This window comes from Chenopodium album, chromosome 1 (genome assembly GCF_948465745.1).
Source record: "Chenopodium album chromosome 1, dcCheAlbu1.1, whole genome shotgun sequence".
In the NCBI taxonomy this organism is placed as follows: domain Eukaryota; kingdom Viridiplantae; phylum Streptophyta; class Magnoliopsida; order Caryophyllales; family Amaranthaceae; genus Chenopodium; species Chenopodium album.
Genome location: NC_137834.1, coordinates 87,469,504 through 87,520,664, shown reverse-complemented (window position 1 = coordinate 87,520,664; position 51,161 = coordinate 87,469,504). Strand labels below are relative to the sequence as shown.

Below are 51,161 nucleotides of genomic sequence, written 5' to 3'. Positions count from 1 at the left end.
CCACTCAATAGAAATCATGGTAAAAATTTTGGCAATTTTTAATTTCGGGCAAAACATGTCAAAAATTACAAATTTGAAGGTTAATCCTTGCTTTTTGAGAAATTTTGGAGGATTCGAGGCCAAGTGTCGAAAAGTCTTGAAATTCTAGGGGATAAATCTCGGGGCCATATAATGTCGTTTGGAACCATTTATGATCATTATATGTTGTCATAAATGTTCGTGGTAGGCATGATTTTATGAAATCGGTGCAAGTTGTAACCGGTAAATTGGTCATTTATAGATAAATTGGACCGTTCAACCCACCCAATTAGACCCCTTGAGGATATTAGGGAATATTGTAAAAATTTTGGCAATTTTTATTTTCGGACGAAAAAAAAGTCAAAAAATTAAAAAATTGAAGTCTAATATCCACGTTTTTGAGAAATTTTGAAGGTTTCGAGGCCCGGTGTCGAAAAGTCTTGTGTTTTTGGGGAATACATATGAGTGTCATACAATGTCATTTGGAACCATACATGATCATTATATGTTGTCATAGATGTTCGTCGTAGGTTTGAGCTAATGAAATCAGTACAAGTTATAAACCGGTAAGTAGGCCGTTTAAAGGCAAATTGGATGGTTCCACCCACCCAATTGGACTCCCGAAGGGTATTAGGGATCATGATAAACATTTCGGCAATTATTATTTCCGGGCGAAAAAAGTCTAAAAATTCCAAAAATAAATGCTAATATTCACGCTTTTTGAGAAATTTTAGAGGTTTCGAGGCCCGGAATCGAAAAGGCTTGAGATTCTAGGAAATACATCTCAGGGTAATACAATGTCGTTTGAAACCATATATGATCATTATTTGTTGTCATTAATTTTGTGGTAGGCTTATTGAGTTAATTAAAATGAAATCGGTGCAAGTTGTAAACTAGTAAATTGGTCGTTTAAAGGCAAATTGGATGGTTCCACCCACCCAATTGGACTACCGGACGGAGGTTAATAAGGACCATGGTAAACATTTCAACAATTTTAATTTTTGGGCAAAAAAAAGTCAAAATTTTCCAAAATTGAAGGCTAATGTCTACGCTTTTTAAGAAATTTTAGAGGTTTCGAGGCCTAGTGTCGAAAAAACTTGAGATTTTGGGAGGGGAATACATATGGGGGTCATACAATGTCGTTTGGAACCATATATAATCATTATATGTTATCATAGATGTTCGTGGTAGACTTAAATTAATGAAATCGGTGCAAGTTGTAAACCGGTAAATTGGTCGATTAATAACAAATATGATGGTTCCACACACCCAATTGGACTCCCAGAATGTATTAGTGACCATGTTAAACATTTCGACAATTTTTATTTTCAGGCGAAAAAAATAAAAAAATTCTTAAATTGAAGTCTAATATCCACGCTTTTTGAGAAACTTTGCATTTAACGTGGCCCGGTGTCGAGAAACCTTTAAATTTCAGGGGATACATCTCAGTGGTAGGCTCGATTTAATGAAATCGGTGGAAGTTGTAAACCGGCAAATTGGTCTTTGAAAGGAAAATTAGTAGGTTCAACCCTCTCAATTGGACTTTCGATGGGTATTAAGAACCATTATAAAAATTTCGGCAATTTTTATTTACGGGTGAAAAAATGTAAAAAAATTCAAAAATTGAAGGCTTATATCCACGCTTTTAGAGAAATTTTTAAGATTTTTGGTCACGGTGTCAAAAAGTCTTGAGATTTTAGGGAATACATCTCGGGGTCACATAATGACGTTTATAATTATATATGATCATTATATGTTGTCAGCAATGTTCGTGGTAGACTTGAGTTAATGAAATAGGTACTAGTTTTAAATCGGTAAATTGGTCGTCTAAAGGCAAATTGGATGGTTCTACCTACCCAATTGGACTCCCGAAGGATATTAGTGATCATGGTAAACATTTCAGCAATTTTTATTTCTAGGCAAAAAAAAGTCGAAAAATTCCAAAATTGAAGGCTAATATCCACGTTTTTTTAGAAATTTTGAAGATTTTGAGGCTCGGTGTCATAAAGCCTCGAAAATTTAAGGGATACTTCTCGAGGTCATATAATGCCATTTGGAATCATATATAATCATTATATGTTATCATAAATGTTCGTGGTAGGCTTGAGTTAATTAAATCGTTGTAGGTTGTATACCATTAAATTGGCCGTTTCAAGAAAAATTGGATGGTTCCATCCACCCAATTGGCCTCTCGGAGGGTATTAGGGACCATGATAAACATTTTGGCAATTTTTATTTTCGGGCGAGAAAAAGTAAAAAAAATTCCAAAATTGAAGGCTAATATTCACACTTTTTGAGGTTTTAGAGCCTGATGTCAAAAAGTTTTGAAATACTAGGGGATATATCTCGTGGTCATATAATGTCGTTTAGAACCATATATGATCATTATTTTTTTGTCATAAATGTTTGTGGTAGGCTTGAATTAATGAAATCGGTGCAAGTTGTAAACAGGTAAATTGGTCGTTTAAAAGCAAATTGGATGGTTCCACCCACCCAATTGGACTTTGGAGGGTATTAGAGACCATGGTAAATATTTCGGAAATTTTTTTTTTGGGCGAAAGAAAGTAAAAAAAATCCAAAATTAAAGGCTAATATCTACGCTTTATGAGAAATTTTGGAGGTTTCGGGGTCCGGTGTCGAAAAATCTTTAGATTATAGGGGATATATATATCTCGGGGTCATATAATGCCGTTTGTAACCATATATGATCATTATATGTTGTCATAAATTTTTGTGGTATGCTTGAGTTTATGAAATCGGGCAAGTTGTAAATTGGTAAATTGGCCGTTTAAAGGCAAATTTGATGGTTCCACCCACCCAATTGGACTCCTGGAGGGTATTAGAGACCATGGTAAATATTTCGACAATTTTTATTTTCAGGCCAAAAAAAGTCAAAAAATTCATAAATTGAAGGCTATATCCACGCTTTTTGAGAATTTTAGGTGTCTTCGAGGTCCGGTGTCGAAAAGTATTGAAATTCTTGGGAATACATCTCGGAATCATATAATGTTGTTTGAAACTGTATATGATCGTTATTTGTTGTTATAAATGTTTGTGGTAGTCTTGAATTAATGAAATCGGTGCAAGTTGTAAATTTGTAAATTGGTCGTTTAAAGGCAAATTGGATGGTTCCACCCACCCAATTGGACTCCCGGAGGAAATTAGGGACCATGGTAAACATTTTGGCAATTTTTTTATCTAGGCGAAAAAAAAGTCAAAAAATTCCAAAATTGAAGGCTAATATCCACGCCTTTTGTTTCGGGGCCCGGTGTCGAAAAACATTGAGTTAAGGGGACACATCTCGGGGTCATATAATGATAAGACCGCCGTTTGGAACCATATATGATCATTATATGTTGTCGTAAATGTTCATGGTAGGCTTAAGTTAATGAAAATGGTGCAAGTTGTAAACTAGTAAATTGGTCGTTTAAAGGCAAATTGGATGGTTCCACCCAGCCAACTGGATTCCCAGAGGATATTAGGAATCATGGTAAACATTTCGGCAAATTTTTTATTTTCGTGTGAAAAAAAGTCATAAAATTCCAACATTGAAGACTAATGTCCACGCTATATGAGAACTTTTGGAGGTTTCGGGTAGAGCTGTTAATTCGGATAAACGTTCGGGTCTGGGTCGGTAAGATTGGGTTGGGTCAACTCAGGTCGGGTCAATTCGAATTAATTCCATAACCTATGCGATCGGGTTTGGGTTAGGTCATGCTTTAGTCGGGTCACTTCAGGTCATCATTCTTATCGGGTTTGGGTCGAGTGAATAATAGGTCGGGTTTAATTCGAATATTCACGGGTTAAAACGGGTTACGGTAATTCTTAGGTTCGAGTTGGGTTCGATTTAAGTCAATAATTTGTAGATTATAATCAGGTCGGGTCATTCTCGGGTTTGAGTCGGGTTCGGTTCAAGTCAATAATTTGCGGGTTATAATCAGGTTGGGTCATTTTCAAGTCGGGTCATTATCGGGTTAAAGTCGTTTTCGGTTCAAGTTAATAATTTGCGGGTTATAATCAGGTTGGGTCATTTTCAAGTCAGGTCATTCTTGGATTCAAGTCGGGTTATGTTCAAGTCAATAATTTGCAGGTTACAATCAGGTCGGGTCATTTCCAAGTGATTTCATATTCGAGTTCAACTAACTATAAATAGATAATTATCATTTTTATCAAGCTAATTATTTCCTTTAACTATAATATATCTGGCAATATACTAGGGAACTATAGTCTATAATTTAGGAAGATAATTATCCCCTTTGACCATACAACCAATATATACTATATTTAACTCTTAAATTTGAGGATGATGCTCCTTTCTTTTGCTGGCCGAGACCGACTTGGTCTCCCTAGACAAAATGCTTTGATCAATAATAATAAGGTGTTCTAAATTGCATTAAAGGTGATTTGAAGTCAGGTCAGGATCAATTTGGGTTGAATTTAGGTCGGGTCAATAACAAGTCCTGTTGATTTCGAGTTGGATTAGTAACAAATCAGGTTGAATTTTTGGGTTTGGTTAGTAATAGGTCTGGTAAAATTTGAGTCAGGTTAATAACAAGTCGGGTTGAATTTGGGTCAGGTCAATAACAAGTTAATTTCGAGTCGAGTTTGTAACAGGTTGGGTTAAATTCAGGTCGGGTTAGGAACGAGTCGGGTGAATTCAAGTCAGGTTAATAACAACTCGGGTTTTGACGGGTTAATACGGGTTTAGGTCAATTTCGGTTCAAGTCGGGTTCTGTTCAGGTCAATAATTTATGGGTTACATTCGGGTCGAGTCATCTCCAGGTCAATTCATGTTCGGGTTCGAGTCTCATATACTCGGGTCAACTCGGATCTAGGGTTGGTTTCAGGTCGGGTTAGGTCGGGTTTTGGTCACCATTTTTTTCAAGTTCAGATGGGTCGGTTAATAATCGGGTTTGAGTTGGTATTTTGGGTCGGGTCAACTTTTGACAGCTCTAGTCACATCGTGTAGCCAGTGTTATTTACTCACAGGTTACTCGTTCAGGGGTTATTTAGTCAAATATTACTCGATTGGTTAGCAGTTACTTGGTCCGTAAAAGGATATTCGCTCAGTTACGGGTTACTTTGTTATTCGAGGCTTACTCGGTCAAGGATTACCTGATAAGTGTTTTGGTGTGTATCGACCTGTCACGCGGTGTAGAAATTTAAGTCGAGTAACAAAAAAATAAATCAATAATCGGCCAATGAAAGTTATATATAGTGGCTTGGTAGTCATTTTTAAGATGACTACTGTAGGAGTTTGCATTCATATTGTTATTACTCGTAGAAAATTAAACACGTACAAGACCTCTCGTGTAGCATGCTCCAAAAACATTTTCCTCGTTGCATTGTTTACTCGTCAAATCTCAATTTCATTATTCCATCCTAGCCGTACGTGCTTGGTCATTAGTTGCTTCCGTTGAAAAATCATTTAGTGATTGTTAAAAACTATTTATAGGGTCCACAACTTTGGGCTGAATTTGGCCATACGTCTTAGATATCTAAAGCTAACAATGATGGAAGATGTCCGACCTTTATCTCCCTTCTTAAGGCTATGGTTTACATTTTTTGCCATGCTTTTTGTCACTAGTTTCGCAACCACCAGTCCCATTGCCAAACCCGGGTGCCCAACTAGGTGCGGAAAGGTAACTATTCCGTACCCATTTGGCCTGGACTCAGAGAAAAGTTGCTCCCTTAGTACGCCCTACAACATACACTGTGACACCTCCTTCGATCCCCCACAACCGTACTTGCTTGACGGTAATAATACTCGCCTGGAGATCATAGACATATCACAAGCCGGTCAAATGCGAATCAGGAATAAACTGTCCACACAATGCTACCAACCAGGGCAGGTAGTACAAGAATCAGTGTTGTATAGCCAAGTACAATTGGTAAATCTAACGAACTTACCGCTAGTGGTATTGGATGATGCAAACAAGTTCATCGGCATTGGTTGTACGTACGTGGCTTTGATGGTTGCAAAAGGTACACAAATACAGGGCCAAGTTAGTGGCTGTGTAGCTACGTGTGATACGCCACCGGAGACTATGCTTAAGCAAAATGATACGTCGTGTATGGGTAACGGCTGCTGCCAATCGGTTATTCCAAACAAAGGATTGAAACTAGTTGAGATAGCGGGTTTCGTTCCAAACACCACAAATAATAATGTATCCTATTGTACCGCTGCTTTCATAGCCGAGGTAGACAAATTTAACTTTAGAGTGGCTGACCTTTTTGGTAGCAACAACGCCGCTTTTGTAAATAGAACAACTGACAATGTTCCGATGGTGCTCGATTGGTATGTTGGTGTTAATGAGACGTGCCAACAAGCTCAGCAGAATACCCTGTGCAAAGATGTTGTTGGTGGCGATGAATCCGGGTACCGTTGCAGGTGTAAGCCTGGTTACGAGGGTAACCCCTATCTCAGTCCTGGATGCACAATAGGTCAGTCTTCCCACATATATTTTTCATTACTAAACTGCTAATGGTCTAATTTAAACAATCAAATTGAAATCGCTCAGTTTAACTTCAACTAGTTTAATTTTCAATGATAAAAGATTAGTAATCATCAATATTTCTTCAAATTAAGGATTTGTTTACTCCGTCTTTCTTATGACCTCTTACTGTTTATTAACTTGGCGTCTATAATATTTAACCAATTTGTTTCGATTTATATCATATGATTTGTCAAAAAATATCAGCAAAACTTATTATATTTAATTTAATAAAAAACAATTTTGTTGAAAATATTAGTGTACGAAATTGTCACAAGAAATAAATATACAATATAATTAAGTTGAAATAACAGAGTTTTTCTTCATGTGAAATTTATACTTGATGTGTAACAACATTTTACAAATATATAGTTAAAGAAATGAACATACATTTGGGGTCATCAGGGATTGACAACATAATTTCTTTTACTTGTATTACTTTGGGATAAAAAATGAATATACAATTCAAAATTGTGAACCTAATAGATAGATATATGTTCACAATTTGTATACTTGATATGGTATAAAATATATTCGTGGATTTCAACTATCAGTATAAACTTTTAATTGAGATGATCCCTTAACATGGTATCAGAGCTAACGTGACATAGAGGTTACGACTTCAAATCCCATCCACCCCTCCTTCAAAGTGGAATTAATTCGCACCGGGTATAAGAGAGTCTGTGTTTCATCCACATTTCTAGCTCAAAGGGCTTTTAAATCTTGAGTGTAAAGACATACTCCCTCCGTTTTTTTTAATTGCATCACTTTGATTTTTTCACTATTCACATACCATGGTTGACTTAATTTTTTAACCTCTATAAAATAAATAAATGTTAGTGTATAATATATCATTAAATTCGTAATAATGTCTAGTTTCATAATATAATTTTGTTATAATTGTTATAAATTAACAATTAAAAATATTAACAGTCCTAGTTACGCCTCGGCAAATGTGTCGGTCAAACTGATGCAAATAAATAAAAAAAACAGAGGGAGTAACAAATATATGTTCTTAATACTAAGTTTGTTTACCAAAATACCCTTTAAATCCTCTCTAACTATTATATTAGAGGATCATCTCATATTACTGACTTTTAGTTATTTATTTCCTTCTGGCAGATATTAATGAGTGTGAGGGTCCAAGCAAACCTTGTACTCATATTTGTGAGAACACCAATGGCAGTTACACATGCTCTTGTCCTAAAGGATATAGTGGAAATGGGCGGAAGGATGGTGGTGGCTCCCCCTGTATTAAGGCTGAATCAAATTTTACATCTAAGCTCCGTTTAGGTAATTCGTTTATTATATATTTTTTTTTAAATATTTATTGTATAAAAACTCTTACTTGTATTCTTAGGATCATTTGGCTCATTAGGGAAGTAAATTATTTATCAACATTAGTGAGAGACTAGTTTTTGTTTTTGTTTTTTTGTTTTTTTTTTTTTAGGTCAGAAATAGTGCACTAAGTTCTTCACCTCTTTACTTTTTCTATGTGGGACTTGAGATGAACAACCCCAACAAATAGTTTGCAGTTACATAGAATAATTTCTAATTTCATAATCAAAATTAGTTTTATGTTATTAGTTTAAATTGATATTTTGACTTCAAAATGCTTCAGTTTAATTTGGATGAAAGTTTATATTCTTTTATCCTTACTAATTGATTGAAAATTATACTTAGTATATATTTTACTCTATGATCGATGATATAGCTAACAAGATTATATTATTATACCAAAAATTGTTTGCGCAGGAATAGGCCTTGGACTTGGGTCGTTGTTGGTTTTATTTGTTTTTTTCATGAATTTAATCGCCAAAAAAAGGAAACTCATGAAAAAAAGGGAGAAATTTTTTGAGCAGAATGGAGGAGTATTGTTGAGCCAACAACTTCGTCCTAATGGAGGAACCATGGACTCATCTAAAATATTTTCTATTGAAGAACTACAAGAAGCAACAAATAATTATCACGAAGATCGTATTTTAGGTAAAGGTGGTTATGGTACAGTATACAAGGGAATTCTTAAGGATGGTCATGAAGTTGCAATAAAGAAATCTCGAGTGACTGATCGAAAGCAAGTTGAGCAATTCATAAACGAAGTTGTTATTCTAACTCAAATCAACCATCGAAATGTGGTTAAACTTTTAGGATGTTGTCTTGAAACCGAGGTTCCTTTGCTCGTGTATGAATATGTCTCGAATGGTACTCTCTTTGAACATATCCATAAAAATAAGGGTGTCACGTCTTGGCTTACTTGGGCTAATTGCATTAAGCTTGCTGCGGAGGCTGCTGATGCACTTTCATATCTTCATTCAGCGGCTTCAATACCAATCATTCACCGAGATGTTAAATCCAGCAACATTTTATTAGACGAAAGTTACACTGCTAAGATATCTGATTTTGGTGCTTCAAGGTTGATTCCAATTGATCAAACGCAGGTGACAACATTAGTTCAAGGGACGTTAGGATATTTGGATCCAGAGTACTTTCAAACAAGTCAACTGACCGAGAAAAGTGATGTTTATAGTTTCGGGGTTCTACTTGTTGAACTCTTAACAAGAGAAAAGCCTCTTTCCTTAGAAAGGAAAATAGAAGACAGAAACTTGGCTATATATTTTATCTTGTCATTTAAAGAAGGTCGGTTGATGGAAATCGTTGATCCTCAGTTGGTTAGGGAAGCTAACGAAGAGCAACTAGTTACAATGGCGAATCTAGCTATGAAATGTCTTTACGTCGTAGGTGACGATAGGCCAACCATGAAGGAAGTGGCCCTTGAGCTTCAGGGTATGAGGAATCAAAATAGGCATCCTTGGGTCGATCAGAGCCATCAGGATGAGACAAGCAATTTAACAAACCAAAATGATCTTTACCCGATGCCCTCGAATGCTAATTATAATGGCAATCCAAGCACTGGAGAATTCATGTCTGGACAATACACAATGCAAATCGATTTGATTAACGAAATGAACCAGCCTCGCTAATGTCCGAGTAATGCACGAATCCGGATTATGATGGCTTATGCCTTGTAAATTCATTAATCATGCTGCATGATTAATGAATTGCATGATTAATGAATTTACAAGGCAAAAGCCATCATCATAATCCGGATATATATATATATATATATATATATATATATATATATATATATATATACACTAGGTTATTAGTTCTCGTGCTATGCACGGTAATTTTAAGACTTTTATTGGTGTAACAATATAATTATAATAATCGTTAGTACTTGTAACATAATAATTCGTATTTAATTTCAAAAATTAAATTGCCAAAAAGTCTTCTAAACCACATGAAACATTTAACTACGATATATTTATTTTCTTATTATTTCTAATATTTACTAAAATAAAATACGAAAAATCAAACAAAGTACAAAGAGCTTATTAACAAAATGAGTTTTGTAAAAATACTCTTTTGACTATTAGTGTTTTAAAATTCACAACAAACTCTGTACTATTTTTCTTTTTGACAAACAAATAATAATTATATATATATGTATATAGCTAGCCTTCCATCTACAATATCTCTATATACATTTTTTTTTTCTTCTTCCATATAAAATTGACCACTTTTAAAATGTGAAAATATAATTAAAAAAAAAAAGTCATATTATCGCATAGATAATATCACAATAAGATTTCCCGTGGTAATAATTTGGGCATGTGGTGTAACATAAAACCCGTGGTGTATTGATGCAAAAATATTATATAAAAAGAATACTTTTTAACCCATATAATTCCTATTTTAAATACTTAAAAAGTTATGATATATGTTTAAAATTACCTAAGTACTTAGTATTTTTTATTTTATCCAAAAAAAAAAGTATATATAAATCTGACAGGTTTGTTAATTTAATCTTTAAATAAAAAATTGTATTGTATGCTTAATAAAATAAAACATCGGTTGCATCATAAATTCATAATGTTACAATATGTAGTTATTAGATAAAGATAGGAAACCAAAATTATACATATAATTAAAGATACTTAACATATCAAATAATGAAATAATTAATATTTGAGTATAATATATAAGGAAGAAACATAATGATTATTTTGGAAGGAAAAAATATTATTTTTGTTAGAAAGGAATGAAAATATTATACTTTGTATTACGTATATTAAATCTTTTCTAAGAAGATTTTTTGACAAAAAAACCAAAAAGCAAAAAAATAAAAAATAAATAAAAAATAATTTTGGCGGAAAATTTTTTAACCAAAAGTTGACACGTGTCATGTTTGGTTTCGCCTTTAGTATTTAGTTATTATATATATACATATATATATATATATATAGGGGAGAGATCCGGTAAGAACCCCTCCTTATATAAGAACCTTAGTTATATAAGAACCAATCTCATTCGTAGGATTATATTAGGATGAGCGGTCAGGATTAAAAACAAAAACCCTCCCCCAACCGTCCAAAATCTTCTCTCTCCTCAAATTTTCAATCCTCTCTACTTTCTCTCTCCTCAAATCCTGTAAATTGAAGTATTTTCTTCAAATTTCGCATGAATTTTGCATAACCAACCTAAATTGTTCAAATCAAGTACGTTTTTTTTAAGATTTTATTCAAATTTCGCATGATGTTCAATTTTTTCTTAATTTCGACTTCAATTTTTAGATTTCTGTGTGATTTTTGTTCCATTTTTTTTTATTGTTTTGTTGCTTTCGATTTTTTGATTTCATCTTGCGATTTCTATTCGATTTTTTTGGGTACGATTATTAAGTCCTATTATTCAGTTCGAATTCTATTCTGATTTGATTTTCGTTAATTTTCGGCGATTTTAGGGTACAAACTCAGTGATTTTAGGGCTGGAATTTCAGCGATTTTAGTTTCGAATTTCAGCAATATGGGGTAATTTCACCGCTGCTCTTGATTATTAGATAATTTCAGCCCATTTTTTCGTTTTTTTTCTTTTTGGCGTCATTTTTAGTGAGTGAAGGTGGAGATCGAGGGTGAGTAATGGTGGTGCGGTGGTTAGGAGCAGCGTGGGGTGCTACTGAATGGTGATTTGGTGGTCCGCGGCTGCTTGTGGTGTTGGGTGACTGTGAGTTGTGGCATAGAATAGTCGTCTCTTGTTTATACTCGTACTCATATCTGCTCATATTGTTTGCGTTTTCTAAAGAGAATGCTAGTATTTGTATTAGCTTGGTAATTTGGCTTACTAATTTTTGAGATTATATGAATTTGATTGTTGGGTATATATATATGTGGAGCCATGATGAGTTGATGACAGACTAATTGGATGCTGTTATTTATATATGTAGTTGGGTATCTTTATTCTTGATTCCATGTCATTTTAACTAATTATCATATCTTGGAATTAAACTAGATAGCTTGGTTGATTAAGCCACAAGTTTTGCTTAGTTATTGCAAGAGTAGTAGTGCACGAAAAGTGAAGAAAACTAATCTTATTATAAATTTAGAATAATATAGATTTAGAACAAAAAAAGATTAGAACATAAGTAAAAAATTTAGAACATATGAAAAATTTAGAACATAGAAAAAAATGTTTAGAACATAGGCAGAAAAATTTAAAACATAGGGGAAAAAATTTAGAACATAGTCAAAATTTTAGAACATATATTTTGATTATTAGAGAAAAATTTAGAACATAGGTATAAAAGTTTTCAATATGGGTATAAGATCGAGTTTAGAACATAGGATAAAAGTTTAGAACATAGAAAAAAAAAAAGTTTAGAACACAACAAAAAAATTTAGAACATAAGAATTTTAGAACATAGGGAAAAAAGATTAGAACATAAGTGAAAAAAATTAAAAAAAATTTATAATATAGGGAAAAAAAAATTAGAACTTAAGAAAAGGTGTAGAAAATAGGAAAAATAATTTAGAACATAAAAGAAAATTTAGAACATAAGTTTAGAACATATGGTGAAAAAATTTAGAACATATGAAAATAATTCAGAACATATATTTAGAGCTTAAACAGAAAATTTAGAACATAGATGAAAACTTTTAGAACATAGGTAAAAATATAGAACATAGATAAAAAATGTCGAATATGAAAAAAAAGTTTAGAACATAGTCAAAAAGTTTAGAACATAGGGTGAAAATATTTAGAACATAGGGTGAAAAAAATTTAGAACATAGGAAAAAAAGTTTAGAGTATAGGCGAAAAAATTTAGTACATCAGAAAAAGTTTAGAATAGGAAAAAGTTTTGAACATAGGGTGAAAAAATTTAGTATATAGGATAAAAGTTTAGAAAATAGGGTGAGAAGTTCTAAGATTATAGATAGAAAAAGTTTAGAACATATGGTGAAAATTTTCAGAAATATATGGAAAATTCAAAGCATAGACAGAAAAATTTTAAGTAATGGATAAAAAAAGTTTAGATGATAGGAAAATAATTTAGAACATATAAAAAGGCATTGGCAGAAAAAAAAAAAATTAAAGTATTAGCAAAAAAACTTTTGAAAAACTAAAGTATTAGCAAAAAACTTATGAACATTTACGGTAAATGAAAAAAAGAAGAACATATTCTAAAAGGCCTAAAACCTATTAGCTCAATTGGTAGAACACTATGCAAATGCATAGAGGATGTAGGTTCGATTCCTACATAGGTTATCTCTATAAAAAAAAATTCGAAAGTAAACAATAATAACTTAATAGTAAAACATGAAAATAAATCAAATTATTTTTTCAACTTATGTTCTAAATTATTTTTTTTATGTTTTAAATTTTTTTTGCTTATGTTCTAAATTTTGCTTATGTTCTAATATTTTTTTTGTATGTAGTTCTAAATTTTTTCTGCTTATGTTCTAAAAATTTAAGGGCTGAGATTGGTTCTTATATAAGATTGAGTTCTTATATAGAGGAGGGTTCTCTCTCTCTCTCTCTCTCTCTCTCTCTCTCTCTCTCTATATATATATATATATATATATATATATATATATATATATATATATATATATATATATATATATATATATATATGCTGTATTTTATTTTTCTTTTGGGAAGTAACAATTAGTATTACTCCAAATACATTATACAAACTCATGGGGTGTACAAAGACAAGTCATCAAATTTTACACGATTGCTAATCCATTAGTTTGATCTGACCACTAATACGCATAATTATACATTTGTAAAAATTAGGGCGCCTATAGCTAGTCGTATCCGAAAGCTCTTTTGTTTTGGCCTTAAGTTACAAATTTAGTTGTTAGCATTATTATTATATTTAGCTTGCTATTTTTGTTTAAACCCCTTATTCAATTGCTTGGTATGTACGAAAATTAATTATTCAACAAATTAGGGTTTTTGTGATAATTGCGTTTGCGTTTGCATTTTATGTGCAGGTACAACGACAAGTACAAATGTGAAGCACCATAGCAAGAGTCATCTCATGGACTCATGACAGCCCGAGGAGAAAATTTGAAGTTGTAAATTTTTATAATTAAAACAAATCAAATTAAAGGGCTGAATATTTTTTTGTTGCTAGATGAGGGAATAATTGATTATTGGAAAGAGATGTAACAAATTAATTGGTTGTTGAAAAGTATTTGCTTAAGTGTGAGGTAGCAGTACACGTTGATGAAGTAGAAAACTTGAAACTAAAGTTGAAGAAGAAGACCAGTGGGAAAATTGGGTGGGAAAAGGTTCATTGAAGGTCACATGACATAGTCAATGCCGGGAAAAAGTCAATGGGAGAATCCGATTTATGGTAGTCTTTTACAACATTTTGCATTTTAATACGGAGTAGGAAGTTTTTAACAACATATTTTATTATAGGGATTTTCTTACACACAGTGGTTTTTAATAGGTAATTTTTGACAAAAAAATCCTTTCAGTAATTATCATACTTTTAAATTGGATATCATCTTTTTTATTTGTGTTTTTGAAAATAATCAGATAAGCCAACTTTTGAAAAGTACATACTAATAGATGTGTATCTAATGACATGTAAATTGAAAATTTTTATTTTATTAATTTTTTTTATCTTACATATTAGTATACAAAATCAATCATGTATCTCTTTTATCAATTTATTTATTTATTGAGTTGTTCATTTGAGGTTTCTCTCTATCCCTCGTATCCAAAGTAAAGTACATTAATATCCTCAGGGACACGGTAGATAATTCACAATTATATACTCTCGATTGAAGTAAGATATATAACGTGTTGTTTGTGCTCCTTATGAACAAATCAACAAATTTAGTACAAAATGAAGCGGAGAAAATTCCTTGAAATTGTTATTACTCGTAGAATATTAAACAGTACAAGGCCTTCTCGTGTAGCATGCTCCAAAGACCATGTCCAAGTCGTTGCTTGGTTGACTCAAGTCAATCTCAATTATTGCATCCCGGCCTTGTTATGCTTATTGAGTTATTGGCTATTAGTTGCTTGGTTTACAAATACCTCTTTGTGTATGTTTCACAACTCACATTTCTCATCATAAACCATAAATCGATACCCAAAAGCTAAAAATGTTTGAGTTTATTAGTACCTTGTTATGTTTCCTCTTCTCACTGCTTTGGTTGAGTTTAACTCTTTTTAATATCACCACCTTCGCCGCTACCCCCATTGCCAAACCCGGTTGTGAAACTAGTTGTGGGAACCTAACGGTTCATTACCCGTTTGGTATCGGCCTGGATGGGACGTGTTCTCTTAGTAGGTTTTACGTCATAAATTGCAATAGAACTTATGACCCTCCAAAGCCCTTCTTGGCCAAGGGTAACCTTGAGGTCGTGGACATATCCGTCACCGGCCAAATACGTGTTAAGAGCGATGTGGCACGTACATATTATGAAGATGGAAAAGTAGTAGAATCAAAATCTGTGTATACATCAGAGACAAACCTCTACAAATTTCCACTTGTGTTTAACGACACGGAAAACAAAGTCGTTGTTATTGGTTGTGATGATTATGGTTTGATTAATGGCACCCTGGGACGTTACTTCTCAAGTGGGTGCATTGTGGGGTGTTCCAAGCAAGTAGATGTAATAAATGGGTCGTGTTCAGGGATAGGTTGCTGCCAAACATCCATCCCAAAGGGGTTGAAAGGTTTAAGCCTAGAACTATATAGTTTAAATAAGCATGAACACGTGTCCAACTTTAATCCATATGGATTTGCTTTTTTAGGGAATCCAAAGAATTTTAGCTTCAGTGTGTCCGACCTTAATGACCCTAACTTCGTGAACAGAACACAAGACATTGTTCCGGTCGTACTTGATTGGTTTATTGGGGTAAATGAGACCTGTGAGGTAGCTAAGAAAAACTCGTCCGCCTTTGCTTGCCAGAGGAATAGCAAATGCATCAACTTTGATGGTGACGAAGGAGGATACAGATGCAATTGTCTTCCTGGTTATCAGGGTAATCCTTACCTTAGCCCCGGATGTACAGGTTAGTTACTACTTACTTTTTCCTTTCTTTTTTTTTTTTTTTTTTTTTCTTTTTTTTTTTTGGGAAAGAAGGTTAGTCATTACTTATTAAAATCAATACAATAAATTTAAGAACGGCCAACATAGGAAAATGGGGGGCAATCTTTAAGGTTAATGGAGTATCCTTTCAATTGTTTTGCTAGTTAAATTTATGGTAATACTATGTGTAGTACTCCGTATATCGATGATTGAGATATCATATTATCATGCATGCTAAATCATATCAACTAACCTTTCACTTTTATCCATTGATTTATTTGACACAAAAAAAAAAATATGAAAAAAAACTACATATAAATCACTATGTTACATATGAAGTACGGAGTATGAAGTATAATGTAATAAAACAGTAAAATACTAAAACGTAAATTTTTTGTTTCCGTATTCTCAAGATCATTTCTTATGCCTTCAATGAAAAAATTTTCTAAACATTGATTTTTCTCGATAATTCTTATAGCTAGGTAGTTCTTGATTTATTTAAATTTATCAGTTTTTCTAATGTGTATCCATATCCTAATCTACCTACAAAAAATTAAGCATGTAAATTAACTATATTTTATGATTTTAATCAATACATAAGGTGTTATGCTGGCAAACGTGTCCAGCCGCTCTATGTCATGTGTCGAATCGGCTTCAACAACAATACCCACACATTAAAAAAAGTAAGAACCTCACACTTGTAACTAGAGTTTAGAGGTGATCATGGGATTGGCCAGGCTAATGGTCAAAAATAAGTCGGGCCGAGTTGATCCAAAAATGCTTGTCAAAACCTGTTATTTTTAACTAAGCCGCCTAACGAGTTTTTCAGACTAGATTAAAAAAAACAACAAAAAAAACGTAATTCAAAAAAAAAAAATGCTTGTACGTGGACAGTCCAAAAAAATTCGGTCTAATCCAACTTCAAGCCGGATTTTATTGTCCAAGCCTGCCCAAATAATCCAATTGGTTGGGCAGACCCACCTTGTTTACCTTTACTTGTAACTTAAAGATTGATCACAACCACATTACAATATAGTCCATTAGTCCCTCCTTTGTGTAAATTTGTCCTTTTGATTAATTTGTATAATATTGGTTCTTTACACCTATAAAAGTTAAATTCTTGGCGTAAATTTCTCTATTCCGCTATTGCAGATATTGATGAGTGTGTAGGTCCAAAGAACCTTTGTTCTCATTTATGTACAAACACTCCAGGCAGCTACATATGCTCTTGTCCTAAAGGATTCCATGGAAAAACCGTGAAGAAAGAAAATGATCATTGTGTTAAAGATTCTTCACTAAATGTAGCTGTAGTTCTGATTGCAACCTTGGGTTCAATACTTTTGCCTCTGATTGGATGGTGGTTATATGTGGTGATCATAAAAAGAAAGGCTATCAAGAAAAAAGCTAAAAATTTTCAGAAAAATGGTGGGTTGTTGCTGCAACATCGTATGTCGAATGATGAACATATTGTAGAGAGAACAAAGATCTTCACCATTGACGAGTTGGAGAAAGCTACAGACCACTTTAATGAGAGCAGAATAATTGGACAAGGAGGCCAAGGTACGGTTTATAAAGGTATGTTGGATGAAGGGAGACTTGTTGCCGTAAAAAAATCTACGACAATAAGTGAAAGCCAACTAGGAGATTTCATCAACGAAGTGGTTGTCATGTCTCAAATAATTCATAGGAGTATAGTCAAGTTATTAGGATGTTGTTTGGAATGGGAAGTCCCATTACTAGTATATGAGTTTATCCCAAACGGAACTCTTTCTAATCATCTTCATCATCTAAATGAAGAGTTTCCAATCACATGGAGAATGCGCCTACGTATTGCTTCTGATTCTGCTGGAGCACTTGTTTATTTGCATACATCTTCTTCTATTCCTATCTTTCATAGGGACGTCAAATCTTCCAACATTCTTTTGGATGATAAGTATAGGGCAAAGTTATCAGATTTTGGGACATCAAGACATGTGGCTCCAGATCAAACTCATGTAACCACTCGTGTTATGGGAACATTTGGCTACTTGGATCCTGAATATCTTCAATCTAACCACTATACTGAGAAGAGTGATGTTTACAGTTTTGGTGTAGTCCTTCTTGAACTTTTAACGAGGCAAAAGGCAATACGTGCTATATGTGAGCAGCATAGAAGCTTGGTGTCGTGGTTTCTTTCTCATATGGAAAACTCTCATTTCCTTGACATTGTTGACCCTCAAGTCCTAAATGAGGGTTCAAAGGAAGAGGTTATAACTATAGCCGATCTTGCAAAGCGATGCCTGAATTTGGATAGCAAGAGAAGACCAACTATGAAAGAAGTTCTACTAGTACTAGAGACGATAGAGTCGAGTCATTTCAAATTGCCCCAAACCGATGAAGTACAAACCACCCAAAGTTTTAAGCAAGTGTTGGATGCTGGAGTAACCAACAGTTTCTATCATGACAACGCTGCAACTTCTACAACATTTGATACGGAAAGTAGTTATCCTCGCTCAGCTGAAGTATCTCTACTATTCAACCCTAGATGATTCAAATATTTTCAGAAGTTTGGTGACTTTGGTCATACAACCATGACTATAGCTGATGATCAAGATCGACTCTATTTAATTTAATATTTTCGTACTTTTTTAATGAGATAAACTTTGTTGCGTTGTTATGTTCAAGCCTTCAAGGCATTTTTCTGCAATGTAACTAATTAATTAGTAAAGACTTTATGTTTAGCTCATCAGTTCAGGTATCTCTATAACATGGGGCGGGCCTAAAAATACAGATAATTATATCATTGACATGATTCATAACTTCTTTTCTCTTAATATCTTTACACTTTTTTTTTCAATTTTTCCTACACATGTAACTTGACTTAATGACTGTCAATATGTTTGATAGTGTATGATTTAAAATAACAAAACATTGATGCGATGAAAATGCACATCTTTATAAATATAAAAGGAACGCACAAAAGATACTATTAAAGAAAAACAGGATTACAACCTAAAAAAAAAAAATAATAAAATAAAATAAAATAAAAGGAACGTACATAATAAAGTTTAGATATATGATATCAACACATATATCTCTAACATACTCTCTTTAATTTGAACGTATCCACAGAAATAAGTGTATCGCATTTGGCTTATTTGGGCTAATTGGATTAATCTTTTGCTTCGTAGGAATGCTAATGCACTTTCATATTCAACCGCAAGCCTCTATACCAATAAAGAGATATTGTTGATGGGAATTATGTATTACAACTTTGGTCGTTTTTATAATTGGGCCTAAATTTGCTTTAAAATGCTACCAATTATAAAATGATTAATAATATATATTTTTACCAATTATTCATTGAGATGTATGTTAAAAATCCAACATCTTAAACTATTAGTCGAATAAAGTTATACAACTACTAAATCTGATTCCACTAGATAAACGTCAGACGACAAACATTAGTACAAGGGACATTAGGAGATATTTAGATCATGAGTATTTCCAAATTAAACAAGCCAGCAATAGAGAAGAGTGATAGGCCAACCCTACCATGAAGGAAGTGGCTCTCGTAGAGAAGAGTGATAGGACAAACCTACAAAGTGGCCCTGGCCTTGAGCTTGAGCTTGATGGTTTGAGGAAACAAAATAGCCGTTAAATACGAGTCTGGGCCGCACCTGTCATAGGAGAGTGCAAGTCCACCACTTTCAAGACCAAGGAGGTCCTGCCTCAAAACCATATGACAATGAGAGGAGTAGCCCCTTAATCTTATATTGTGGTGCAGTGGTAACTCTTGAATTCTTTCAATGTGGGAATCCATTACCACTACACTCCCCATTTTAAATGAACTAGTCTTTTGTCCCGTACAATGTACGGGCTTGTTATTGGTTTTTGTTTTTTTTTTTTTTTTTTTTTTTTTTTTTTTTTGGTGCATGTAGTTTTATTTAATCATGAAATAGACAAATAGTAGTATGGAGACATCGGGGGTTTTGGTCGTGACTTATTTTGTGAGGAACAATAACTTTTTTTTTTTTTTTTTTTTGTTTTTGTTTTTGTTTTTTTTTTTTTTGTTGTTGTTGTTGTTGTTTTGCATTATAATATGTTGAAGTTGGCATTCAATGGATTGGTAAGCAATCAATAATTAGGAAGTTAGATTAGCAAAATATTATTGAATATATGTTTAAGTAACTATGTTTACATAAGATAGTTGGGGAATGGCCGAATGAGATAGCATTCTTCATATTGTAGCATCCACATTTTCCCGTCATGTCTTCATATTTAGTCTCCTCCATTTTGTATGTTGTGGATTTTATTTGTCTTCAAGTGGTTGTATTTCCGGGATTGACTCATCATTCCTGTAAACTGATTAAAATTTGAGTATTAGCTAGACTTAGGCTTATTAACAATTTTCCAATTTTGACAATTGGGGGTTTAAATTAACAAAAATTCATGCATGTTTAAATTTTATTTCAATTTCAGCGAAAATTTAAATATAAATTCTACAAAAAAAAAAATAAATAAATAATAATAATAATAATAATAATAATAATAATAATAATAATAATAATAATAATAATAATAATAATAATAATAATAATAATAATAATAATAATAATAAAGGGTTGGGTATGGCGATTAGGGTTGGGTAGTTTTAGGCTTGATCACCGGCTTCCACGTCAATTTTCCGGCTTCTTCTCCGGCGAAGTGTTAGGTCTCAGGCAAAGGGCGTTTTCTGGGTTCTTAGCAGGCAACAACTACGCAATTCTCCGTCGACATTCAGGCAGTTTCGGGGCTATTTTCTGAGAGGTTGCGCGAGCAGTTCAGCGGTTTTCTGGCAGCATCTACAAGCTTGGTCTGCTCTGTTTTTAGTCGTGATTTTGGGTGCGTTTTTTGATCGATTTTGGTGCAATGATCAGGCGGCTTTTGGGTCTGTTTTGAGGGCTGTTTTCGGGCTAGTTTCAGGCTGTTTTTCAGGTGACATTCTGATCGATTTCAAGTTGTTTCTACTTTGTTTTCAATCGTGTTTTTGGGTCTGTTTTAGTCGTGTTTTTGGGTGTGTTTTTGGAGCGTTTTTGGGTGCGGCTTTGGGTCAGTTTTGAGGGCTGTTTGCGGGCTGTTTGAGGGCTGTTTTCAGGCTGGTTTCCTAGCAAATTTCTGTTCGTTTTTGGGGCATACTTCAGGTTCGTACTGCTCGAGTTTAAGGCTGTGGTTTGTGGCAGTTTCGGGTGCAGTTTCGACTGCTTTTGGGTGCAGTTTATGGTCTGAATCTGGTGCACTTTCCGGCGTATTTCAGGTCAGTTTTCAGGCGTGTTTGGCTCTGGTTTAAGTCTAGTTGTGGACTGGTTTTTCTGGTCAATTTTTGGCCAGTTGTTTTGGTGCGTTTTGGTGGTGTTTTTGGTGTGTTTTGGGTGCAGTTTTTAGGCATCTTTATAGGGGTTTAATTAGCAGTTTCCAAGTGTCACTTGGGAGGTTATTTGCAGCCTATGTCGGGAGTCGTTGTGAAGTTTCATTGTCCGTTTGTGGGTCTTAGTGGTTGTCAAGATGGGAGTGGAAATGGCCTTACTCGACGTTCTCTAATCAGGCATCTTAGTGATCGTCATTGTTGTATCGGTGCGCGAGATATCACCTGACATTCTCTTACTTCAAATTTGGCTGTTTATAATGAGGCAGAAGTTACTTTTAGGCGTATGGGGATTTGGTTATGTGGAGTTTGCTATAAAACGCACACGTTTCGTTCTAAGTGTCGTCATGATAGGGATGAGGATGTGTCACCCCCTGATGAAGGAGATGGTATTGTTCGTTTTGTGCTTCATAATTTCAGCAAGCCGCAAGCTCCTTCTTCTTCTTCTCCTGCTCGAGTTGGTCATGTGGATGGTGAGGTGCGAGATAATAACGGCGGTTTTGATGTGGCTCTCCTTGATTGTTTATTCTCTAAGGGGTTTCGCACTGTTAAGTCTATCCCTCCCAAGTGTCGTTTGGGGTTTTCTCGGGTTCTGAAAGGCACTCTTGATAAAGTGATCTCTAAGCCTGATGACATTTCTAATTGGGTCTCTTTGTTGGTGTTACCTCTTTGCATCCTTAAAATCTTTCGCCTGAGGAGTAGTCGTGAGTCTCGGTCTTCGGTCAGACGTCGGCATCAGGAAGAGAGTATTTCCCGTGCTATTTGTTCTTGGGGTGTAGCGGGTGGTAATTTGCAGCTTGTGAGGGAAATTTTGGCAGAGGATTCTCCTACTTTGTCGGCGATTGATGATGAGGACATTGATTTGGAAGAGCGTAATATAAAGCAGTGTCGTAGGAAGATTTGCGATGGCCATTACACTGCTGCAGTTCGGATTCTTTCTTCTTCAGGCGTTGCACCTTATAATGACGCCACTCTTGCGGATTTACAGGCCAAGCACCCTTCATCTCCAGCTCCATCCTTGCCTGATATACCTATTGATCATCTTCATCTTGTTACGACTTCTGCTGTTGTTTTGGATCGGATTAAGAGCTTCCCTCGTGGCACATCATGTGGTAGGGATGGTTTGCGTGCTCAACATCTTATGGATTGCTTAAGTGGTGCAGCTGTGGCAGTCTCAGATGAGTTGGTTGACTCTATTACCGGGGTGGTTAATCTCTTTCTAGCTGGAAGATGTCCTATGGAATTAGGAGAGTACATTGCTAGTGCTCCTCTTACGCCACTTGTCAAGCCCGGTGGTGGTATCCGTCCTATTGCTGTGGGTACGGTTTGGCGGCGTCTCGTTTCGAAGGTGGGTGCTGTTATGGTTGGTCAGTCTTTAGGGAGTTACTTTGATGGCCTTCAATTTGGTGTTGGGGTTTCTTCAGGTGGTGAGGCAATTCTTCATGCGGTGAATCGGTTGATTGAGGACCGTGGTTCTGATGTGGGTCTATCTATGTTGTTGGTGGATTTTCAAAATGCCTTCAATCTGGTTGATCGTTCGGTCATGTTAAGTGAGGTACGTCGCCGTTGTCCGGGCATTTCGCGATGGGTTGAATTCTGCTATTCTAATCCAGCCAGGTTGTACTATGGGGACCAAACCTTATGGTCATCTCAAGGGGTGCAGCAGGGTGATCCCCTTGGTCCTTTGCTTTTTTCTTTGGTTTTACAACCCCTGGTTTGTAAAATTAGGGAGACTTTTGATGTATGTCTTCAGGCTTGGTATTTAGATGACGGCACGATTATTGGTGACACTTTGGTGGTGGGGCAAGTTCTGCAGTTGATTATGGAGGAAGGACCTCGTTCTGGGTTATGTCTTAACGTGGAAAAAACTGAAGTTTTCTGGCCTACGGAAGACCCTCGAAGCAGGCTGGTGGGTGTCTTTCCGCCTAATATTGCTCGACCTTTGCGTGGTGTTAGGTTGCTTGGAGGTCCCGCTAGTTCCGATTCTGGTTTCAGTGGTGACCTTGTGATGCAGAGGGTGACCAAGACAATTGTCCTTATGGATAAGGTCGCTATGCTTGATGATCCTCAGTGTGAACTGTTGTTACTTAGGGCATGTACTGGAGTTTCAAAACTCTACTTTGCATTACGTACTTGTCCTCCTAGTACTTTTGAGGTAGCTCAGCGCACTTTTGATGGAGCTCTTCGATCTTCCTTGGAGCGTATTGTTACCGCTTCGGGGCCTGGGTTTGGTGATTGGCAGTGGCGGCTTGCCACCTTACCATTTGCATTTGGAGGGCTTGGTGTTTATTCTGCAGGTGATGTTCGTCACTATGCTTTTCTTGCTTCTCGGTTGCAGTCTGCTGGGTTGCAGACACAACTTCTTCGGCATGCTGGCATTGTTGGTCTTGGACGAGCCTTTAAGGATGCGTTGTGTTTGTTTAATGGAACAGTGGAGTCTGACATTTTGAGTAATCCTAGTGAGGTCGCTGCCCCTAAACACATGAAGAAATTGGCAGATATGTATTTCACAAAGATTACTGCTTCTGCAGAATCTGCTTATTCTTTAACTCCTCGCCAATCAGCATTATGGAAATCACAGCAGGGTGATCATACCTCAGCTTGGCTTCGGGCGGTTCCTATTTCGGGGTTGGGTCAGACGATGAACGCTAAGACTTATCGATGTGTGTTGTCCTATCGGTTGGGTGTTCCTTTATTCTCTGTCTCGACGTCGTGCTCTGCTTGTTCGAGGGTTTTTGCTGGAGATATTTTCGGTGATCACGCGGTGTCTTGTGCTGGTATTGTGGGTATTAAACATCGGCATAATGTCGTTCGGGATACCCTTGTTGATGTTTGCTATCGTTCTGGGATTTCGGCGAGAAAGGAGGTTGACATTGGGTTGGCTGGAGGGAACGACGAGGCCCTCAGACCTGCGGATGTGTTACTTTATTCATGGGATCGTGGTCGCGATGTCTGTGTTGATTTGACAGGGTCTTCTCCTTTGACACAGTCGGGGCTATCTGACTTTATTCCTAGGCGCGTTGTGGCTGATGCTGCTCATCGGAAGCGGGTTAAGTATGAAGCTCGATGTCAGGTGATTGGATATGGTTTCATTCCCTTCTCCTTTTCTTCGCTTGGGGAATTAGAGAAGGAGGCTGTTGCGTTACTGAAGCGGATTCAGAGGTTCTCGTCGACGCAAGACATTGGGGCTCGTGCTGCAGCTCATATCTTCACTAGGGTAGGATTTGCTATAGCTAGAGGAGTGAGGGGCCCAGATTGTATCTCGGCTTCCCACTAATTTATTGTAGGTTGTATGATTTTGTTTTTGAGATAATAATAATAATAATAATAATAATAATAATAATAATAATAATAATAATAATAATAATAATAATAATAAAAGGCACAAGATGATAGTCACTCACCAAATGTGAATCTACATGTGAATTTGATTATGGAAGTACTATGTTATATAGAATTAATATTGTAGTGGCAGATGATTGAATAAATCTTCGTACTAAAAAAGCATTAACATACATCATTATTATGTTCGGAATTTGTAACCGAAAACATGATTAAAGGAATTTAATTTGTGGGAATTGAAGAGGGGAGATGAAGAGGAAGAGTGTGAAATTATTTGTGGGTTTGCTGATGAAGATGAAGCGGCCATCGGATTATGGTGGGTTTTTGGTTTAATTTACATATTTACATATACTCCATATTAAATTGTGTGGTGGAATGAAAGGTCAGAGCTAGCTTTTAGCTAACATAAAATCCAAACAGTTTAGCTTTTACTCCAACTAATATCTCTAAATTATGCTCAGTTTTAAATTCTTAATTAATATTAATAATTTGATGACTAATTACTTTCCATTTAAATATTGATTTGTACACGTGGCACATTGTATTGGAATAATGAACACGTGGCACATTGGATTGGAATAGTGAGCATGTGGCACATTGGATTGGAAAAGAGAACATAGGATGAAGACATGTGTGTATCATGGTTAGAGTTTTTAAAGACTAAAGTATAGAAGTATAGATATAGATTAGTGTGGGACAAGAGAATGCTTACATATAGGTTGTTCCCGGGCTCAACAAGCATCCTTGGGCTGATCGCAACCATCCGTATGAAACAAGCAGTTTAACAAATCCAAGCTCGGGAGGATTCACGTCTGGACAATATATTGAAATCGATATGATTACGCAAATGAATCGCACCCTCGCTAATGCTAATGCTATGATCAACCAACTGTTGAACTTTTGAAAGTTGTATAATTTCAAAAGGCACTATACAATGCAACCTCATCATGGCAAAGAGACAAGTCCTCTGTTCCATCCAAACTAATAGTCCGGCCTTTGAAAACTTTATTTCACAATAATCAATCTATAAACACACTTTTACAAAGTGTATATTTTACTTTTTACTTTTTACCGTTCTTTTATCATCTTATCTTTACAGTGTTATGGTAGTAATATTGTATTTCCTCTGTCCCTTAATTTTTGTTCCATAAAGAGGTGATACTTTACTAATTTTTGTTTGGAAAAAAAAAAGGAAATTTTAGAAAATAACACCACAAAAAAACACAAATTTTGTTTATAACACCACAAAAAAATAAATTTTGATTATAACACCACAAGAAAACACCAAAATTTGATTTAACCAGCACTTAACGGATTCTTGGATGGAATCCGTTAGTGGGGCCCATAATTGACACGTGTCAATAGCCTATAGGTTTAAAAAAGATGAAATAATAAAAAGAAAAAAAAAATCCCTTAACCCGGCTAGCCCCACTACCGACGCCACCTCGCTTTAGCCGCCGACACTATAACCCAGGCCGCCGCTGACACCCATCTCCCCAACCAAAACCGGCGACACCCATCTCCCCAACCAAAACCACCCCACAACGCCGAATTTCGCCTTCCCCCTCCCCGAAAACCACTCACGCCGCTCAACTCATACGACCAAACGGCCAAACCCGAAAACCACCCCATGCCGCCGAACTCCTACATCACGCCACCAACAGCTACCTCGGCTACATCACCACCATCGTCGCCGAAATCTTCATCCTTACCTAGAGCTTTCATCGAAAATCAAAATCCCAACCCACATTACCCACAAACCTCCCTCACCTGAACCCTAACCTGTTTCAAGAAATCAAATTGAATCGGGGCTGGGCTGAGCTGGGTACGGTGTTTAAGGGTCAGGGTGGTGCTCGTTCAGGTGGTCGGTCAAGGGTGGTCGGTCGAGGGTGGTCAGCTAGGGGAACCAGCAGCGGCGGTGGGGGCAAGTGGAATGGCGCCAGTGGTGAGTGCGGTGGCTGGGTTAGGATTTTTCTTTTTTTTTTGTGTTTTTTTTTATCCAGTATATACTTGACACGTATACTAAGTGGGACCTACTTACGGTTTTTTGGATGACGTTAGTAAGAGGTGGTGAAATCAATTTTTTTGGTTTTTTGGTGGTGTTATAATCAAACTTTTAAATTTTGTGGTGTTATAAACAAAATTTGTGTTTTTTTGTGGTGTTATTTTCTAAAATTTCCAAAAAAAAATGACTAAGAGAGGTAAGTAGTGGGGTTAATGAGATGGTTGTGAGATTAAAGATGTGATCCTATTTGTCCAAAAATAAAATGGGGTAAAATTTAAATGACGACCTAAAGAAATTGAGGCAAAAAAAATAAGTGACGGAGGGAGTAAAAGACTAAATTTAAACAATCGTCACGCCTAATCATCAGTTTCATCACGCACTTAAAATGCAGTCTGATTGAAAAGAAAAAAAAGTACTCCGTAACATATATGTCAAGCCTGAAGAATATGTACTTCTTACTCCTAAACTATAAATATGTTAATCTTCTATTTAAAACTTTAAAGAACATTGTATGATAACAAACTCTGAAAAAGAATATAATGAATAATACACACACAAAATCATACTCGTAATACAAAGTTCATATATCAATAATCTAATAAATGAACCATTATACCCCGTACACATTGAAAATACCATACAAGAAAAGAATGAATTGTTATTTTTTTTTCTTATAAATACATTAATTTTGAGAGTTTGGAAGAAATAATTGAGGAATTACAACAAGTAGGAGCTTTGGAGAATGGTATTTTTTTTGTTTAAATGGAGCATATATAGTTTATTACGTAATTCACCGGTGACAATGGGTAAATCTCTACCCATTATTACAATTCCCTTTCATCCAATTTTCGTACTATTTCTACTTTGCAATAATTTACAAAGGTAGATGCATGCAGTACATGCATGTCCCAAAACTTTATTTTGACCCCATCCAGCTCATTTCATCCACTGCATGCAACTTTATCAGAAAAAAGGAAAGAAAAAAAAACTGTAGATGGCCTAAGTTACCAGAAACAGACATTTTTGACTAATAATTAAAGTAATACTTACATGATTGTGGTAACTTGAGGTGGTATTGTACAAAATGCGAATTACATGGTGATATTTATTAAATTTTTCTATTTTTAATGCAAAATTGGCTCAACATTTACACCAAATATTTTGTATATTGTGCAGTAATTAAAACATCACAAATTACTGACTTGAGTGCAAAGCATACCTTTAGTAAGCATTATGACCACCTTTCTCATTACGTATTCATTGGTCATAAAAAAATCGATTGTCTATTACAACTTATGTACTAAGAAAATATTATCATGATCTTATTAGAATTGTTCAAAGTTTAGTATCTAAAAAATTTATCTTAACACATAATTAAATATTATCATGATCTTATTAGTATCCATTGAATATATGTATTGTAAACCGCATAAAATACAAGTGAATGGAATATAAAAGGACAAAAGAAATACTATTTTGTTAAATATTAATTGCAACTTTGGGTATTATTTGTGAAATAGTAAAAAATTTCAAAGTTACATTAGGGTAATTATATATGTCACATTAAAAGAAATGAATAGTTAACTATCTCAGTTATTGAATCCTGTATTATACCGTTAAGGTTTGTAGGTTGGTTTACAAATACTAGTTTCAAGCCTCTTTGCGTATGATTTCTCAATTCACATTCTCAATAAAACCATAAACCAAAACACATTATAGTCTTTCTCATAAGCCATACATTAAAACCAAAAGATTTCCAAAAATAAAAATAAAAAATGTTTGAGATACGAGGCTTGTGTCTCCTCTTGCCACTGGTATGGTTGAGTTTTTCGAAAATTCAAAAAATTAATATTCGAAAATGAATTTTATTTAAATTTTTTTTTTATCACATTCATATGTGGTTGGCCACACCGTGTGGCCAGTTTTATTTGGTCATGCGTTACTCGGTCAAGTATTACACAATCGGTTAGGGGTTGTTCGGTAAATTAAAGGTTACTCGGTTAAGGATTACTCAATCGGTTAGGGGTTACCCAGTCAGTTAGAGGTTACTCGGTCAGTTAGAAATACATAGTTAGTTAAGAGTTACTCGGTCAAGGATTACCTAATCAATATTTTGAGGTATGTCGACGTGTCACACGGTGTAGAAAATTAAGTCAATTTTAAGATGACTATTGTAGAGCTTGCATTCATATTGTTATTACTCGTAGAAAATTAAACGCGTACAAGACCTTCTCTCGTAGCATGCTCCAAAAACATGGTCCTCGTTGCTTGGTTTACTCGTCAATTATCTCAATTATTCCATCCTAGCTTGTCTGTACGTTGCTTGGTCATTAGTTGCTTCCGTTGAAAAATCATTTAGTGATTATTAATAACTACTTATAGGGTCCATAACTTTGGGTTGAATTTTGCCATACGTCTTAGATATCTAAAACTAACAATCATGGAAGTTTTCCGACCCTTATCTCCCCTCTTAAGGCTATGGTATTCATTTTTTGCCGTCTTAGATAACTTTATTACTTCCATTCAAGTATAGTAGCTTCATGCCTCTTTGTGTATGGTTTCTCATTGTCAATATAACCATAAATCAATTAAAACACATTATATTCTCATAAGCCAAAAAAAAAAAAAACAATGTTTGCGGTACGAGGCTTGGGTCTCCTCATCCCGCTGGTATGGTTGAGTTTAGCTAGTCTTAATTTGGCCACCAATAATATTTCCAAGGCCGGTTGCCAAAGCAGGTGCGGAAACGTAACTATTCCCTACCCGTTTGGCATCGACAACGGTAGAGATGGGGCATGTTCCTTGAATGAAATCTACAACGTAATTTGCAACAATAGTTTTAATCCTCCAAAACCCTTCCTGAATCACAGTCGTAGTAACAATTTTGAGGTCCTTGAGATATCCATTGAGGGGCAACACATGCTTGCTAAGAACGCTGTGGCAGCTAACCACTACGAAAATGGACAAATTGTATCCTCAACTCCAGTCCATTTTAGAGAGACAGGTCCACTGTCTATATCCGACACCAAAAACAAGCTCTTCACCATTGGCTGTGATGATTTTGCCGTATTTGGCGTCGTCTTGGCCTCTAGAGGATCTACCTTCAGAAGTGGGTGCATTGCAGGGTGTAGCAATGTATCAGCAATTACAAACGGGTCGTGTTCAGGTGTCGGTTGTTGTCAAACAACAATCCCACGTGGCTTGTATTTCTTCTCCTTAGATTTAGGTAGTTTTGAGAATCACACACAAGTGGGCGCAAATAATCCATATGGTTATGCCTTCATAGGGGATCCGAGTAAATTCGAGTTCAATGTCGGTGACCTTAGTGACCCTCATTTCGTGACTAAAACTATAGACAGCGTTCCGGTCGTGCTTGAATGGTATATTTGGGATGCAAAAACTTGTGAGATTGCTAAGAGAAACAAGTCTACCTATGCTTGCCAGGATAACAGCCACTGCAACGATTATGTTCTTTTCAGTGGGGGATACACATGCACTTGTCTTCCAGGTTATCAGGGTAATCCTTATCTTCCCCCCGGATGTACAGGTCAGTTACTACTAACTACAGACTGTGTATTTCCTCTTTTTTTTTTTTTTTTGGAAAAGTTTAATTTGTGAAAATTGATCATAAATAAAAGTGAAAATGTAATGACTAAAAATTAAAGGAATTGGTGGAGTAAGATACTAGTAATATTTAGTCAATGATAGGTTCATATCCTATTAATTAAAGCTATTACTATAAATTCCTTGCAGAAATTGATAAGTGTGTATCAGATATAATCCTTTGCTCTCATAAGTGTAGAAACACTTTGCCGGTTCGCTACGAATGCTACTGTCCAAATGGATATTATGGATGCTATTTTTTCCCCGCAGGCAGTGCTTCGTGCATCCAATTTTGTTTTTTAAAAAAAGGCGGAATGAATATATAGTTGTTCAGTAAAGAACATATATTTATCTTATAAAGAACATCACATATAATTGTTTTGTAATAAACATATAGTTATTTTGTAAAGAACATATAGCTTTATGTTCTTTATATATATCTAAAGAACATCTGTAATATTAATAAAGAACATGATAATATAATGTAATGAATATTATTTGTATTCAACCACCATAATCTAAAAACAAAATTTAAAGAACATTTCAAAATAAACAATTAATTTTATGTCACAAATAAAAGTATATTATATTGACAATCAAATAACATGAAGATAAAGAACATTATTAAATAGCACGCATGTTCTTTTCACTCTAGGTATATGTTCATTATATTTTAATAGTAGGTTCTTTTCACTTAAGGTATATGTTAATTGTATTTTAATAGTATGTTATTTTCATTGTAACTATATAGATATGTTCATTATGTTTCTATAATATGTTCATCCGCTTTATAAAATATAAAAAAGAACAGTTTACTGTATTTTAATGTACATTGTATTATATAATTAGATCTACAACTTTTTCTGAATTTGCTAATTTTTTTGTTTTCTTTTTTCAAAATATAATAATTGGTCGGTTTTCTTCAAGAACTTCATATAGTTTCTCATTGCAACACCAAAACCACATAAATCACAAATTTACACCAAGAACTTGCAAAAAACTACTAATCGAACTCAAATTGAACAACGAACTACGCATGTCGAAATTGTATTTACCTTTTGTTTTCGTTGGCCTTCTTGAACAATTTTGCACCAAGAAGTTTGAAATTAACGATTTCTTTAATAAGGTTTGATGAACTTGAAGCGATTTTTAGTTTTTTCGTTTTTGGGAGAGAAATCTTTAGAGAGAGAAAAATTCTAGAGTGAGAGTATAGTTTAAATTGATTTGAAATTACTGTATATAAGGTAAAAAAATAATTACTATTTTTCTTTTTTTTTTTACAAAAAAGAAGCTCAATATAACTCGTGTACTGTGTACATTAGAATTGAACAATATGTTCTTTCTACAACCATGTACATTATGATGTACATTCCGCAGCGGATGCACCATGCGGATCGTGTATCCGCCTGCAGGAACCACCCATTGTATTATGGAGATGGTTGGAAGAATGGAACTTCTTGTGCTAATTCTTTACTAAGAGTAGCTGAATATACGTTTGCAATCTTGGGATCGCTATTTTTGCCTCAAATTGGGTGGTGGTTATATCTTGTAAAGGAATGTTAGGTGAAGGGAGACTTTACCTAAAAACAAAAATGAGAGGGGTATTTTGGGAAAGTGAAATTTATCACCCAAAACCTTCTTTCACTTTATATATAGGATTATAGTGAATTTCTATGCATGATTAATCATAGTTGGTAAATATTTATCATCAAAATCAAAATGTAACAGATAAAAAGAAATTGATGGAGTACAATAGTAATTGATAATTGGTTCGTTTCCTAACTAAATAAAGCTCTTGCTTGGTATAAATTCCTCTATGCAGACATTGATGAGTGTGCAGATATTACAAGTACCAGATGCTCTGAAACTTGTATAAACACTCCAGGTGGCTACTATTGCTCTTGTCCAAAAGGATATCATGGAGATGGTTGGCTGAATGGAACTTCTTGTGTTAGAGATTCCATATCGGATCATCCGAATGTAGCTGTATATGTGAGTGCAACTTTGGGATCGCTACTCTTGCCTCCAATTGGTTGGTGGTTATTCATAGTGATCAGAAAAAGAAAGGCCATCAAGCAAAAAGCTAGAAACTTTCAAAAAAATGGTGGTTTATTGTTGCAACATCGTATGTCATCTGATGAACATATAGTGGAAAGAACACATTTCTTCACCATTGACGAGTTGGAAAAAGCCACTGACCACTTTAATGAGAGCAGGATACTTGGACGAGGAGGCCAAGGTATTGTTTATAAAGGAATGTTAGGTGAAGGGAGACTTATTGCCGTAAAAAAGTCTGAGACATTGGATGAAAGCCAACAAGAACATTTTATTAATGAAGTGGTTATCATGTCTCAAATAATTCATAGGAATATAGTCAGGTTACTCGGATGTTGTTTGGAATCGAAAGTCCCGTTACTGGTTTATGAGTTTGTCCCAAATGGAACACTTTTCAATCATCTACATCATCTCAATGAAGAGTTTCCAATCACATGGAGAATGCGCCTACAAATTGCTTCCGATTTAGCTGGAGCACTTGCTTATCTACATTCTTTTTCTTATGTTCCTATACTACATAGGGATATCAAATCTTCCAACATTCTCTTGGATGATAAGTACAGGGCAAAGCTATCGGATTTTGGGTTATCAAAAAGTGTGGCTCCTGATCAAACCCATGTAATTACTCGTGTTATGGGAACATTTGGTTACTTGGATCCTGAATATTTCCAAACTCAAAATTATACCGAGAAGAGTGATGTTTACAGTTTTGGTGTGGTCCTGGTTGAACTTATAACTGGACAAAAGGCAATACGTGCTATAAGTGATCAAGATAGAAGTTTGGTGTCATGGTTTCTTTCTCATATAGAAAACTCTCAATTCCTTGACATTGTGGACCCTCAATTGGTAAAGGAGAGTTCGAAGGAAGAGATTTACACTATTGCTGATCTTGCAACACGATGCTTGAATCCGAAAGGTACGAGAAGACCCACAATGAAAGAAGTTCTACTAGTACTAGAGACAAAAGAGTCGCCTCAAACTTATGCAGTAGAAAAAAACTCACAATTCGAGCAAGTTTTAGATGCTGGAACAACTAACAGTTCATACCATGAAAATTTTGTAACTTCCTCCACATCTAGCATGGATACACGTTATTGTCAATCAGCTGAACTGTCTTTATTATTCAATCCCAGATGATGTAGGTATCTTCAGTAGTTAATATATCCTTGATATAGATCGGGGATTGACTACATAACGTTATGTATTAAATGTAGTACTTTATTTTTTTCAAATACCAAATACTTAATTGAGATTTTATGCTCAGGTCTTGTACTATTTTGAATGCAACTTATAATGTTTAGAACTACTTTCTTGTCTCTTATATCGTTACACCCTTTTTTTTTTTCAAGGTTTCCAACGCATTTATTTGACTGTCCCAATATGTTTGATATTGTATGGTTTAAAATAATAAAACGTTGATGGGATGAGTATGCACATTTTGATAAGTTAAAAGGAACACATTTAAATATTTATAATAGTAAAAATTTACCATCACATCAACCTAATAAAGGGCGAAACCTAAAGAAATAAAAGTAGTATAGCATTATAATGCTAGCGCTAATCCTTAAGTGAACAATCACTTAAGGAGTAGTTAAGGGCTTAAGGCAGGCAACATACACTATCACACTAGCCAATTATGTTGTTTACTTTTTCATTTGAGTTTTTGTTACTATAAAATTAAAGTAAAGTAAGAAAACACAATGATTTATTCACTCGTACATATTCAACTTAGTTAACTATTCATGGAACCCCCGGCCTTCTAAGTTCTAACAACAACTAAACCATCATTGTGGATGCCTCCTTCAGCCAGAGCATCCTGTCACCTACCAGAGCGAACTTGGGAAGCAGCTCGATCTTGTATTATCAAATCATATATTGAAGAAAAGTTATGATTCACTTCTGTGTTATCATGATCTTTTATTTGCTACGACTTCGTATTACTATCTTGAACCCAGGCCATTTGTTACTCTTAACACCATTATGTTGAAGAACTAATCAATCTATGTCTGTTAACCCAAAAAAAATTCATTACGGCCTCCATAACAATAAATTTAAGTACATGACCAAATACCTTATGTTTACTCATCATTTCAAGATATCTCCATATCGGAGTGGGCCTAAAAAAACAAATAATGATATCATTTATTACCCGTGTTTCATGTTATTTACAACGATTAGACATTTTCTACATACTTATAGTTTATGTCAAATCATAATCATTATAAATCACATGAAACAAAAGTAGTATATGATTCATATGAACTTGTGCAATATTTTAAAATTGACCCCTCAATTAGACAGGTAAGATTAAAATTACATCACATAACCCAACGATTTAATTAACTATTAATCCACATAAATTAGGCCCCTTATTTCAGTAGCCATGTGCGGTGAATTGCCTTTATCACGAGAAAAAAGTAGGCAACGTTAACGCCAAATTAAAAAATATGTGACCAATACAATATTCACATTGTAGTGAATTAGTGATGAGCTATGAGTTGGATAAGAAAAAAAAAATATTGAAAAGTGAGAGATTCATCAATATGAACACTATCTCCTCTCCAAAATGAGGAATGTCCACATTATCTCTTGGTTGACTAAAGTCAATCTCAATTATTATAGCATCTTGATTTATAAATGAGTATTTTAAAACTTCATGCGTCTATAGGTATATTTCACAATCAACCTTATTTTAAATCATACACCAAAAAATAAAATAAGAAAAATGTTTGAGGTACGAGGCTTGTATCTCCTCTTACCACTGCTATGGTTGATCAGTTTAGCTAACACCACTTTCGCCACCAAAATCGCCAAGCCCGGTTGCCAACCTAGCTGTGGCAACGTAATGATTTACTATCCTTTTGGTATAGGCCGCGCATGTTCTCTAAGGGAGTCTTTCATGATCGATTGCAATAGTAGTTCCAGCAAAAATGAACCTCCAAAACCATTCTTAGCCGGCAGTAAAATTGAGGTCCTAAACATTAGCATTACCGGCCAAATGCTTGTTAAGAGCTTTGTGACAAGTGCGTTATACCGAGATGGAGTAGTTGTAAAATCAACTCCTGTGTATGTAGAGGAGAGAGATCTCACCATGTATCCACTTGTATATTCCGACACCGAAAACAAGCTTATCATCATTAGTTGTGATGATTTTGGTTTTATTGTTACAGATAGTCCTTATAGAGGGGCGTCTACTCTGGGAACGGGGTGCAGTGTAGGGTGTAGCAATTTATCAGAAGTGAAAAACGGGTCGTGTTCAGGGATTGGTTGCTGCGAAATATTGATCCCAAAGAGGTTGTATAACTTCACCTTACATTTACAGAGTTCAGACAATCACAGTGATGTGTCTCAGATAAATCCATATGGTTATGCTTTCATAGGAAGCCCGAGTAAATTCAAGTTTAGTGTAGCTGACCTTGGTGACCCTAACTTCGTCAATAGAATAAGAGACAGTGTTCCGGTGGTTCTTGAATGGTTTGTTTGGGATTATAATGATTATTCTCATGATATAAGTTGTGAGATAGCTAAGAGAAACTTGACCGTCTATGCTTGCCACCATCAAAGCCGCTGCTACGACGTTGATAGTGGCTCTGGGGGGTACAGATGCACTTGTCTACCAGGTTACAAGGGTAATCCTTATCTTAGCCCCGGTTGTATAGGTCAGTTACTACTTACTACTTCCTCTGTTTTTTTTTTTTTTTTTTTTTTTTTTTTTTTTTTTTTTTTTTTTTTTTTTTCCCTAAATTGTTTCTTATTGATTAAGTATTAATTAAAAATTAAATAACATATAAATATTGAAAATTTTCAAGTGTAACATTTTTTATAAAATAAAAAAAAAAAAAAAAAAGACTGGAAGAGTACACTATATAACATAGGCAAAGTATATTCATTTAATTACAAAGTATATGTTGAAACATGTGCAAATTTTCCATTAAATAAGGCAATATTGTCAATAAGTGCGTGCCACCATCTCGCAACTTGCATCTCATCTTTTTTTACTTTATTATCTTCTTTATCATTATCGTCTTATTATATTAAGGAAAATGTTAGGGCTACATATAATGATATAAGTATTAAAAACATTCTTAAAAACTGTTTAACTTTAGAAAATCATGACAAAAATACACTAATTACACTGATTTATGCGTATTTTTGTCATAAATTCTATGCAAAAGTAAAATGAATGGATTCTCAACTATATATATGAGTATTATGGATTTCTACGTTCTATTTGTATGTTTTAATAAAATGAAAAGGATATCACTTTACTTGGACACTTTTTTTTATACTGTAATTTTTTATTTTTTATTTTTTTTTGAAACCTTATACTGTAATTATTATTTTTTTTTTTTTTTTTTTTTGTAAAACAATAAGAAGAGTATTCTGATAAGTAATTGAACTTTATCTTTTTTTAATTATAGAAGGAACGAGAACTAAAGATTATTATTATTATTATTATTATTATTATTATTATTATTATTATTATTATTATTATTATTATTATTATTATTATTATTTTTACAACAATAATTATAGAACGAAGGAGAACTACAGGTATTTATTTGTACAAATCCATCTATGCAGATATTAATGAGTGTGCAAAATTTTCAAGCTCCCCTTGCTCTGATATTTGTATAAACACTCCGGGTAGCTACTATTGTACTTGTCCTAAAGGATATCATGGAAATGGTCGGAAGAACGGAACCGGTTGTGTAAGAGATTCAAATTCTAAAAAGAATATAGTTATAGGTCTTGCTACTACTTTGGGATCTCTACTGTTGCCTCCAATTGGATGGTGGTTATACATAGTGATTAAAAAAAAAGAGGCTATAAAGAAAAAGACTAGAAACTTTAAGAAAAATGGTGGTTTGTTGTTGCAGCATCGTATGTCATCAGATGAACGCATTGTAGAAAGAACATATTTCTTCACCATTGATGAGTTGGAGAAAGCCACAGACTACTTTAATGAGAGTAGGATACTTGGACGAGGAGGGCAAGGTACTGTTTATAAAGGAATGCTAGGTGAAGGGAGACTTGTTGCCGTAAAAAAGTCTAATAAGACATTAAATGAAAGCCAGCGAGCACATTTCATTAATGAAGTGGTTATCATGTCTCAAATAATTCATAGGAATATTGTCAGGTTACTAGGTTGTTGTTTGGAATCGGAAGTCCCATTACTTGTTTATGAGTTTGTCCCAAATGGAACACTTTTCAATCATCTACATCATCTAAATGAAGAGTTTCCAATCACATGGAGGATGCGCTTGCAAATTGCTTCTGATTTAGCTGGAGCACTTGCTTATCTACATTCTTTTTCTTATGTTCCTATATTGCATAGGGACATCAAATCTTCCAACATTCTTCTGGATGAAAAGTATAGGGCAAAGCTATCGGATTTTGGGTTATCAAAAAGTGTGGCTAATGATCAAACCCATGTAACAACTCGAGTTATGGGAACATTTGGTTATTTGGATCCTGAATATTTCCAAACTAACCACTATACTGATAAGAGTGATGTTTACAGTTTCGGTGTGGTTCTTGTTGAGCTTTTAACTGGACAAAAGGCAATACGTGCTATAAGTGATCAAGATAGAAGTTTGGTGTCATGGTTTCTTTCTCATGTGGAAAACTCTCAATTCCTTGACATTATAGACCCCCTATTGGTAAAGGAGAGTTCGAAGGAAGATATTTACACTATTGCTGATCTTGCAACACGATGCTTGAATCTGAAAGGAAATAGAAGACCCACTATGAAAGAAGTTTTGCTAGTACTAGAGACAGAAGAGTCGTCCCAAACTGATGAAGTAGAAAACAACTCACAATGCGAGCAAGTGTTAGATGCTGGAACAACTAACAATTCATACCATGAAAATGTTGCAACTTCCTCCACATTTAGTATGGATACACGTTATTGTCAATCAGCTGAACTGTCTTTATTATTCAATCCCAGATGACGTAGATATCTTTAGTTGTTTAGTTTGGTTACATACCCTGGATATAAGTTGATCAGGGATTGACTCTACATAACTTATCATTTATAGTACCTTATTTTTCACATTTTAAATATGTTAACATGTTATGCTCAGGTTTTGTACTGTTTTTGTAATGCAACTAACTATGTTATGAAGTACGTGCTTTTTTCTAATATCTTTTGTTAGAAAATAATTATGGGGATGAAGAATTAGGCATGCGTTTACACAGTCCTTAAAGCAATTTTAACCCCCACTATGATTGTTATGGGTTACTGGTTAATATGCTTTCAGGATTTTCCCTAAGTTCGAGATCAATTAATTTAATGTAATTGAACTCCCAAAGAACACTTTAAGAACAATGAATAGATAAGAAAGAAGAAGATGATTAAAGTGAATAAAGTGAGTTAGCATTTAAAGAAATTAACTATATATAATGAACAACCTTTTAATCCAAGAGTCGCTATTTCCAAAATATAATTAATTAAGATAATCTGACTTTTAATGAAAGTCACTAGTATCGATCATAATCAATTTACCGTAGGAAAGTAACCTCTTGCACTCGCCCGATCAGGCCAAGCCCGCCTTATAGGGAAAAAAACGGACACAAGTTTTAACTAGGCGCGTGCCCAACCAGGCAAAGCCCTCCCAATCGGGCCAACTACACTTCCGAAAAAAAGATTGACCTCCGTTTCCTTTTTTCCACGATTTCCCTTTTCCTTTTTTCAATAATTGACTTATATGAAATCGTAGAAAGAAGGAAAATGGGTCATTTTTTAAGGTCACATGAGAGGTCAACGTCGGAGAAAAAAGTTAATTATTACCGGATTCCAACCTCAAGGTTCCCTCTAACAACAAAATAAACTTATAAGGTCCTTTTAAACCACTTTAAACATATAAGGTCCTTCCAAACAAAATAGTGAACATATATGTCCCTTTCAGACAAATTTTCCTAAAAATAAAGGATGAACTACAATAGTAAATGACTTTTTATCTCCTGTTAAATAAAGGTCATGGAATAAATTCCTCGCATATATTGACGAGTGTGCAAATTTTTCAAACAACCATTGCTCACATACATGTACAAACATTCCGGGTGGCTACTATTGCTCTTGTCCAAAAGGATGTCATGGAGATGGTTAGAAGAATGGCTTAAGTTGTTCGAATAGTATCTCATCACAATTTGTGGTTAGAATCGCTTTAGGTATGTACAAATTTTCCCTTACGATTCTTGGATGTGGATATTAATAGGTCAGGTTAGACATGAGGATCAGTGGCATATCCAGGATTTCCGAACAGTGGGTTCGAAATCGGAAAAAAAAAATAAAAATACATTAATTAAAGATTCAATACATAAATTCAGATTTCGGATTACAAATGTTTTTTTTTTTTTTTTGAACGGGAAGTAATAATGTCATTAAATAATAGCTATACGTCATCTATAATAATAAGATCTTTAAATCACATATTTAGAGAAAATATCATAACTTTTACAATCAAAATCATAACTAATTTGCATATTTGGCATAGTTCAGACTCCACCGCATCAAGTTTGACGTGAGTAATGATTTTCGATGTCTTTGCATCTTTCCAAGTTCGTTGATACCTTCGCAATCCGCGTTAATGTTTTAATCGACCAGTTTATGACAAATCCCAGACCCATTGAAATCCAAATCATCTTCCCAATTATTATAAGAACCCCTAATAATAAAATTCTCATCCATGGATGAGAATCAAAATCCCAGAAAATTAGGACGGATTCTCACACATGGAGAGAACAAAATAAAACAAACAAACCATTTTATAAAAATTGAATTTAACAAAATTCTTTTACTAAAGTCTAAATAATTAATTGATTAATACGAAGTAAAAAAACTACTTTTTTTTTTTGAAATTTATACAATTTTAATATAATTTTCTCAATTATATACTTCCAATATTTTTGACATCTAAATTCGAATGCTCATTTAGAGCTAAATTTAAATATTAGGATAATTTACTAAGATAACCTTTCGTAAAATTTTGAGGCATTACATGAACGATTGGCAAACCTCCCCCCTCCCTCTCTCTCTCCCTTTAATTTGATCGCCATCCAAATTATACCCTCGTTAGTCGTGACCCACCCTGAGCTCTTTCTCTCTCCCTCTCTCCTCTTGCCGCTTCTTTATTTTTCCTCCTCCCTCGCTAACCGCCCCAACGAATTATGGTGGTGGCCTGGTGGGTAGGGGACGAGGGTACGGTGGTCATGAAGAGGTAGGAGTTTCTTGAAAGAATTAAAATACATGAAGTCCTTTTAGTAGGTTACGTGTCTTTTAACCTGTATAAAGAAAAGAGGGTTGCCCAGTTAATATAGCATATTAACAAAATATGTGATCAATATAGTGGCAAAGTTGTAATTATGATGGGTTGCTGCTATTATTTTATTGTTATTCCATCTATTTGCTGAGCTGGCAGATAACTTCACTGTAGCAACAAAAGTTAACATTTGTTTTGAATTCCGTTAGGCCTGATATTTCATATTGTCAAACTCAATGGAACCCCGTTCTGTAAAACTCTTTCTTCTTCCTCTCTCCAGTGTCAACTCTCGTATTTGGTCTTCAACGTACTGGAGCGATTTCGGAAAAAAAGTTATGAGCTTATTTGGTGCCAAAGATCTGAAATTGAGCAGATGTTATGCTATCAACCTTATTGTGAATTCAAACGTCTTTACACGTACTTGTTCTGCCCACCCATAATCTGTTAGAGTGATTACTACTTGTCTACTTGCATTATTTTTCTTTGTCTTTACACTTGTTCAAATGCCTTGACTTCTACCTATACAAGTACTGGATGGTTGTTTGGCTCAAATAACCAATGTGTGTAGTGCAGTGAAGGTCTGACTCCATGAAACGCGAGCATTGGTAGCATTCAAACTTCAAAGTCATACAATTACACATGCAATAAACCAAAGAAACACAATTCATCATGTAGCACAAAAAAAAAATTGTTGTATCATTTGCTTTCATTCAAATAGTGACTCAATTACACTGGAGCACTAAAATTGTCCGGCACCAATTCAATTAATTAACCCATCTAATACAAATAAAGATGCAATTAACACAATCAATCACCAAATTATTTAACTATAATCGCTGCAACAATTGTATCACCAACTAATTAAAGTATAATCAGCTGCCTACTTGAAATTATAACACATTCCTTCGTCACCGCAAACGGCACAGTGCTCAGTCGCTGCGCAACTACGTTGTGAAAACCCTAACTTGATAATTCGCAGTCGCTGCAACTAGGGGTGTACATAAACAGGACCGGACCTGAAAACCGACCGGAACCGGACCTGTTGGGACCGGACCTGACCCGGACATGTTGAATCAGGTCCGGTCCCGGTCCTTGAAATTTAAGGATTTCGGTCCCGGTCCGGATCAGGTCTAAAACCGGGGTTTTCAGGTCCGGACCTGAAACCCGATAAAAACGTGTATTTTAAAAAAAAAAAAAAAAAATCAAAAACCAAAACAAGAAATCAGCTTTTATTTCTAAACCCTAAGCCCACTAGCCACCAAGCCCACACTCACTCTTCAGTCACCCATTCACCCTCACGCTGCACACACTCACTCACCCCCTAAGGCGACCACCAGTCACCGGCCAGGCGCCCACCGCCCACCATCGCGAGAACCCCCCCTATCAGCCATCGACAGTCCTACGTGACAACCGCTGCATCAGCCATTGACAGTCACCCATTTACCCTCCAATGCACGCATTCACTCACCCAGTCACCCCCTCAAGCGACTACCAGTCATCGGCCAGGTGCCCAGGCCACAACCCACTAGTGTGAGAACCCCCCTGCCCGGCAGCCCCTGCACGCTGCATCAGCCCTCTACAGTCCGACGCGACAACCTTGCTCAGTTTTTCTAATAAAAATATAATTCCAATTATGTTTGGGTATTTTTGAATTTGAAATATTGAATTAAAGGTGAGAATTGCTTGTTGAATTTCGGTTTTTTAGTTCATTTCTTTTGAATTTATGCTTTTTTTTTTAGGTTTTTTTAGTTTAATTAAATGCTTTTGAATTTTGTTTTTGTTCATTTCTTTCAAATTCAGGTTGAATTCATGCTTTTGTATTTGCAACAGGTCCAACAAATAATTTACTAAAAAAAAAAAAAAAATCACAAATCAGGTCTGTTCAGGTCCGAACCCGAACCGGACCTGATTGATCAGGTTTGACCCAGAACCGGACCTGTTGAATCAGGTCCGGTCTCCGGTCCCTAAAATCCACTGATTCAGGTCCCGGTCCTAACAGGTCCGGTCCAGGTCCGGTCCGGTCCGGTTTTGGACCGGTGTACAGCCCTAGCCGCAACTCCACAAACGTAGCAACAAGATCCTGCAATTCAAATTTAGATCTAACGCACATTATTGATGCTGGATTTAATACGAATTGAGACTACAACAGATCCTGCACCTTCTTGTGGATGCTAGTCAGGAGAACGGAACAACAACCAGAGCGCAACGGAATTTGTTTATGATAACACGATATTATACACGATTTATATGTGATATTTGGTCATGTTTTATTGTGTTTTCTTCATTCTCCTAATCTTTTTGAGCTATTATTCTTCCTATTTCGATACTACCTCTTCTTGGTTTGTTTGTTTTTGTTTTTATAGGAATAGGGCTCTATTTGCATGGAATTTATTTTGATCGCGAGATATTTCTTTATATGGAGCGTTTCTAGCACCAATGGAGCACCAATGGAGCATTTTGACAGCCTACTCCACAACTTGGTTGTGGCGTGCAACCTTATGGCCACAACATGGTTGTGGGCGTCCATTATTGGAGCAAAGGAGAGGCGAAGACAGCCCGCTCCACAGCCTGGTTGTGGCGGTTTTCTTCATGCCACAACTCACCTGTGGCAGCTCGTTTTGGGCAGCGTTTAGGAGTCCTATTAAGATAGAAATACGTAGTTTTATGAGAGGATATAAATAGGTTTTAGATAATCTTTTATTCACTACTTTTTATCACTTTTACATACATTATTTAAGAGCTTTTGGTATTACGTTCTTCATTATTATTTTCCAGATTCAAGTTTTCATATTTAATTCCAATTTCAAGTATTGATTTCTCTTCCTTATTCTCTTATTTTATTATTGTTATTATGTTTTCTTTAATTAATTGTCTTGTTATTTCTATTATTATGTGTGAGTAGTTTCATAATCTAGGGTTAGATTGAACCCTAATATGGATTAATGTGTTATTTAATTTCCCAATTCCCAATTTAATTAATTTATAATTCCTCTTTGTTAGGGTTGGTTTTTATTATCAATGATTAACTAGAAATAGTATTATTGAATGTGATTAGGTTTACAACGAAAGTTGATTCTTAATTGATATTAGAACCCTAATTAAAAGTTGGAGCTTTTATGCATGAAAATAGCTAATTGTTCTTGCTAGGACTTATAGGATGTAGTTCTCAATGTCTTTAATATGCATGATTCCATGGAAATAGGTATGATTGCATGTTAGGGAAGCTATTAGTTGATCGAAAGAAACTCTTAGTATTGTTTTAGGGAGCATCTGCCCTGTGGAATATATATTGATTTAATTGAGGGAAAGGGATTGTTCTATTGCATTGATTCATATTAGTGGGGATACTTAATCTTAGATGTTTTTAGTTCTTGATTAATTTCATATTATTATTATTTATTGCTTATTAGTTAATATTGTTCTAGTTTTGATCTATTGATATTGATTGGTTACTCGCTTAGTATTTATTTGAGTCTATTTAATTAGTTGAACCATAGTCTCTTGGGATCCGACCCTTACTTGCCCGTCTACATAGTAGTGGTCTTGTTAGGTACACGACACGCCTATCAAATTTTGGCGCCGTTGCCGGGGACTAACGGTTTTACACTAGTTATTTGTGATTCGTTTTTACTAAGCTTTATTTGTTGCTTCGGCTATTGTCTCTTGTGTTTTTGATTTCTTTGCTTGTAGTTCTTTGTTGCATGCAAACTCGACGTTCAGGGTCAGACGATTTAATTCCATTTGATTCTGAAATTGAAGCAACTGCAAGGAGACGAGGAGGTAGAAGAAGAAGGAGAAATCAAAACCATAGAAACATGGTCGATCCAGGCACAAAGTCTCTTTTGGAATATGGCATTCCCGATACCACAACGGGACTCCTCTCTAGCATTGTCAGACCACCCGTTACTGCTCAGAACTTTGAATTGAAGCCATAGTTCATTCAATTCATCTCTAATGATTCATTTGCAGGCACACCTCACGAATGCCCTGTCAGTCATATTGATAGTTTCTTGGAAAAGTGTGATACCATGAAACTAAATGGTGTTACAGATGATGCTATTAGACTTCGCCTATTCCCTTTCTCATTACGGGATAGAGCGAAGGAATGGTTGAGAGATGAAGGTACTGGCTCTTTTGACACATGGGACAAACTGGTGAAAGCTTTTCTAGTCAAGTTCTTGGGACAGGAAAAAACTGCGAGGTTGAGAAATGAGCTATCTACTTTCGGGCAGTCAGATGATGAGTCCTTATATGAAGCATGGAGGAGGTTCAAGCGATTGCAGAGACAATGCCCTCATCATGGTATTCATGAATGGATGTTGATCCAAACCTTTTACAATGGCTTGATTCATGAGTTCCGAATCTATATTAATGCTGCATCTAGGGGTTCTTTCTTGACTAAGAACCCAACTGAGGCAAAGGAGCTAATTGAGAAGATGGCGGCAAATGATAATTACCATCCAGGAGGACGACGTAATGTTAAAAAGGGAGGTATGCATGATGTTGATGCTCTAACCCTTTTAACTAGTTCTATGCAGGCATTGACAAGCAAGTTTGACAAGTTCCAAGCGGCATCTTCTGGTTCATCTACTGAAACTTGTCAAATGTGTAATGTACAAGGTCACATTGCCCCTGATTGCCCACAAAATTCACAGGAGATGTCGATTGAGGAAGCCAATGCATTCTACACTTCAATTCCCAAAAGGTCATATGATCCTCACTCAAACACATACAATGAAGGTTGGAAACATCATCCAAATTTCTCTTACAAGAATACCCAAGCTCAACAAAATCCCCCCTCTACCACCACCTCGAAACAATAGCTATAATGCTCCACCCGGTTTTCAAGCAAGACCACCTCTTGTCCAACAACCTATGCAACCACCTCCACAAAAATCCAACCTTGAGCTAATGCTTGAGAGCTTCGTTACCACAACGAACCACAACATCCAACAACTACAAGCTCAGAACAAGCTCATGGAAAATCAGATAAGTCAACTTGCTCATCAAGTTGGCCAATCTTTGAAGACTCCGGGCACTTTTCCGGGTCAAACAAAGCAACCACCGAAAGGGCATATGAATGCTGTGACTTTGAGGAGTGGAAAGCAATTGGAAGATCCTCCCATGAGAGAGCCATCCAAGGAGGTTGTTGACGGGGTAGTCCCAAGAGAGAAGGTGGTCGATGGTACTGCGAATGAGGAAGAGTCAAAGGCATCAACTCCGCCACCACTTGTCCCATATATGCCAACAGTTCCTTTCCCGCAAAGGTTGGCCCAAGCTAAGTTAAAGAAGAAGTATGGAAAATTTCTCGATATTTTGAAGAAGCTTCACATCAACATTCCATTCTTAGATGCAATATCCGAGATGCCATCTTATGCAAAATTTTTGAAGGATATGCTCTCTAACAAGAAGAAGCTAGAGGAGAATGCTACTGTTGCGTTGAATGCAGAGTGTAGTGCTATTTTGCAAAATACACTTCCTAAGAAATTAGGTGATCCGGGTAGCTACTCAATTCCAGTGAAGCTCGGGGATATAGAGATCAACAAGGCATTGTGTGATCTTGGTGCAAGTGTGAGTCTCATGCCGCTTTCTATTTGCAAGAAGCTTCAAATGGGTGAATTAAAGCCTACGCGCATGTCTCTACAACTTGCAGATAGGTCGGTGAAGTTTCCTTTGGGTATACTTGAAGATGTTCCTCTTCGCGTGGGAAAATTCTTTATCCCATGCGATTTCGTTGTGATGGAGATGGAGGAGGATGCACATGTCCCCATTATACTTGGTAGACCATTCTTAGCCACTGCAGGTGCAATCATTGATATGAAGAATGGAAAAATCACTTTTGAGGTGGGAGACGAGAAAATGGAGTATTCACTCTTGAATGCTATGGGAACTCCTTCCATGGGAGAGACTATTTGCCAAGTGGATGTTCTTGATGATTTAGAACGTGAGCAACTTCCCTTGATTAAAACGGATGATGCACTTGAAACGGTGTTGGTAGGGAGTGTCAATGATGAAGATTGGGAAACAAGGGAGTACACGAGGCTACTTGAGGAAGCAAAAGCTAAACCAATCACAGCTTCAGTGAAGGAAATCCTAAGTGTATCGAGTGTTGGGGAGAGTACTACGCCTCCCGAGGTAGAGTTGAAACCCCTTCCCTCTACTCTTAAATATGCATACCTTGGTTCTCATAATACATATCATGTTATTATTAACGCTGAGCTTAATGACACAAAATTAGAGCAATTGCTTACTGTTTTGAGAAAATATAAAAGTGTAATTGGGTACACCATTGATGATATTAAGGGTATTAACCCATCTTTTTGTGAGCATAAGATAATTCTTGAGGACGATCATGCCTCCTCTGTAGAACCTCAAAGACGACTTAATCCAAATATGATGGAGGTAGTTAAAAAAGAGGTTCTTAAATTGCTTGCTGCAGGAATAATTTACCCTATCTCAGATAGTAAGTGGGTTAGCCCTGTACATGTTGTTCCGAAGAAAAGGAGGTATGACCGTTGTCAAGAATGACAAAGGTGAGCCAATCGCCACTAGAACTGTTACAGGTTGGCGAATGTGTATTGATTACAGGAGATTGAATAAGGCCACCCGGAAAGATCATTTTCCCCTTCCTTTTATTGATCAGATGCTTGAACGTTTGGCTAAGCATTCCTTTTTCTGCTACTTGGACGGATATTTTGGTTTCTTTCAAATTCCCATCCGTCCATGCGATCGGGAAAAGACTACTTTCACATGTCCCTATGGCACCTTCGCCTATCGAAGAATGCCATTTGGATTATGTAATGCTCCAGCCACGTTTCAACGTTGTATGATGGCAATTTTCTCAGGTCTTATTGAAAATTCAATGGAAGTTTTTATGGATGACTTCTCCGTCTATGGAACATCTTTTGATGTATGTCTTGAAAATTTGGAAAAGGTGCTCCATAGATGTAAAGAAGTAAATTTAATTTTGAACTGGGAAAAATGCCATTTTATGGTACAACAAGGAGTCGTTCTAGGTCATGTGGTATCACATAAGGGAATTGAGGTTGATAAAGCAAAGATAGAGGTCATTGAGCGATTACCCCCTCCTAATTCTGTAAAAGGAGTTCGGAGCTTTCTTGGTCATGCAGGATTTTATAGACGATTTATTAAAGATTTTTCGAAAATCGCTCGACCTCTAACTGAGCTTTTGGCCAAGGATGCCCCATTTGTATTTACTGATGCTTGTCTTGAGGCTTTTAACAGGTTGAAGGAAGCTTTGATCTCCGCTCCTGTTATGCAACCCCCAGATTGGACCCTACCATTTGAGATTATGTGCGATACTAGTGACTATGCAGTAGGGGTCGTTTTGGGGCAACGAAAGGATGGCAAACTTCATGCTATTTATTACTCTAGTAAAACTCTTAGCTCTGCTCAAATGAATTATGCCACAACTGAAAAAGAGATGCGAGCAGTAATTTATGCAATAGACAAGTTTCATTCTTACCTTGTTGGTTCAAAGGTAATAATTCATACAGATCATGCGGCATTGAGATATTTAATGAGTAAAAGTCACGCCAAGCCGCGGTTGATTCGTTGGGTCCTTCAGTTGCAAGATTATGATATCGAGATAAAGGACAAAAAAGGGACAGATAATGTCGTTGCTGATCATCTTTCTCATATCCTCCTTGACAAGGGGGATGGAGACGAACTCCCTTTTGATGATTATTTCCCTGATGAACATTTATTAGCCCTTTCTACAATTGAATCACCTTGGTACGCTGATTTAGCAAATTTCTTGTCTACAGGTGTATTGCCTCACGGCTACTCGTCTCAGCAAAAGAAGAAATTCTTTTATGAGGCCAAGCGACATTTTTGGGACGATCCATTCCTTTATAGGCTATGTGCAGATGCTATGATTAGACGATGCGTCCCAGAAGTTGAGGTAAGCAACATTATTTCACATTGTCATGACTTACCTTGTGGTGGACATGCAGGTCCTACAAAAACGGCCGCGAAGATTTTACAATGTGGATTCTATTGGCCAACTTTGTTCAAGGACGTGTACTCATATGTCAAGGCTTGTGATCGTTGTCAACGGACCGACAACATTTCAAGGAAGAACGAGATGCCACTCAACAACATACTCGAGGTCGAGTTATTTGACGTGTGGGGGATAGATTTCATGGGACCATTCCCTTCTTCTAATGGAAATCGATACATTTTAGTGGCCGTTGACTATGTCTCAAAGTGGGTTGAAGCAATCGCTACTCCAACCAATGATGCTCGTGTGGTAAGCAAGTTTTTCAAAAAAGTTATTTTCCCTCGTTTTGGTTTACCACGTGTGTTGATTAGTGACAGGGGAACACACTTCTTGGAGCATCGATTTGAAGCAATGTTGAAAAAGTATGGAGTGCAACATAGGATCGGTATTGGTTATCACCCACAAACTAGTGGTCAAGTCGAGGTGTCAAACCGTGAAATCAAATGTATCTTAGAAAAAACAGTTGCAAGGACAAGAAAAGATTGGTCGATGAAAATTGATGATGCATTATGGGCGTACCGAACGGCATTCAAAACGCCAATTGGTACAACCCCATATCGATTGGTGTATGGTAAGGCTTGCCATCTTCCCGTTGAGTTAGAGCACCGAGCGTATTGGGCTATCAAGAGCCTAAATTTTGATGCTAAAGCAGCAAGCGAGAAGAGATTGGTACAACTTAACGAGTTAGATGAACTTCGGATGGAAGCTTATGAAAACTCAAAGTTGTACAAGGAGAGAACTAAGAAATGGCATGATAAGCATATTTTAAGGCGAGAGTTTCACGAAAGAGAGTTGGTCTTGTTGTATAATTCTCGTTTGAAATTGTTCCCCGGGAAACTTCGATCAAGATGGTCCGGTCCATTTCAAGTACAAAAGGTTTTCCCCTATGGTTCTGTTGAAATTTGGAGTGAAGCTACTGGTTCTTTTAAGGTTAATGGACAACGTCTTAAGCACTATCGAGAAGGCGAACCCGTTGAAGGAAAAACGGTTTTTACCCTTTCCGATCCTCACTCAAAATGAGCAAATAGGAGGTCGAGCTTGAGACCTCATAAACAAGCGCTTTTGGGAGGCAACCTAATTTTTCCTACTCTTACTTAAGTTTTTTTTTTTACAATTATTTTATTTTAATTTAATTTATTTTATTTTATTTTTTTTTCTTTGTTTATTCTTTTCATTTTATTATGGAGTAGTTCTTTTAGTTTTTTAGTACTTAGTTTCGTTTTTTTTACTATATTTATTTATTTATTTATTTTATTTATTTATTTTTTTTTCCTTAGTGCGTTAGTCTTTATGTAGTAGTAGTCTAGTTAGTGCTTTTCTACTTTGGAGTATTGTTTTAGTTTTTTGTTTTTACCTTATTTTGTTTTAAGTAGTTTAGGTAGTATTATAATGTAGCTCTTTTAATTCACTCAGCTTTAATAACCTCTTTTTCTTGTCTTCTTATGCAATTGAGTGGAATGCAGGTGGACCAATTTACACAAAGCAAATATTCACAGGAAGCTTCACAACCATCACGCGATCTGCAGTAGCCTACCAAGGGTAACTTGCGGCCTTGCGTACATTAAGGGAAATAACCACAGTTCACTCCACAGTCGGCCCGCGGTGAGTAGCATCCATCCACAGGTAGCCTGTGGCGAGTTTCTGATGAAATAAAAAAAAAAAACAAAAAAAAAAGAAAAGAAAAGGAGAGGCGGAGCAGTCCGCAACATCACCGCGGCACACAAGCATCCACCATATTCATCCTGCTACCTGATTTCATAAATATATATAAAAAAAAAAAAAAAAAAAAATCAGATTACAAGTTCAAGAATCGGCGCAGAGACGAGATTTCAAGCAAGCTTCTTCGTACCTCTCCACCTTTGTAACCTTCATTGTTGTTGCATTAATTCCCAATTACACAGCAAAAATTTCGAGAGTAATACTATTTTTCGATCGAAGGGTATTTCGAATGCAATCTTGAACCCCCTGTTTCATTGGCAAGGTATTTTATCGAACCCTAACCTCTGAATCAGTTGTTTGCCGGTGAAAACTATTGGGTTTCGAGAAATTATTGCCCGTTCTCCCCTAAAAAGCTTGATTTCTTGGTTGCGTCCCTGTTCTATTGGAATTAGTTGATTTGGTTATTGCTCTTGATTTCACCGTATCATTGATTTGTTCGATCGAAATTGCTTCAATCTCGAATGGCTCGTTCCACCACAACTAGGAATAAGAAAACTTCTGGAGTATCGCGACCCGTACCCGTCTCTAAGACCTATACATCCAAGAAGAAATCCTCTATTACTAAGGGAATGGTGTCATCGACCAAGACTAAGGAGAAAGTAGTGGTTGACTACTATGACATTAAATTTCGTGATGAAGAGCACAAGGCGAAATATGAGAGATTGTTTGAGAAAGGAGTAACTGCAACTCGTTTCTGTGATGTTGATACCCTAAAAACTCTAAATATTGAAGATGACGTTCAGTGGCTATTCTCTAATGTTGGGTGGGGTAATTTTCTCATGCATAAATATCCAACATATAAAAGAGTCACCTTAGAGTTTTTAAGCTCCTTGAAGGCGGTTACTTACTCAGAACCA

At 35.7% G+C, this 51,161-nt stretch overlaps 2 protein-coding genes, 1 non-coding gene and 2 pseudogenes across 4 annotated transcripts; 4 read left to right on the top strand and 1 right to left on the bottom strand.

Annotated features, from left to right (window-relative positions):
- Window positions 1-5,531: 5,531 nt before the first annotated feature.
- Window positions 5,532-9,493, top strand: LOC145638230 (wall-associated receptor kinase 2 pseudogene; annotated as a pseudogene).
- A 5,484-nt stretch (window positions 9,494-14,977) lies between these two features.
- On the top strand, window positions 14,978-18,638 carry LOC145638219 (putative wall-associated receptor kinase-like 16 pseudogene; annotated as a pseudogene). Its single transcript, XR_014114634.1, has 2 exons — window positions 14,978-15,893; window positions 17,063-18,638. The product of XR_014114634.1 is annotated as a putative wall-associated receptor kinase-like 16 pseudogene (transcript).
- Window positions 18,639-29,073: 10,435 nt separating this feature from the next.
- Window positions 29,074-33,604, top strand: LOC145625004 (wall-associated receptor kinase-like 8). Its single transcript, XM_081678091.1, has 2 exons — window positions 29,074-30,187; window positions 32,066-33,604. Exons 1-2 carry the CDS (start codon window positions 29,272-29,274, stop codon window positions 33,433-33,435), a joined length of 2,286 nt encoding a protein of 761 aa, XP_081534217.1. The 5' UTR covers window positions 29,074-29,271; the 3' UTR covers window positions 33,436-33,604.
- Window positions 33,605-35,023: 1,419 nt separating this feature from the next.
- Window positions 35,024-45,385, top strand: LOC145638210 (wall-associated receptor kinase-like 6). The gene is made up of 4 exons (XM_081689181.1): window positions 35,024-35,957; window positions 36,883-38,205; window positions 44,253-44,342; window positions 44,532-45,385. Exons 1-4 carry the CDS (start codon window positions 35,024-35,026, stop codon window positions 45,383-45,385), a joined length of 3,201 nt encoding a protein of 1,066 aa, XP_081545307.1.
- On the bottom strand, window positions 44,762-44,868 carry LOC145564186 (small nucleolar RNA R71). The gene has a single exon (XR_014094764.1). It is a non-coding gene; the product is annotated as a small nucleolar RNA R71 (small nucleolar RNA).
- Window positions 45,386-51,161: the final 5,776 nt, after the last annotated feature.

Excerpts from the sequence above, each read along its gene's own strand:
- LOC145638210 (XM_081689181.1), top strand. The coding sequence starts at position 35,024 with ATGTTTGAGGTACGAGGCTTGTATCTCCTCTTACCACTGCTATGGTTG. Across the intron at positions 35,958-36,882 it reads TCTTAGCCCCGGTTGTATAG|ATATTAATGAGTGTGCAAAA; the intron begins GTCAGTTACTAC and ends CCATCTATGCAG. Across the intron at positions 38,206-44,252 it reads CACATTTAGTATGGATACAC|TTCTTTGTTGCATGCAAACT; the intron begins GTTATTGTCAAT and ends CTTTGCTTGTAG.
- LOC145625004 (XM_081678091.1), top strand. The coding sequence starts at position 29,272 with ATGTTTGCGGTACGAGGCTTGGGTCTCCTCATCCCGCTGGTATGGTTG. Across the intron at positions 30,188-32,065 it reads TCTTCCCCCCGGATGTACAG|ACATTGATGAGTGTGCAGAT; the intron begins GTCAGTTACTAC and ends TCCTCTATGCAG.